Here is a 55568-nt window from a genome sequence, read left to right on the forward strand (position 1 = left end):
ATAGTATCAGGAGCTGGCCTGGTATACCAGCTAATCATAACCTTCATAATAGTATCAGGAGCTGGCCTGGTATACCAGCTATCATAACCTTCAATAGTATCAGGAGCTGGCCTGGTATACCAGCTATCATAACCTTCAATAGTATCAGGAGCTGGCCTGGTATACCAGCTATCATAACCTTCTATAGTATCAGGAGCTGGCCTGGTATACCAGCTATCATAACCTTCAATAGTATCACAGCTATCATAACCTGCTATAGTATCAGGAGCTGGCCTGGTATACCAGCTATCATAACCTTCAATAGTATCTGGAGCTGGCCCGGTATACCAGCTATCATAACCTTCAATAGTATCAGGAGCTGGCCTGGTATACCAGCTATCATAACCTTCAATAGTATCAGGAGCTGGCCTGGTATACCAGCTATCATAACCTTCAATAGTATCAGGAGCTGGCCTGGTATACCAGCTATCATAACCTGCTATAGTATCAGGAGCTGGCCTGGTATACCAGCTATCATAACCTTCAATAGTATCAGGAGCTGGCCTGGTGTACCAGCTATCATAACCTTCAATTGTATCCGCTAGGGTTTACAGTGACCTAATATGCAATGTGCACTGATAGCGCCTGAGAAGACATTTCCATTAAACTGGAGAGGAGGGGGGGGGGACACGAAGGAGATAGACGGAAAAGGAGAAAGGGAAAATGAATGGGATCAGGGTTGCTGTCCATTACAGTCAGACACTGTAAGGGGTCAATGTGCTGACCAGGTGATAACAGACAGAGCATAATAGATAATGGACCCATAATGGGAGACAGAGAGGAGACATCACATAAAGCAGACCCCAGGTAGACAGACAGAGAGTAGACCCTGCTGTGTCTCCTGAAGGGAGAGGCAGCACTCAGATCAGTGGAAGAAGTGGTACCTGAGTACTAGAAGGCATATTAGCTATTGTAACACATGCCAAAGGGCACGTAAGCTATTAGAAGTAGACATGGTCAGTGATGAGAAAGGGATGTGTTCGTACGGCTGGTGCTGAAGGAGGGTTCGACGGGGATTGACTAATGTATAACACACACAGTGTCAGACACACACACACACACACACACACACACACACACACACACACACACACACACACACACACACACACACACACACACACACACACACACACACACACACACACACACACACACACACACAGTGACAAATCTAATTTTATTGGTCACATACACATGGTTAGCAGATGTTATTGGGATTGTAGCAAAATTCTTGTGCGTCTTGCTCAGACAGTGCAGCAATATAGAACATGTAATCTAACAATTCCCCAACAACTACCTAATACACACAAATCTAAGTAAAGTAACGGAATACATATATGGATGAGCAATGACAGAGCGGCATAGGAAAGATGCAATAGATGGTATAAAATACAGTATATACATATGAGTTGAGTAATGCAAGATATGTAAACATTATTAAAGTGGCATTATTAAAGTGACTAGTGTGCACTACCTCAATTTATTAAAATTACCTGCACTGCATCCATTTATTTAAGTGGCCAATGATTTCAAGTTTGTATGTAGGCAGCAGCATATCTGTGTTAGTGTTAGCTGTTATGAGATAGAAGCTGTTTCTCAGTCTCTCATTCCCAGCTTTGATGCACCTGTACTGACCTCGCCTTCTGGATGATAGCGGGGTGAACAGGCAGTGGCTCGGGTGGTTGTTGTCCTTGATTATATTTTTGGCCTTCCTGTGACATCTGGTGGTGTAGGTGTCCTGGAGGGCAAGTAGTTTGCCCCCGGTGAATCGTTAGGCAGACCGCACCACCCTCTGGAGAGCCTTGCGTTTGTGGGTGGTGCAGTTGCCGTACCAAGCGGTGATGCAGCCCGACAGGGTGTTCTCAATTGTGCATCTGTAAATGCTTGTGAGGGTTTCAGGTGACAAGCCACATTTCTTCAGCCTCCTGAGGTTGGAGAGGCTCTGTTGCACCTTCTTCACCACATAGTCTGTGTGGGTGGACCATTTCAGGAACTTAAAACGTTCCACCATCTCCACTGCTATCCCGTCACATTATCTCTGTAGAATGGACAGTGTGTGTGAAAAAGGAGTGAACGACACGTGAGTGGGATTGCTGCTGTTATGTTTGAACGCAGAGCGGATCTGAATCTCAGCTGGCCATGACTCACCTCCATTCACTTCATTGTGGGAAAACACATTTCCTTCAGTAACAGGATACAGGAAGTAGTCCTCTCTAGTCCTCTCTATTCTCTCACTACACCTCACATTAAAGCTCTCATTACAAGTGCCTCTGAAATGGCCCCCTATTCCATATATAACGCACTACATTTGACCAAAACCCTATGGGACCTGGTGAAAGGTAGTGCACTATAGGGAATAGGGTGCCATTTGGGACACACACCACACCTCCAGCTCTACCCACCATTACCTGGAGTTAGTAGTGTCAAGGTTTAAAGGTTCACTTCCTGTGTGAAGGCGTCATAGAGTAGCGCTGACTGATTAGTGTCAGGAGGGCAATCAGATGTGGCAGAACAAGACTCTCTTTGGTAAAGATAAGTTACTCTTCTGGTAAAGAGGGGGGGGGGAAGTGGCGTTGGCGAAAGCTTCAATGGGATGTGTGTGTGACTGAGTAATCATTAAAAAAAATAATCCTACATAGGAACATTGACAAGAACAATCACACCGCTTCACTTATTGAGGCAGTTTTAGAAGAGTTTGCCATGCTGATCTGTCCCCTCTTCCTCTGTGAGACTGTTGGTCACTTCCCCCAATCATTCTGATTGTCGTTTGCCACGGCCTTTCCTCCTCACCAGTGGCACACAGCTTTAGACCACTTTTGAGGTGTGAAAACACATTTTGGAGGTTTAGCTTCCCACTTTCAAATTTGGTGTTAGCTTGTTAACCCCATCATAAAACGGAAAAAAAATAAAAAAAATAAAAAATAGAAATATTTTTTTTTAATGGTGTTTATTGGTACACATACCATTTAGCTAACCGTGGACCATGACATCTTCCATTGAAAATAGAAGACTCAAAAACCTATTGGAGAAAAGTATATTTTCAAAAGTGAATAAAGGCGTCCAACGCATCCTTTGATATAGTTTTCAAAGTCAACCTAACACACAGGGCTCAATGGTAGACATGACCAGGCAGAGATGGAGGTGTCACAGGGACAGATAACTCACTGGAGAGAGAGGGAGACAATGAGATGGCCCCGTTGTCACACATGCACAGGTATATATACACACACACACACTCAATCACACATCTGCCTACAGTGCACTCACATCTGCCAGATGGGAGTTTACAACTTGCTGCACTCACAACTCACACGATGTCAATGACAGAATAAACACACACACACACACACACATATATGGAATGTCAACAAAAAAAGTGTGCATGAGCACATAAATTCACCCATGAGCCCCCCCCCCCCCCATCCTGTCCCCACCCCTCGACCACACACACAAACATCCCCCCCAAGACCCACAGACAACCCCCTTACACACACACACACATAGTATCATACTGCTGGAGTCAGCACATCTTCTCCCCAGTAAATGAGGTGCTGTTTATCCATGCTCAGACATTACCAGACTACACAGCAGGCTGGCCCAGAATCACAAATATGAGACTCCCCCCCCAAAAAAAAAAAACATTTGCAATATTTTCCAATTTCCAGGCAGTCAGGGCGGGCGACGGTTCATCTTTTAGGGAGCTCTACCCTTCAGTATTAATAATCTCCCAGTCACACCTCACCTCGTTGGGGGATGAATCATGTTGTATCGGGGCCTGGCGAGGTGAGGGGGAGTGCAGTGATGCACGACATAATGGCTGGCCTTTGTATAGGGGAAGAGGGGGGAGAGAAAGAGGGTGGAGCGTGGGGTAAAGGCCACGGCCCAGAGATCTCTATGTCCATGGCATATACTAGATATGCACACACACACACACACACACACACACACACACACGACTGGATGACTGAGCAGAAGGTGGTACGTGTCCATGCAACACTGTTGAACATTGCCGATGGTATTGCATCACCACCTGGGTCCTTTCATTTTAATCCAATCAAAACCTTGTATACAAAACACCTGAGACACTTAAGGTCCCAGACACCAAAACGGGAGAGCAAAGTGATTTTGAAAATATGCAACAAGGAACCAGCTTGGTCTGTTGATCTCAATTTCACTTCACTTTCATAATTTGTTTTGGTCACAGACCGTCTCCTTGCTGAGGGAGTTGTATAATGAGGTTTTGAATGGAGTTTCCCCGTACATGTTTTCCCAGTAAACATATTGAACAAGTTATGCCCTCATTTCTCCTGCTGTCCCTGTAATAAACACTTGAGCTCAATAACAACTAGCTAGATGGATCACGACCGAGGTAAAGGATCATTCATACAGCTAGATGTGAATCGTAATATAACAAGTGCTCAGGGAAAATGGGTGTACACCTAAGTGTCAACAAAATAGCTAGAAGTGGTGTGTTTCTGCGGGTGTTGTGAATATGGTGGTGTGCCGTTTATGGCTTCGCTTGTGTGTGTGTGTACCTGCATAATATTTGTGTGCGTGTGTGTATATGATAATCCTTGTGTGTGTGTATATGATAATCCTCGTGTGTGTGCGCACCCTGGGGCTGGTGTGACGCTAACTGTGACATGATTGATGATGTGGCGGTGTGACAAGAACAACTGGGCTCTCTGCAACCGGCCCTGAGCTACAGTACTGCCACACACACACACACCTTCAGCTGTTCCCGTGGGCCCATGCTCTCTCGTGGAGTGTGTGAATCTGTGTGTGAGAGCGCGGGTAGGTGTGTGTGTCAATGTCCTTTTATCGTTGCAAGGGTAGCGAGGAGATGCTCGACGCATAAAACTGAACAGGGACAAGTGGAGTTATTAAGGTGTTCAGCTCTAGTGTTTGACGCGTCCGAGTTCAGCTTTAGCGTTGTTCACTCAGCATGACGCTTTTGAGGAGCGGTGCTCAATTCTGATTGGGTAGCGGAGAGGCGTTAAGATTCACTGCAGACCTGTACTGACGGACCAATCGTGAGAAAAGGGGGTGAGAGGAGAAGAGAGGAGTGAAAGAGACATGGGGGGGATAGAGAGGAAAACAAGGTGAGCGGAGCGCGAGACAGAGAGCGGGAGAGAGGGAAAACTGAGCAAGAGGGATAGTGAGAAGGAGTGAAAGCGTAGGGAGGAGGCAAAAGACAGCAGGGACAGAAAGATGAGTGAAAGAGAGCCAGGCGGGAGGGCAGGAACAAAAGGGCAGAGAGAGGTAAAGAAAAGCTGTGTGCAAGAGAGAGAAGGAGAGCTCTGCTCAGTGGGGCCGTTTGAAACAGCCTGTCTGACATGAAAGCGCTGGGCTCTGTGACCCTGGAGGGCATCATATTACATTACAGCAGCAGGAGAGAGGGAGAGAAGGAGAACGTAATAAAATGATAGAGAGAAGGCCAAATAAACAACGCAGAGTGAGAGAGGAGAAGAGAGGGCAAAAGAAAGAAAGAAAGAGAGAGAGGGGGAAGAGAGAGGAGAGAGAAGAGAGAGAGAGAGAGAGGGGGGGGGAGAGAGAGAGAGAGAGAGGGGGGAAGAGAGAGAGAGAGAGAGAGAGGGGGGGAAGAGAGAGAGAGAGAGAGAGAGGGGGAAGAGAGAGAGAGAGAGAGAGAGAGAGAGAGGGAAGAGAGAGAGAGAGAGAGAGAGAAGAGAGAGAGAGAGAGAGAGAGAGGAGAGAGAGAGAGAGAGAGAGAGAGAGGGGGAGAGAGAGAGAGAGAGAGAGGGAAGAGAGAGAGAGAGAGAAGGGGGGAGAGAGAGAGAGAGAGAGAGAGAGAGAGAGAGAGAGAGAGAGAGAGAGAGAGAGGGAGAGAGAGAGAGAGAGAGGAGAGAGAGAGAGAGAGAGAGAGAGGGAGAGAGAGAGAGAGAGGGAGGGGGAAGAAGAGAGAGAGAGAGAGAGGGGAGAGAGAGAGAGAGAGAGGGGGAAGAGAGAGAGAGGGAAGAGAGAGAGAGGGGGAAGAGAGAGATAGAGGTAGAGAGATTAGAAGCCAGTTAAACAAGGCCCAACAGCCAGAATGGTCAATAAAGAAACATGATACAATGAATCCCACTGCACTAAACACAGACTTCATAGACTTCAATGGCTCGCCACAACACACATTCATATTGACATACACACATAAACACACTGTAATACGTTACAAGCGAGTCTGTGGGCACACATTACGAGGAATGCAGTGGTACCCCATAGATAGCCTGAGACTGATAGATCTATGATTTAACTCACAGAAATACCCCCATTATTTGTAGTAAATGGGTTTGGGAGGAGATATTGTGGTGTGTTTCTATGGAGGCTCATGGCCATTGGGCCAGACTGAGGGATGGGCTCACAGTGGGCGGTGGAGGGATGGAGGGAGGGTTACAGTGTTACCGGCACAGTGAATCACAGTGTTGGTGTAGCAGGTGTAGTAGAAAACACACATACACTAATGCAAAGGCACACACACACACACACACACACACACACACACGATCATAGTAGACTGTGACTCACCATTTGGCACAGGTACCGGTGAGGAGGTCATCTACCTACTGATGTCTCTTCCCAGCATCAGTTCAGTGGCTGGTGTATAACACCTCTGACACCATATAAGGGGAGTGAGACCAGGAGAGTGAGCAGATCATCATGTTGATTTTATGACAGTGTTCGCACTCCTGATTTCCTGTGGGATTGCATGGCAGTTGATGCATCTAGCCGGTGGATGTATAAGCATGTGATTAAATTTACCAACGCGTGTGTGCAGTGTGTACCTTTGGGTATCTGTTTCTGTGTGTGTTTGTGATAATAGCTGCGAGTGATGTCCTGATTGGTTGGTTGTGGTGAGGCACTATAAAGTGCCCGATGTCTGATCAACAGCATCCACACACACACACGTACAGAACACACGTACAGAACACACGTACAGAACACACTGCCAGTAAATACTGAGGATAATGAAGACAGGCAGACACACACACTGTAAATACTGAGGATAATGAAGACACAGACTGTAGAGAACTGCCAGTAAATACTGAGGACAATGAAGACAGGCAGACACACATGTAGAGAACACACTCTGCCAGTAAATACTGAGGATAATGAAGACATGCAGAAACACATGTAGAGAACACACTCTGCCAGTAAATACTGAGGATAATGAAGAGGGGCAGACACACATGTAGAGAACACACTCTGCCAGTAAATACTGAGGACAATGAAGACAGGCAGACACACATGTACAGAACACACTCTGCCAGTAAATACTGAGGATAATGAAGAGGGGCAGACACACATGTAGAGAACACACTCTGCCAGTAAATACTGAGGATAATGAAGACAGGCAGACACACATGTAGAGAACACACTCTGCCAGTAAATACTGAGGATAATGAAGACAGGCAGACACACATGTAGAGAACACACTCTGCCAGTAAATACTGAGGATAATGAAGACAGGCAGACACACATGTAGAGAACACACTCTGCCAGTAAATACTGAGGATAATGAAGACAGGCAGACACACATGTAGAGAACACACTCTGCCAGTAAATACTGAGGATAATGAAGACAGGCAGACACACATGTAGAGAACACACTGCCAGTAAATACTGAGGATAATGGAGACAGGCAGACACACATGTAGAGAACACACTCTGCCAGTAAATACTGAGGATAATGAAGACATGCAGACACTACTGGCAGCTCAGAACACTAAATAGCTACACATCCTTAACGGCTGGTTAGTAGATACAACTCAGCATTTAAATGAATCAGAATAATCTCTCTAATCCCCAAATCAGCAAACAAAACTGACTTCATTTCTGAAAGTGTAAACTGCAACGACGGAAAGAAGGCCCGAGAGATGAAAATGGAACATGTGCTGATATTTGGAGCCACACTGATATTTGGAGGCATCCGTAGGGGTTGGCAATAGACAGAAAGATGAGCTACAGTTTGTTTTGGAAAGTGGTGGTTCAAATTTCAAATGGTGAGGCACACAACCTCACAATCAAGTCCTGCCTTAACTCAGCTCACTGGTCACCATGCAACACCCACTCCAGCAGATATATTTCACTGGTCCTCCCCAAAGCCAGCAACTCATTTGGCTGCCTTTCCTTCCAGTTCTCTGCTGCCGATGGAACGAATTGCAAAAATTACTGAAGCTGGAGTCTATTATCTCCCTCTAACTTTAAGCATAAGCTGTCAGAGCAGTTTACCTATCACTGTACCTGTACACAGCCCATCTGTAAATAGCCCACCCAACTACCTCATCCCCATATTGTTATTATTATTATTCGTTTGCTCTTTTGCACCCCAGTATCTCTACTCGCACATCATCATCTGCACATCTATCACTCCAGTGTTAATGCTAAATTGTAATTATTCCACCACTATGGCCTATTTATTGCTTTGCCTCCCTAATCTTACTACATTTGCACACACTGTACATTGATTTTTCTATTGTGTTATTGACTGCCCGTTTGTTAATCCCATGTGTAACTCTGTGTTGTTGTTTTTGTCGCACTGCTTTGCTTTATCATGGCCAGGGCGCAGTTGTAAATGAGAACTTGTTCTCAAATGGCCCACCAGGTTAAATAAAGGTGAAATAAAAAATAAAAAAAAGGTAGAGTACATTATGATAAGCTGTAGGCCACACTATCTACCAAGAGAGTTCTCTTCTATATTATTCATAGCCCTAAAAATAAATAAAACACTACGGTATCATAATCGCTAACACTGAGGCACACTGTATGGTAGTATAATCACTAACACTGAAGCACACTGTATGGTAGTATAATCGCTAACATTGAGAAATACTGTAGGGTAGTGTCATGATGTAGGGTAGTGTCATGATGACAATACAGCCACATTACCATACCATAACTTTATACAGGTGCCTCCATTATGAGGTTTGCGTCTAATTATTGTATAAATGAATGAGTAAAGATGAAACTATTTGTGAAATGTAATGCTATGTTAATGTGAGAGAATTGTATTCCCTTTAAAGTTGAACTAAGTCATTGGCCTAGTCTTCAGCTAGAAATTATGTCAACCTGAGATGCAAAGACCGACAACTGCTGAAACATCTATTCTATAAGAACATTTCTGAATGGTACTCTGAAGTATGCAATCTAACCACGAAAGACTTCAGGGAAGCAGAGACGCTCGGATAAACTTTCCAACAGAAGGACTGGCGATTCCAACAGAGATCACGACAACACACTGGGAGTAAATATATATTGATTGCAATTATTGCCAAAAGAGTGAGTGTTCATGTCCAAAGGATTAGCATTTCAATTAATATAATTATCAACAGTGTAGTGACTCTTTTTGTCTTTCCCACCCTTCACAGTCCACACCCACTTCCCTTTGTCCACCAAGCCGTCATATCGGTTTAGCCCACTAGGGAACCTCCTCTATCATTTCCTTGTAACCATATCTACTGTTTGTTCATTTACGCATTTCTGTGATTATTTAGTTAGTTAGTAAATAAATGATAAAGACAATTGATGTATGGATGATTCATAGTAAAGGCTGGATTCATGCAGATAACCAACAATTTACAACGTTTGGAATGAGACTAACGTGAGGTAAAGAATAATTCATTAATTAGAAGACTAAATGATCAGATATTAATATATCTGAAGAGTTATAATAGGAAAATTATAACTTTGTAATCTGAAGATGTTCCTTGGTGCCCCAACTTCCTAGTTAATTAGATTTACATGATTAGTTTAATCACGTAATAATAATTACAGAGAATTGATTTGATAAAATAACAGTCTTCAATTTAATGATGCCAAAGACACAACAGTAGCATAATCGCTAAGGGTAGAACAAGCTGAGCCAATAGAGTAACTAAACCTCACTGTAGCTTTACTGAAGAGAAGTGACTGAAATCAAAAGGAATGCCTGGACCTCAATCAGTTCCTCTCTGCCTAATGTAAAATCTAAAAATGCATCCCATGATGCATCTCCTCTCCCATCTCAAAGCTGATTTGTCCATATTGCAACAAATCAGCCTGCATCGATTTGCCCATAGAAGCCCAATTGATTTTCCATTTTAGAGCAAGGTGTGCTCACAGTGGAAGGAGAGGCAGAGGCAGGTGTTGGCACTTCACACCTGAACAGAGGCAGAAAAAAATAGAGCAAGGTTTGCCATCCAGAGAGACATCGGAGATTGTAACATTCTCTGTTTCATGGAAACATGGCTCTCTTGGGATATGTTGTTGGAATCGGTTCAGCCACCGCGCCGACATAGATAAACACCTCTCTGGGAAGAGGAAGGGTGGGGGTGTATGCTTCATGATTAACGACTCATGGTGTAATCATAACAACATACAGGAACTCAAGTCCATCTGCTCACCCGACCTAGAATTCCTTCCAATCAAATGCCGGCCATTTTACCAACCCAGAGAATTCTCGTCAGTTATAGTCACAACTGTGTACATTCCCCCTCAAGCAGACACCAAGACGGCCCTCAAGGAACTTCACTGGACTATGTAAACTGTAAACTATATATCCTGAGGCTGCATTTATTGTAACTGTGGATTTTAACAAAGCAAATTTGAGAACAAGGCTACCTAAATTCTATCAGCATATTGATTGCACGACACGCAGGGGAAATACTCTCGACCACTGCAACTCCAACCGCCGCGATGCATACAAAGCCCTCCCCGCCCTCCCTTCGGCAAATCCGACCACGACGCCATCTTGCTCGTACCATCTTATAGGCAGAAACTCAAACAGGATGTACCAGTGACGAGAACCATTCAACGCTGGTCTAACCAATCGGAAGCCACGAAAAACCCCGTCATCCCTGAAGAAATTTGGCATGTCACCCAAATCACTGACAAACTTTTACAGATGCACAATAGAGCATCCTGTTGGGCTGTATCACAGCCTGGTACGGCAACTGCACCGCCCTCAACCGCAAGGCTCTCCAGAGGGTGGTGCGGTCTGCACAACGCATCACCGGGGGCAAACTACCCGCACTCCATGACACCTACAGCACCCGATGTCAGAGGAAGGCCAAAAAGATGAAAGACATCAACCACCCGAGCCACTGCTTGTTCACCCTGCTTTCATCCAGAAGGCGAGGTCAGTACAGGTGCATCAAAGCTGAGACAGAGAGATTGAAAAACAGCTTCTATTGCCAGGCCATCAGAATGCTCAACAGCAATCACTAACTTAGAGAGGCTGCTGCCTACATTGAGACCCAATCACTGGCCCCTTTAATAAATGGATCACTAGTCACTTTAAACAATGCCACTCTAAATAATGCCCCTTTAATAATGTTTACATATCTTACATTACTCATATCACATGTATTTACTGTATTTTATACCATCTATTGCACCTTGCCTCAGCCGCTTGGCCATCGCTCATCCATATATTTATATGTAGATATTCTCATTCACCCCTTTAGATTTGTGTGTATTAGGTAGTTGTTGGGGAATTGTTAGATTACTTGTTAGATATTACTGCACTGTTGGAACTAGAAGCACAAGCATTTCGCTACACTCACATTAACACCTGCTAACCATGTGTACATGACCAACAACATTTGAAAGTAAAGTCGAGAGAGTATGTATGAGTCATTTAAAATCCTTTGAAACTAAAAAATAAGTTAGCATTTACATACAATATACTTTTAATAAAGGCTTTAGATGTATGGCAGCATAATACAGCATATTATTATAGAATAATATGTGATCATTGCTACAATATCTTTATCATCACTATTATCCTGAGACCTAAAGAAAGCACTAGTATTTGGTAACAGAAGCCCACAGAATAAGGTCACATGAAGACAAAGTCGCTTTTCTTAAAAAACAAACAGGCACCTTGGCCATCCATCTCAGATGTTCACCTGTGTCAGCCCCTCTCTGCCAAGGCATCTATCAATAACAGCTCTCTGGACTGATCACAACTGTTGACTGTCGTTTTATTTTAGATGAACAGTAGGGCATGAAAGTTCAGCGGCAAACAGCTGCGTATAAAACTCTTGTTAGAACTTCTGGAATCTTTATTTTCTCCTTTTGGGTGAAAACCTACAGGAACTTTTGCCAATTCTAAACTATGACTGACCTCTGGCTTCTGACCCAAGGAGCCTCTTCCTCTCGCCTCTGGAATGGACAGAACCAGAAGGAAAGGTCAACAACTGAAAGGTGTATTATTGGAGAAAGAGAACAGGGCATCCCTTATCGATTCGTTAATCAACACATCTCTCTCTCTCTCTCTACATCTCCAACACTGTGTTTCCAATCTGCTACATGTAGAGTACAGCCTCATTGTTCTCAGGCATGGGCATATATCACTTCTTCTGATTGATCCATTTCAGGGTCAGATTTGAAGGTATTTTGTGATTGTATTAAAACAGAGAGAGGATAACAGTGGGGAAAGACAGAGGGAGGACGTGTCAAAGGACAGTAGGCTGAATTTGAACGCATGCCGACACCGTAGACTTGTGTGCAGGAGACTGCGGCATTACCTCTACACCAGCCAGGCCACAACGGGTCAGAATTTTGACACATTTCAGAGCAAGAATCAATGCAAAATAAAAAACATTCACTAACTCTCAACATGAAGAAAAGCATAAAATAAAGCATGCCCAATCTGGGAAAAATCATCTGAGTTTTAAACAAGTTCTTTTTGACCCAAATTCAAGCAGATGCCTATTGGGTTGCATTGACTTGTGTCGGTGCACCAGCTAGCCGGAAACAGGCAAAACATCTGTTGGGAGTCCATTTAGTATGAAGAGTGAACACACAGCCTGTGGGGTTTCACAATTATTTTACTCTTGCTGAGTAAACTGTTTCATGCTCAATGCCAGTGGCTTTCTGTGTTTTGATGTGTGTGTGTGTGTGTGTGTGTGTGTGTGTGTGTGTGTGTGTGTGTGTGTGTGTGTGTGTGTGTGTGTGTGTGTGTGTGTGTGTGTGTGTGTGTGTGTGTGTGTGTGTGTGTGTGTGTGTGTGTGTGTGGGTGTGTTGACCTTGAACCGATACAAAAGCAGCTATTGTCAACAATTCAGAGGAGCACAACAACAGTCTGTCTTTTATTTTATTTCTCTCTCACTGCTATACTTCCTTTGCACACATCGATTCCCTCAGAACCCCTTCCCGTTTGTTCAAAAACACTTTCTCTACGCTTGTCTCTCCTTACTGTTCCACACCTTACATTTACATTTTAGTCATTTAGCAGACACTCTTATCCAGAGCGACTTACACGAGCAATTAGGGTTAAGTGCCTTGCTCAAGGGCACAGACAGATTTTTCACCTAGTCGGCTCGGGGATTCAAACCAGCAACCTTTCGGTTACTGGCCCAACGCTCTTAACCGCTCGGCTACCTGCCACTCCTCTTCACTACATTCCTCCGCTCTCTCTCTATCCATCTCTCATTCCTGGGGGCTCAGCGATTGTTCTTGTTATCGTGGGACGGGTTGTGAGAAAGGAGGCAGGTGGCAGCGATTCATCAACGACTGAGGTTCGCGCAGTGCCCGGTGTTCTGGGGGAAAGGAGGAGGAGGAGGAAGGGAAAAGGGATGACGGGGTTTTTCGTTCCTGAGGCCAAGCTTGAGGAAACGATTGCGGATCCACTATGCCGCATCAGACAGACTGGTAGATACTAGATTGGGGGTCTCCTCCCAATGATTTGGCTGGCATCGGCTTCTCTCCCCTTACACCCCCCCACCCATCCCGATTCCCCGATTCCCCGCCTCTCCAGGTTGCGGTACAAAATGCTCATCTCCCTCCCTCTCTTTTTATTCACTGTGTTTCGCCTCTGTCTATTCGGGTGGAAATTGATGACAGAGTAGTAGTAGAAAAGGCAAGAGATGGATAGTTGGAAAGATGGACAACTCCCCCTCCCTCCCCATCTCTCTCTTTTTGTGTCTTTGATTGTGCAGTAAGAGAAGAGAGGCATGGAGGCAGGCGCCGGGTATCCTGCCAACCCTCTGTGTCTGCCAGAAAGGACCCAGATGCCTGCTGCTGCCTCTGGCACACTGTGCCTCTAGTCTATACTCAATGGGCCTCAGATAGAGGGAGGGGTGGGAACGAGAGGAGGGGGCAGAGGGGTGATGGAAATAACCAGAGGGGGGACGGAGGGAGAGAGAAAGAGAAATGGGGCAGACGGAGAGAAAAAGAGAATGAGAAGAGAGAAAGTGAGAGAAAAGAGGAGAGTTAGAGCCGAGAGAAAGAAAGAGGAGAAATGAGAGAAATGTAAGTGAGGACGGCAGATAAGACAGAGGCACAGAGAAACAGGAGAAACAGGAGAAACAAAAGAAGGATGAGAGAGAGGAAATGAGAGAGGATGAGAGTATCCTTCAGGTTATTCCTATTCTGAGATCAAACTCCCTCATGTCTTCGGCTTCAACATCAAAAAGAACACTCGCCTTTTGCCCTTATCAGACAAGCACAATAATATCCGTGTAACTGTCAAGATTTGAACCCTGTTCTCCGATGGGAGAAGCTAACGTCTTGACCTTTGGACCAAGAGGACATTTCCTTTTGGCTTGAGGGCTGACACTGATCTGGAAGTCGAAGGCCTACCACGTGACACTGAGAAACCATGACCGACTCCAGTCCGCTACACTTGCACACACACGCATAAACACGCATAAACACGCACACACTTTTGTCTAATTAAAAGGTGTGTTGTCACTGAACCATATTTTATTTGTGCATCTGAATCCCTGGGGAAATTCAAAGTCAGCATATATACCATCATGCCAGTGTTTTATCATTAAAAGGTCCTATGCAGCAGTTTTTATCTCAACATCAAACAATTTCTGGGTAACAATTAAATACCTTATTGTTTTCAATTATAATGGTTAAAAATCAACAAAAATAGCTTCCTAGCAAAGAGCAATTTCTCAAGCAAAAATGTTGCTAGGACTGTCTGGGAGTGGTCTGGGTGGGGAGGGGGAAACTGAAAACCAGCTGTTATTGGCAGAGAGATTTGGAACTCCCTTTCTTATTGGTTTATTAACTAATTTACCACCTGGTGAAGTCACCATGGCAGACATTTCAGGCGGTCTTTTCAAACAGCTCTTACACTAAAATGGCATTATCATAATTTTCACAATTTCACAGTATTATTCCAACATGACAGTGTGGAAAAATATATGAAACACAGAAAAAAAGCTCATTTTTAGACTGCACTGGCCTTTAAATAATCCAAAACAATCTCTACTTTCACCAAGAAGTTTTCTTATTAATTAGTTGTCCTCCTCCCTGCCGAGTCTATTCATCTCCACAACATTTCCCTGACATTTTGGAGATCAGTGGGAAAGGGCAGCAGTGTGTATATCAGCATGAACCTAATTGAAAACTTCAACTCATTTAATTTAGTTTAACCTGAGGTCCCCAGTTATTGGTTAGGACTGAGGAGAGGGTGGGGTAATGGAGGAGGATAGAGGGAAATGATTGGTTAAGAAATCGCAGCATTGGGCAGCATCCATCAGTTCTGGGAGGGAAGAGATGTACAGGTCTGTGAGGGACTATCGGTAATGTTACCGTGGTGATCAAGGAGGATAAATACAATAGAAAACGTTGTTTTTTCGCATCGGATGGGTCACATGATCAGAAAAAAAAAATCAGGGTTCTTGTTTGTAAAAGTTTAAGTAGATGAAAAAGCTAAACTCAGGTGCACAATGCACACACCTACCTCAAACCACTACAATAACTCTCTCCCATCTGCATTGAATTCCTGTACTCCATTTCTCCCTCGCTCCTCATCCCCATCTCCGCTCCTGTCGTCCCTCTCCTCCCCTCAGATCCCTTCATCTTCTCTCCTGCTGATCCATCTTTCATCCCCTTCTCTCTCTCTGTCAGAATCCTATTGCTTTCCTGCCACGCTTTCTCTCCCTCCAGCATGAGTCAGTGAGAGAGGTGCTCATTCCCTTTGCCCTGCAGGGGGCTATGAGGGGGCTGTGAGAGACATCAGGAGGCTCACAGTCCAGAGGCTTACAGAGGAATGGGTAGTCCAGCTCTACCCAGTGGTCCAGGGGATGATAGGCTCTGGGTATCTACCAGAGGAGCACATTTTCTGTAATGGGATTCCATTGAGATAGAGAGTGTGGACTTCAAGGGAGACCGGTTATGGGAAGGGAGCATGACGATTCTCTGCCTAACCCCTACAAGAAACCTGTGGAGTACCGGAGTGCAATCATAGAAGTATCCATTATCAATTTTCTTGAATTACTTTGATCTAAACCTGGAGACCCTATTGAGATAGAGTTTAGTCAGAGAAGCATTGTGCTCTATAAGAAGGCTACAGTGCAGGGTTAATCGTACCAAGTATTTAAAAGCCTGCGCTTATACTGGCCCTTGAAGAGTAAGATTACCCACCATCCCTGTTTGTAGAGAAATGGTATGGGATAAACTTCACAAGACAGAGGCCTCCACTGATGAATAAAGCAACAGGAAGCACGAAACCCTAACCATATTGCCACTGCTAGAAACCACTACTGATCCATGACGCACCAAATCCTCCCTATTTTCTCGTTACCCACCATGTCGGAGACAGTAGCATACTGTACAGTAAGAGGGGTTGAGCACAATCCAGCCCTCATCAGAACAGTGCCAGAACCAGAGGTTCTGTGCTCGACTTCTGGGCTGGGGAAAGTCCCATTACAGTAGTACAGAGGACGGAAAATATCTGCCCTGCATAGCTGATCCACAGAGGTTTTTAAGTGGAAGGGCGTGAGGGGAGATAAGGGAGTTAAAGCCTGGAGATTCAGAGAGGGGCAGCCTTGCTCACTCAGCAAAAACCTTCCTGTCTCTTTTCCCTTTGTTGAGAGAATGATCAAAAGAGGACGAGGGGTGAGAGAGAGCATCGCTCCCGCCATGGGGGAGTTCAAAGGGGGATAACTTTGGAATGTCAGAATACGGGCTGCATTTAAAATGTGTGTGTGTGTGTGTCCAGTGGATGCATGCATCTCTGTGTGTGTGTGTGTACGTGACTAAGCAAGAGTGTGCACGTCTCTATGTGTATCTGTATGTGTGCGCGTGCCACGTATCCATGCCTACTGTACTGTAACTGGGCATGCGTACATCCTTTGTATCCTCATACGACTCTTGAAGCGCTAGAGCTTTGATGATGGGAGACTGGCTGTTGTCTGGGAGGATGATCTCTGGATCTAAGGCTGCCTTAGCCTTCCATCCTTCTTTCTTCCCCCTCTCCCTCGCTCCATCCGAGGAGCTCTCACCTCACACCAGTGGCTCCTCCTCAGAGGAGGATCATCCTACTCAGTGAATTTCATAAAAATAGTGAAACATTTAAAAGAAAGTTACACTTTTTTTATACTTGAATATACTAAATATATTCACATCACCAAATAACTGACTAAAACTTACTGTTATGCAATGAGGGTCTACAGTAGCCTTCAACAGCACTCTAGGTTAGAACCATAGTCGGAGGACAGCAAGTTTCCATCCTCCTCTGGGAACATTGATTTCAATACAAAACCTTGGAGGCTCATGGTTCTCAACCCATTCCATAGACTTACACAGTAATTATGTCAACTTCCGGAGGACGTCCTCCAACCTATCAGAGCTCTTGCAGTACTAACTAATATCTTCTCCATCCAATCAAAGGATCAGAGAATTAATCTAGTACTGAAAGCATAAGCTACAGCAAGCTAGCACTGTAGTGCATGAAATGTGGTGAGTTGACTTAAAGAGAGAGAAAGACAATAGTTAAAGTTTTGAACAAATTAGCTTGGTCAAAAATTAAGGAGAAGCAGCAGAGAGAGAGCTAGCTATATTTTTTTGTTAGTTTACCTTCCACTTTGTTAGCTAATGCAGCTAATTTAGCCTACTCAACAACCTGACTCAGAGAAATGCTATTTATGTTAGCTAGCTGGCTAAGGCTATCCAACAATGCAACTCTTCCAAGTCAAGGTAAGCTTTTGGTTTTGATTATTTATTGCCACCGGGGTTCACCGGTGTAACTGCTAAACTGCTTGCTGTACATACACTGTAATGCATGATTGTACACATGGATTGGATTGTGAGTTTATAAACACTTTAGGTCTAGTTTGTTAACTATAACGTTAATAAAGTGACAATGATGTAGGCTGTCTATCGGTTAGAGGTATGAAGGTTTGGCTTGGAGAGGTTTTTGCACCTGGTCACAGACAGCTGTTGTGTTGTGCACTGAAGTCCACAAGCAAAGGGAAAAGGTGAGATGAGGAGAGCATGTAGACGTTAGAAGGAATTATACAATGAGCAAAGTGATGATGCTGTATGTGGCTGCAATGAAAGTGAACTGTGTGTGCAGGTGATCAGGATGTATTTATTCCACAGATTCTGTTGCAAAATGTTTCTTCAACTAACGCAAATGGAATGAAACAGGGAGGGACCTACCTACATTTGTCCAAAAGATACTCTTGTTTAAGTTGCAAACTGTTTGGACTAATGATTACACCCCAGATCAGGTAGATGCAGTCAAGAGTGTGCACGGTGGTATTAAATGAGTCACTGTCTGCCACATTGATTACTCCAATTTGTCTCACGAACCTGTGCACCTACATCCTCTCCCTAATCTTGAACGGCACAAACCGCCACTGCCTCACACCCCCTTTTCTTCCTTCCCTCCCTCCCTCCCTCACTCCCTCCCGAGCTCAACCCAAGGTGGTCCCACTGGCTCACCTCCCACCCCTCCACCTGGAGAGGCTGTCCTGGGAAACCACTAGTGCCTGGTTTACCCTCTGTAAGGACATTAAGGGCTCAGCACTGGGCTGGCAGCCTGGCACAGATCCAAAGAGTGCAGAGAGAGCGACAGAAGGGGACAGAGAAAGAGAGAGAGACAGAGAGAGACAGAGAGAGACAGAGGAGAGAGAGACAGAGAGAGAGACAGAGAGAGAGAGACAGAGTCAGAGAGACAGAGAGACAGAGAGAGAGACAGAGAGAGAGACAGAGAGAGAGACAGAGAGAGAGACAGAGAAAGGGAGACACATCAATACCAGCAATATATCTGTTTGAAATGGGATTGTGTTTTATCTCCCTCCACAGCATTGGGGACTGCAAAAGTGTTAGTATTTGTAAGCCATGGCAAATGCCTGCAATGAGTGCTTTACCTGTGTGTGTGTGTGTGTGTGTCTGCTGAAACACCTACCCATCTCCTCTATGCTCAGGTGTCTGCAGCAGTTGGGAAGTGGACACGCAGGTACTCTCTGGAGCGCATGTCCGTCTGCAATCCCAAAAAGATAGCAGAGGGGTTAACTTCTGCTGCCGTCAACAACACCGATTAGGCCTCGGTCTTAAAACCCGTCATAAAACCGCACACCTGTGTATTCTGCAATATCTCCTTGAATGTTTGAGTAATGACACTACACCTCTCAACTTAGAATCCCCCCGTCCTCCTCTGCATAGGATTAGAAAAAAAGCAGCCAAAAAACAAATCAACAAGAACACCCTCACAAAGATTTGCTGCATGCTTCATCTCGACATGACAATGCCAACAATTCATCCATCAAATTGCTTTAAAAACTCATCTACAAATGTTTATTTGATTTCCGACCTGCCTTTGTTCTTGCTACGTGACTCAGTAAGTGGAATGTGTGTGTGTGTGAGATTTGTTTGTGCGTGTGTGGTTGTGCTTGGCTGTAAGTGTATGCGTGTGTGTTTCTATGCGTATGTGTGTGTGTGTGGTTGTGCATTAGCTGTAAGTCATGGATGGTATAAGGTAAGTATGAGGATTTAGAATGAACGGGGGTTTAGAACGTGTTTGGTAATGAATGTGTGGCCTTGGTAAAAGCCCAAGTGTCAGTTACCTTAATGAGAACCGTCAGTGTGAATTCCACTGGGGATTTTTCTTCTCTCTCTGTCAATCAGCAATGACCCGAGTCATTCCATTTGCAGCTGAAGCCCCTGAATTACCCAGCACCCGCATGAAAACATGTGTACACACACACACTGGCACATAGACAGACACTGTGCACAGACACACACAGAAAAACTTCACAACCGTGGTGAACAGGCACTCAAACAGATCTTAAAACACCCCCCCAAAAACATCATATAAGACCCGTGTCAAACTTCGATTCATCTGGAGTCTGCTCCCGTAGCTGTTGGCGTGGCGTGGCGCACGCAGAAATAACAGCTGGGTCCCAACTTCCTCATTATCATAACTTCCCATAGCACTCAGCGAAGCACAGAGACAACACTCGGCTGATTTGCCACCGCTTTGGATGGGAGTTGGAGAGAATGGAAGGAGCAAAAGACAAGGAGAGAGAGAGAATGGAGGGAGCAAAAGACAAGGAGAGAGAGAGAAATGAAAGCGAGACAGAGAAAGAGAGATGTGGGTGATGCATGGGCGTGTGGTTGACAGAGGGAGAAGGTAGATAAGGTAGTGGCAACAGAAATGAAGGGATCTGAGCTTTGTCCACCAGTCTCCCGTTGTCACCCGTAGGGCTCTTCCACTGGGCACAGGACAGCTCAGCTGTGGCACTGGCACCATTTCACACAAACATGTACATATGCATGCCCGCACGCACACTCACACACATGCAGACATGTTTACGCACACACACGCGGCATGCATGCATGCACGCACACACTCTCTCGCTAACTCTAACTCTGTGCCCTGGCCTCCTTCCACTGGCCTGAGGCACGGCTATTGCTTTCCCCCTGCAGCCCTACAGCAGTTTGTCTGGCTACACTATCCCTCTCTTCCTCTCCATCCCTCTCTTCCTCTTCCTCCCTCCACCCCTCTCCCTACTCCAGTGGGACTGGGTTTCTGGTTCAAGCTGAAAATGTCAAACAGAAATATATTAACATTTAGAAAACCTGAGGGCTTCAACAAGCAGCACCGTTTAATGCTGCAGTAGTATCACCTCCGCCGAGGGATAGAAAGCACACCTGCAGAGTGAAATCGTTCAAAGTAACTTATTTCTTTCTGCCTTATTATTATATGAACTATTTCGGCAATATTTCACACATGACAAAATATTAATTGGTGATACTTGCTCAGGGGTAAAACGCAAGTTGTGTAGCGTGTAGGCTAGTTCAAATCCCTGGTAAGACCGTAGCTGGACACGGTATATTTGAGCATGGTGCGCTTGAGTAAAGAGTCAAATGTTTTATTTATTTATTTATTTCACCTTTATTTAACCAGGTAGGCTAGTTGAGAACAAGTTCTCATTTGCAACTGCGACCTGGCCAAGATAAAGCATAGCAGTGTGAACAGACAACACAGAGTTACACATGGAGTAAACAATTAACAAGTCAATAACACAGTAGAAAAAAAGAGAGTCTATATACATTGTGTGCAAAAGGCATGAGGAGGTAGGCGAATAATTACAATTTGCAGATTAACACTGGAGTGATAAATGATCAGATGGTCATGTGCAGGTAGAGATACTGGTGTGCAAAAGAGCAGAAAAGTAAATAAATAAAAACAGTATGGGAATGAGGTAGGTAAAATTGGGTGGGCTATTTACCGATAGACTATGTACAGCTGCAGCGATCGGTTAGCTGCTCAGATAGCAGATGTTTGAAGTTGGTGAGGGAGATAAAAGTCTCCAACTTCAGCGATTTTTGCAATTCGTTCCAGTCACAGGCAGCAGAGAACTGGAACGAAAGGCGGCCAAATGAGGTGTTGGCTTTAGGGATGATCATTGAGATACACCTGCTGGAGCACGTGTTACGGGTGGGTGTTGCCATCGTGACCAGTGAACTGAGATAAGGCGGAGCTTTACCTAGCACAGACTTGTAGATGACCTGGAGCCAGTGGGCCTGGCGACTAATATGTAGCGAGGGCCAGCCGACTAGAGCATACAGGTCGCAGTGGTGGGTGGTATAAGGTGCGTTAGTAACAAAAATGTTGAATCACATCTCCGAGCCTTTGTCAAGAAATCTTACCGTACACCCTGATCACCCGCTACAGTAGAACACGTGGCATGCACTAAGCACACTAACCACCTTAAGTGAGATGCATTTGTTGCATTCAATCCCCATCCACGATAACACAGCAGGAAGAGGACAGCAGTTAGTTTGATGACTCTGCTGGTGTAATTCCTCATAGTTAGTGTCTAGCCTCTCTCCTGCATTGTGTGTTTTCTGCGTCTGCACTGTCATTTGTTTCCATAGAGGAGATGAGATCAAATGTACTGGATACAGGACCTGGGTTCAAATACTATTTGAAATCATTTCAAAGTTGAGCTTGATTGAGCTTGCCTGGATCAATGGACCAATAGAATAGCCCAAGAAAATTATTCTCGCCCATCTGACACTCCAGGCAGGAGTGTTTGAACCCAGGTCGGCAGTAGACTGAATGTGTTTTGGTTTGTACCCAGGTCTGCAGTAGACTGAATGTGTTCGGGTTTGTACCCAGGTCTGCAGTAGACTGAATATGTTGGGGATTGAACCCAGGTCTGCAGTAGACTGAATATGTTGGGGTTTGAACCCAGGTCGGCAGTAGACTGAATATGTTGGGGTTTGAACCCAGGTCGGCAGTAGACTGAATATGTTGGGGTTTGAACCCAGGTTGGCAGTAGACTGAATGTGTTTTGGTTTGTACCCAGGTCTACAGTAGACTGAATATGTTGGGGTTTGAACCCAGGTCTGCAGTAGACTGAATATGTTGGGGTTTGAACCCAGGTCGGCAGTAGACTGAATATGTTGGGGTTTGAACCCAGGTCTACAGTAGACTTTGTTTTGATCACAGGTCTTGAACCCAGGTCTGCAGTAGACTGAATGTGTTTTGGTTTGTACCCAGGTCTGCAGTAGACTGAATATGTTGGGGTTTGAACCCAGGTCTGCAGTAGACTGAATATGTTGGGGTTTGAACCCAGGTCTGCAGTAGACTGAATGTGTTTTGGTTTGAACCCAGGTCTGCAGTAGACTGAATGTGTTTTGGTTTGAACCCAGGTCTGCAGTAGACTGAATGTGTTTGGATTTGGTTTGTACCCAGGTCTGCAGTAGACTGAATGTGTTTTGGTTTGAACCCAGGTCTGCAGTAGACTGAATGTGTTTGATCACAGGTCTGCAGTAGATTGAATGTGTTTGGACCCAGGTCTGCAGTAGACTGAATGTGTTTGATCACAGGTCTGCAGTAGACTGAATGTGTTTGGGTTTGAACCCAGGTCTGCAGTAGACTGAATGTGTTTGGATTTGTACCCAGGTCTGCAGTAGACTGAATGTGTTTTGGTTTGATCACAGGTCTGCAGTAGACTGAATGTGTTTGATCACAGGTCTGCAGTAGACTGAATGTGTTTGGATCCCAGGTCTGCAGTAGACTGAATGTGTTTGGACCCAGGTCTGCAGTAGACTGAATGTGTTTGATCACAGGTCTGCAGTAGACTGAATGTGTTTGGGTTTGAACCCAAGTCTGCAGTAGACTGAATGTGTTTGATCACAGGTCTGCAGTAGATTGAATGTATTTGGACCCAGGTCTGCAGTAGACTGAATGTGTTTGATCACAGGTCTGCAGTAGACTGAATGTGTTTGGGTTTGAACCCAGGTCTGCAGTAGACAATGTGTTTGGGTTTGTTTTGGTGGGTGGGTGTTGTTAATGTGTCAGTGTCAACAGACAGAAACCCAAAGCTCTGTGGGGGTTGAATTATTCAAAGGAGAGGGGAGAGAGAGGGCGAGGGAAGGACAGCAATAGATTTGAGGGGGGAGAGAAAGAGAGAGAGAGAAAGGGAGAGAGACAGACATATGCTGAGAAATGTGACAGACATGCGCACCCACACAGACACACACACAAACATTGACAAAAAGAGTGAGAGAGACACAATAGGCAAGAGTTTCTGTACGTAGACTGTGTGTGTAGCTGCTGCAGTAGGAAGAGAGAGACGCCCACAAAAACACAAAACACAGATTAAAGCCTTCCCTTTAAACAAACACAGACGCCAGAGTCCCAGCGGGGACACTGGCACAGAAAACAACCATCAGCATCCCTTTACCTCTGTCTACAAAGACCCACCCCGGCCCAGCGCTAACGCTGCCTCCAACAATCGCTCACTTCGAAATTCCATTTGTTACGGCAACAACCTGGGGAGCAGCATTTCCTGTTGATTCGGATGCAGAGCAGAGTAATGGATGAGTATCTCACCTCAGGGCTCTCAGGGCCGCGGGAAACACAATGTTACAGGGCAGGTGTGATGAGCAGAGCAGATATAGGCATAGAGTTATGGTAGAACTAGAACGGCCAACCAGAGTGGAGCTCCGACTGTAGTTGTGAACTCCTACCAGAATCATGACATTTACACTCCCGAGGAAAATGTTCATATTTGCTGTTGAATAGAACGACTACCTCACTAGAGCAGCGAGTCATTGTTTGTTTTAGGCGTTTTTCACCAGTCTATCCTATTAACGTTGTTACCCGGTCGGCAGGACTATTAACGTTGTTACCCGGTCGGCAGGACTATTAACGTTGTTACCCGGTCGGCAGGACTATTAACGTTGTTACCCGGTCGGCAGGACTATTAACGTTGTTACCCGGTCGGCAGGACTATTAACGTTGTTACCCGTTCGTTACCCGGTCCCGGTCGGGCAGGACTATTAACAGGACTATTAACGCGTTGTTACCCAGTCGGCAGGACTATTAACGTTGATACCCAGTCTGCAGGACTATTAACGTTGTTACCCAGTCTGCAGGACTATTAACGTTGTTACCCAGTCTGCAGGACTATTAACTACCCGGTCGGCAGGACTATTAACGTTGATACCCAGTCTGCAGGACTATTAACGCTGTTACCCAGTCTGCAGGACTATTAAAGTTGTTACCCAGTCTGCAGGACTATTAACGCTGTTACCCAGTCTACAGGACTATTAACGTTGTTACCCAGTCTGCAGGACTATTAACGTTGTTACCCAGTCTGCAGGACTATTAACGTTGTTACCCAGTACCTATTAACAGTCTGCAGGACTATTAACGTTGTTACCCAGTCTGCAGGACTATTAACGCTTACCCAGTCTACAGGACTATTAACGTTGTTACCCAGTCGGCAGGACTATTAACGTCTTTAACGTTACCCAGGACTCGGCAGGACTATTAACGTTGTCTACTATTAACCAGTCTGCAGGACTATTAACGTTGTTACCCAGTCTGCAGGACTATTAACGTTGTTACCCAGTCTGCAGGACTATTAACGGACCCAGTCTGCAGGACTATTAACGTTGTTACCCAGTCTGCAGGACTATTAACGTTGTTACCCAGTCTGCAGGACTATTAACGTTGTTACCCAGTCTGCAGGACTATTAACGTTGTTACCCAGTCTGCAGGACTATTAACGTTGTTACCCAGTCTGCAGGACTATTAACGTTGTTACCCAGTCTGCAGGACTATTAACGTTGTTACCCAGTCTGCAGGACTATTAACGTTGTTACCCAGTCTGCAGGACTATTAACGTTGTTACCCAGTCTAGGACTATTAACCAGTCCCAGTCTACAGGACTATTAACGTTGTTACCCAGTCTGCAGGACTATTAACGTTGTTACCCAGTCTGCAGGACTATTAACGTTGTTACCCAGTCTGCAGGACTATTAACGTTGTTACCCAGTCTGCAGGACTCTGTTACCCAGTCTGCAGGACTATTAACGTTGTTACCCGGTCAGGACTCTAACGCAGGAGGACTATTAACGTTGTTACCCAGTCTGCAGGACTATTAACCCGTTGTTACCCAGTCTGCAGGACTATTAACGTTGTTACCCAGTCTGCAGGACTATTAACGTTGTTACCCAGTCTGCAGGACTATTAACGTTACCCAGTCTGCAGGACTATTAACGTTGTTACCCAGTCTACAGGACTATTAACGCGTTGTTACCCAGTCTGGCCTATTAACGTTGTTACCCGGTCTACAGGACTATTAACGTTGTTACCCAGTCTGACTATTAACGTTGTTACCCGGTCGGCAGGACTATTAACCGTTGTTACCCAGTCTGCAGGACTATTAACGTTGTTACCAGGACTATTAACGTTGTTACCCGGTCGGCAGGACTATTAACGTTGTTACAGTCTGCAGGACTATTAACGTTGTTACCTAGTCTGCAGGACTATTAACGTTGTTACCCAGTCTGCAGGACTATTAACGTTGTTACCCAGTCTGCAGGACTATTAACGTTGTTACCCAGTCTGCAGGACTATTAACGTTGTTACCCGGTCGGCAGGACTATTAACGTTGTTACCCGGTCGGCAGGACTATTAACATTGTTACCCAGTCTGCAGGACTATTAACGTTGTTACCTAGTCTGCAGGACTACTAACGTTGTTACCTAGTCTGCAGGACTACTAACGTTGTTACCTAGTCTGCAGGACTACTAACGTTGTTACCTAGTCTGCAGGACTACTAACGTTGTTACCCAGTCTGCAGGACTATTAACGTTGTTACCGTCTGCAGGACTATTAACGTTGTTACCCAGTCTGCAGGACTATTAACGTTACCCAGTCTGCAGGACTATTAACCCAGTCTGCAGGACTATTAACGTTGTTACCCAGTCTGCAGGACTATTAACGTTGTTACCCAGTCTGCAGGACTATTAACGTTGTTACCCAGTCTGCAGGACTATTAACGTTGTTACCCAGTCTGCAGGACTATTAACGTTGTTACCCAGTCTTAACGTTGTTACCCGGTCTAGGACTATTAACAGGACTATTAACGTTGTTACCCGGTCGGCAGGACTATTAACGTTGTTACCCGGTCGGCAGGACTATTAACGTTGTTACCCAGTCTGCAGGACTATTAACGTTGTTACCCAGTCGGCAGGACTATTAACGTTGTTACCCGGTCGGCAGGACTATTAACGTTGTTACCCAGTCTGTCTATTAACGTTGTTACCCGGCAGGACTATTAACGTTGTTACCCAGTCTGTTACAGGACTATTAACGTTGTTACCCAGTCTGCAGGACTATTAACGTTGTTACCCAGTCTACAGGACTATTAACGTTGTTAGGACTATTAACGCTTGTTACCCAGTCTTACCCAGTCTGCAGGACTATTAACGCTGTTACCCTACAGGACTATTAACTGTATTAACGCCACCCAGTCGGCAGGACTATTAAAGTTGTCTGCAGGACTATTAACGTTGTTACCCAGTCTGCAGGACTATTAACGTTGTTACCCAGTCTATTAACGCAGGACTATTAACGTTGTTACCCCAGTCTGCAGGACTATTAACGTTGTTACCCAGTCTGCAGGACTATTAACGTTGTTACCCAGTCTGCAGGACTATTAACGTTGTTACCCAGGACTCTAACGTTGTTACCCAGGAGGACTATTAACGTTGTTACCCAGTCTGCAGGACTATTAACGTTGTTACCCAGTCTGCAGGACTATTAACGTTGTTACCCTAGTTGTTACCCGGTCATGGCAGGACTATTAACGTTGTTACCCAGTCTGCAGGGACTATTAACGTTGTTACCCAGTCTACATTAACGGACTATTAACGTTGTTATTAACGCAGTCTGGCAGGACTATTAAGGACTATTAACGTTGTTACCCAGTCTGCAGGACTATTAACGTTGTTACCCAGTCTGCAGGACTATTAACGTTGTTACCCAGTCTGCAGGACTATTAACGTTGTTACCCAGTCTGCAGGACTATTAACGTTTACCCAGTCTGCAGGACTACCCAGTCGGCAGGACTATTAACGTTGTTACCCAGTCTGCAGGACTATTAACGTTGTTACCCAGTCTGCAGGACTATTAACGTTGTTACCCAGTCTGCAGGACTATTAACGTTGTTACCCAGTCTGCAGGACTATTAACGTTGTTACCCGTCGGCAGGACTAACGTTACCCGGTCGGCAGGACTATTAACGTTGTTACCCAGTCTGCAGGACTATTAACGTTGTTACCCAGTCTGCAGGACTATTAACGTTGTTACCCAGTCTGCAGGACTATTAACGTTGTTACCCAGTCTGCAGGACTATTAACGTTGTTACCCAGTTGTTACCCGGTCGGCAGGACTCGTTGTTACCCAGTCTGCAGGACTATTAACGTTGTTACCCAGTCTGCAGGACTATTAACGTTGTTACCCAGTCTGCAGGACTATTAACGTTGTTACCCAGTCTGCAGGACTATTAACGGACCCAGTATATTAACGTTGATACCCATCGTTATTAACGTTGTTACAGTCTGCAGGACTATTAACGTTGTTACCCAGTCTGCAGGACTATTAACGTTGTTACCCGGTCGGCAGGACTATTAACGCTGTTACCCAGTCTGGCAGGACTATTAACGTTGTTACCCAGTCTGTTACCCAGTCGGCAGGACTATTAACGTTGTTACCCAGTCTGCAGGACTATTAACGTTGTTACCCGGTCGGCAGGACTATTAACGTTGCAGGACTTACCCGTCTGCAGGACTATTAACGTTGTTACCCGGTCTCGGCACTATTAACGTTGTTACCCAGTCGGCAGGACTATTAACGTTGTTACCCAGTCTGCAGGACTATTAACGTTGTTACCCAGTCTGCAGGACTATTAACGTTGTTACCCAGTCTGCAGGACTATTAACGTTACCCAGTCTGCAGGACTATTAACGTTAACGTGTTACCCAGTCTGCAGGACTATTAACGTTGTTACCCAGTCTGCAGGACTATTAGGACGTTGTTACCCAGTCTGCAGGACTATTAACGTTGTTACCCAGTCTGCAGGACTATTAACGTTACCCAGTCTACAGGACTATTAACGTCCCAGTCTGCAGGACTATTAGGACTATTAACGTTACCCAGTCTGCAGGACTATTAACGGACTACCCAGTCTAGGACTATTAACGTTGTTACCCAGTCTGCCCAGTCTGCAGGACTATTAACGACTATTACCGTTGCAGTCTGCAGGACTATTAACGTTGATACCCAGTCTGCAGGACTATTAACGTTGATACCCAGTCTGCAGGACTATTAACGTTGATACCCAGTCTGCAGGACTATTAACGCTGTTACCCAGTCTGCAGGACTATTAACGTTGTTACCCAGTCTGCAGGACTATTAACGCTGTTACCCAGTCTACAGGACTATTAACCCCCAGTCTGCAGGACTATTAACGTTGTTACCCAGTCTGCAGGACTATTAACGTTGTTACCCAGTCTACAGGACTATTATTAACGTTGTTACCCAGTCTGCAGGACTATTAACGTTGTTACCCTGCAGGACTTAACAGGACCCAGTCTGCATATTAACGTTGTTACCCAGTCTGCAGGACTATTAACGTTTACCCAGTTACAGGACTATTAACAGTCTGCAGGACTATTAACGTTGTTACCCAGTCTGCAGGACTATTAACGTTGTTACCCAGTATTAACGTTGTTACCCAGTCTGCAGGACTATTAACGTTGTTACCCAGTCTGCAGGACTATTAACGTTGTTACCCAGTCTACAGGACTATTAACGTTGTTACCCAGTCTACAGGACTATTAACGTTGTTACCCAGTCTGCAGGACTATTAACGTTGTTACCCAGTCTGCAGGACTATTAACGTTTACCCAGTCTGCAGGACTATTAACGTTGTTACCCGTACCCCCAGTCTGCAGGACTATTAACGTTGTTACCCAGTCTGCAGGACTATTAACGTTGTTACCCAGTCTGCAGGACTATTAACGTTGTTACCCAGTCTGCAGGACTATTAACGTTGTTACCCAGTCTGCAGGACTATTAACGTTGTTACCCACTATTAACGCTGTTACCTAGTCTGCAGGACTATTAACGTTGTTACCCAGTCTGCAGGACTACTAACGTTGTTACCTAGTCTGCAGGACTACTAACGTTGTTACCCAGTCTGCAGGACTATTAACGTTGTTACCCAGTCTGCAGGACTACTAACGTTGTTACCCGGTCTGCAGGACTTTGTGTGCTTTGTCTCGTCAACAATTCACCCCTTTGGGTACAGTAAAGCTTAACTAAATTGAATTGATTACTACTACTAGCGCTAACTGATTGTCAATGGTCAGTGCCACAAGACTGGCGCTGTTCCTGAGCTGCAGTAATCAACTTCCCTGGTGAGCCCTCTGAGTCCTTCCTCCCTAAAGGAAACAGAGCAGAGTAGTGTTACGTCTTTAGCATTAGTTCCTTGTTGTCCATTAACAACTTCATGTCTTCCTGTCAGTTAGTATGGATTTCTGCTGTCCGGAGATAATTACCAGACAAGCGGATGTGGCCGTATATATACATGTGCACACACACACACACACACTTCACTGGGAGTGTGTGAATGGTGCGGCGTTATTCACTGTACGGTCTGCATAGCCTCCGTCAACATTCGGTGAAAGGACTCTTACTGTCCATTAGCTTTGTTTGTGGCCTCATTAGGAAAGGCTAGGAAGAAGGGAGTGTGTGTGTGTGTTATTGACACAGACTTGTCAATCTTCCTCTCAGGGCGCGAGTGGGTGAGATGGAGAGCTTCATCATGTCCGTGTAAAAGCGCGCGTTCCTCCGCACTCAACGCACTGTGCATACAGACTCTGCTGCAGTGCTTTGACTCTTCACTCAGCCCTCTGCACCATCAACTCCTCACTGCAGACTCCAACCATGATGTCACCTTTCTCTTTCATCTCTCTCTCGCTCTTTTAACTGTAGAGATCAGACAGACTGAGGGTTTTTCTTTCTCTCAGCTTTAACAGGTACAGTGAGGAGGGGAGGGGGAAAGGAGAGGAAAGAGAGGAAGGGAGGAGAGGAGAAGAAGGGAAAGATGAAAGAAGGGTTGTGGAAAGGACAGGAAAAGATAGGAGAGGAGAAGAAGAATGGAAAAAGAGGCAAAGGGTTTAAGTTAACATTCTGAACAGGTGCCACGTCAACCTAGTTAAAATTATTTTGCTACAGTATGATCCCCAACCCATCTCACATGAACGGTCTACATGCCCAGATCCTTAACCCAACCTGTCAACCCAAATCCCTGCTTCCGGTGCCCCAAAACACCTCATTAACGTACACGCTCCAATTTGTCCCTCTTCCTGAATGCATAAACGATGCCTGTGCCCTTATTTGGCAAACCTCCGCCACCTGCTCCTGTGTTTGGGTCCCAACAGTAAACTGCAATTAAATGCTGAGGAGCACGAGCATATTGTTGTTTCCACAGCACAAGAAAACTTGGCAACCTGTCGCTGCTGGCTCTGAGCTATCATCAGTGTGTGTGTGTGTATGTATGTGTACACACCTGTTTAAGTGCTGGCTGGCAGCAGTACAGCTTATCAAGGGTCAATGTTGATGACCGTCTGGAGAGAGAGAGAGGTGTAGAGAGAGAGAGAGGTGTAGAGAGAGAGAGAGGTGTAGAGAGAGAGAGAGAGAGGTGTAGAGAGAGACTTCAGCGAGAGAGGATTTCTGAGCGGAGGAGGTGTAGAGAGAGAGAGAGCGAGAGAGGTGTAGAGAGGAGAGGCGAGAGAGAGAGCGAGAGAGAGAGTGTAGAGAGAGAGAGACTATTCACTCGAGAGAGAGAGCGAGAGAGGTGAGAGCGAGAGAGTAGAGATCAGAGTGTAGAGACAGTGAGAGAGGTGGAGGAGCGAGAGAGAGGGCGAGGAGAGGTGTAGAGCGAGAGAGAGAGCGAGAGAGGTGTAGAGCGAGAGAGAGAGCGAGAGAGGTGTAAAGCAGACCTCATGCCCCAAAAACACCTAGAGCGAGAGAGAGAGCGAGAGAGGTGTAGAGCGAGAGAGAGAGCGAACTAAGAGGTGTAGAGCGAGAGAGAGAGCGAGAGAGGTGTAGAGCGAGAGAGAGAGCGAGCAGAGAGGTGTAGAGCGAGAGAGAGCGAGAGAGAGCGAGAGAGCGAGAGAGTGTAGAGCGAGAGAGAGAGCGAGAGAGGTGTAGAGCGAGAGAGCGAGAGAGGTGTAGAGCGAGAGAGGCGTAGAGAGCGAGAGAGAGAGCGAGAGAGGTGTAGAGCGAGAGAGAGCGAGAGAGGTGTAGAGCGAGAGAGAGAGCGAGAGAGGTGTAGAGCGAGAGAGAGCGAGAGAGGTGTAGAGCGAGAGAGAGCGAGAGAGGTGTAGAGCGAGAGAGAGCGAGAGAGAGAGCGAGAGAGGTGAGCGAGCGAGAGGTGTAGAGCGAGAGAGAGCGAGAGTGTAGAGCGAGAGAGAGCGAGAGAGGTGTAGAGCGAGAGAGAGCGAGAGAGGTGTAGCGAGAGAGCGAGAGAGGAGAGAGCGAGAGAGAGCGAGAGAGGTGTAGAGCGAGAGAGAGCGAGAGAGGTGTAGAGCGAGAGAGAGCGAGAGAGGTGTAGAGCGAGCGAGAGAGCGAGAGAGGTGTAGAGCGAGCGAGAGCGAGAGAGGTGTAGAGAGCGAGAGAGGTGTAGAGCGAGAGCGAGAGAGGTGTAGAGCGAGAGAGAGCGAGAGAGGTGTAGAGCGAGAGAGAGCGAGAGAGTAGAGCGAGAGAGAGCGAGAGAGGTGTAGAGCGAGAGAGAGCGAGAGAGGTGTAGAGCGAGCGAGAGCGAGAGAGGTGTAGAGCGAGCGAGAGCGAGAGAGGTGTAGAGCGAGCGAGAGCGAGAGAGGTGTAGAGCGAGCGAGAGCGAGAGAGGTGTAGAGCGAGCGAGAGCGAGAGAGGTGTAGAGCGAGAGAGAGCGAGAGAGGTGTAGAGCGAGAGAGGTGTAGAGCGAGAGAGGTGTAGAGCGAGAGAGGTGTAGAGCGAGAGAGAGCGAGAGAGGTGTAGAGCGAGAGAGAGCGAGAGAGGTGTAGAGCGAGAGAGAGAGCGAGAGAGGTGTAGAGCGAGAGAGAGCGAGAGAGGTGTAGAGCGAGAGAGAGCGAGAGAGGTGTAGAGCGAGAGAGAGCGAGAGAGGTGTAGAGAGAGCGAGAGAGGTGTAGAGAGAGAGCGAGAGAGGTGTAGAGAGAGAGCGAGAGAGGTGTAGAGAGAGCGAGAGAGGTGTAGAGAGAGAGCGAGAGAGGTGTAGAGAGAGAGCGAGAGAGGTGTAGAGAGAGAGCGAGAGAGGTGTAGAGAGAGAGCGAGAGAGGTGTAGAGAGAGAGCGAGAGAGGTGTAGAGAGAGAGCGAGAGAGGTGTAGAGAGAGAGCGAGAGAGGTGTAGAGAGAGAGAGCGAGAGAGGTGTAGAGAGAGAGCGAGAGAGGTGTAAAGAGGGAGCGAGAGGTGTAGAGGGAGCGAGAGGTGTAGAGAGGTGTAGAGAGAGAGAGAGGTGTAGAGAGAGAGAGAGAGGTGTAGAGAGAGAGAGAGAGGTGTAGAGAGAGAGAGAGAGGTGTAGAGAGAGAGAGAGGTGTAGAGAGAGAGAGAGGTGTAGAGAGAGAGAGAGGTGTAGAGAGAGAGAGAGTGTAGAGAGAGAGAGAGGTGTAGAGAGAGAGAGTGTAGAGAGAGAGGTGTAGAGAGAGAGGTGTAGAGAGAGAGGTGTAGAGAGAGAGGTGTAGAGAGAGAGGTGTAGAGAGAGAGGTGTAGAGAGAGAGAGATAGACAAAGACATAAGTGAGATGAACCAAATAAAGAGAGTTGAAGAGAGGGAGAGATACGAAGAGAGAAAGAACAGAGTGGTTATCTCTCTGCCAGTCCCCTTGCGCTCAGCGATGTCCAGGTTCAATCTTATTGGACAAACCCCTAGCACCCACTAAACACATTAGCACACTCACTGATGAAATGAACACACACACAGGAGGAGATGAGTTAGCCAAGGATACACTACTGCTGCAGCTCTCCTGGCAATATACTGCGAATAGAGGTGTGTGAAATGCTGTGTGTGTGTGTTGACTGCAGTGGAGAAAAATGACAGTGAGAGACAGAGAAGGGGTAGAAAGAGCAAGAAAGAGTGAGTTTATGTGCATGTGTGTGTGTGTGTGTGTGTGTGTGTGTGTGTGTGTGTGTGTGTGTGTGTGTGAGAGAGAGAGCACTGGGTGCAGTGCAGGGCTGATTTTGACAGCAGCACAGTGTGTAAGGCAGATGAGTTATGGCACCACACTATTCTCTAAGGGAACAGCACAGTCTAGTGGCAGGAATGCAGAATAACACTAACAGACTGCAGGTGGAGATGAGCATAAAGTTAGAAAGAGAGCCAGCCCGCCCTGTTTTTGCCATTATAAACTTCAATGGCACTGCCCATGCTACAACAGGCTTTGTGGCAAGTGCAGCCGCTATCCCGCTCTATGAGAGAAGCATAGACAGGTGAACTTCACATGGTGTCCCCTGTCCAGCAAGCCGTATTGATTTGCTCTGTTCCTCCCAGCCATTTGAAAGTTAACAGGGTTCATCACAGTTGGCTTTCATTGATTGGACTGACTTCTAATGTGGTGACGGAGTGGCTCTTTTCGTATGCGTGTGTTTGTATACCTGTCTGATAGGCTCTGGGACACGGTAGCGGTAGCAGGAGTGTGTGAGGCGCAGGGCCGTGTCCAGGTTGATCTTTTGACCCACTGAAACATACACTGGTTTGGTACTGCCGTCAGGACTACGCAGGGCCTAGAAAGAAAGAGGATGAAAAGGGATGAAGCGAGAGAGAGGAGAAACAGAGAGACAGACAGAGGAGAGAATGTATGTTTAGAACTACTGATTACGTGTTTGTGTGCAAACGGTGAACGTGTGTGTGAGTCTAACCTGAGTCGGTCGTCAGAGGGAATCTGTCTCCTCCCTTCTGCAATGAAGCAATCTGAGGAAGAGGACTGGAGTCAGACCATCCTTCATCCACACTACCACTGTCCGTCCGACCGTCTGTGCATGTCTGACTTTCTGTCTGTGTGGGTATTTTTCTTGCAATATCAAAGTCTTTCTCTCTGCCATCTCCTCGGTCTCTCTTTTCTTCGAGGGGAGGATGAGGCCCTGACATGTTCTTCACAGCCATGTTCCTGTCTTTCTCACAAGGCAACATGCTAGTAGCGGTCCTGTTCCCTTCCTGGTAATATACTATGAATAAACTGAGCAAAAAAAGAAACGTCCCTTTTTCAGGACCCCGTCTTTCAAAGATAATTCGTAAAAATCTAAATAACTTCACAGATCTTCATTGCAAAGAGTTTAAACACTATTTCCCATGCTTGTTCAATTAACCATAAACAATTAATGAACATGCACCTGTGGAACAGTTGTTAAGACACGAACAGCTTACAGACGGTAGGCAATTAACGTCACAGTTATGGAAACTTAGGACACTAAAGAGGCCTTTCTACTGACTCTGAAAAACACCAAAAGGAAGATGCCCAGGGTCCCTGCTCATCTGCGTAAACGTGCCTTAGCCATGCTACAAGGAGGCATGAAGACTGCAGATGTGGCCAGGGAAATAAATTGCAATGTTGGTACTGTGAGACGCCTAAGACAGCGTTACAGGGAGATCGGATGGACAGCTGATTGTCCTCGCAGTGGCAGACCACGTGTAACAAAACAATATCAAATCGTACACAATGTGTAATGGCGGATGGTTGTAAATCTGAGTCCATAGAGGTGTGCTCAGGTGTTCTGCAAGGTTCTATTTTGGGCCCACTGTTGTTCATTTTGTATATCAACAACATTGGGGATCTTATTGAAACAATGGATGTTAATTTTTATGCAGATGATCCTGTTCTTTATTCAAGTGGTAGTAGTTTATCTTTAGCGTTCGAAAATGTCCAAAGAGCATTTAACATTATACAACAGAATCTGTATGATTTAAAACGGGTTCTAAATTCAGGTAAAACTAAATGCATGGTATTTTCAAATGCCAGGCATGTTACCAATCATGTCATTGCTACATTGGCTGGACACACAATAGAGCAAGTTAAAGTGTACAAATATGTGGGTGTGTGGGTTGATTATAAGCTGAGCTTCACTGTGCATGTAGAGAACTTGATAAGGAAGCTCAAGCTGAGAAAAGGTTTTTATTACCGGCATAAGGCTTGTTTTCTTTTGAGGCCAGGAAGGAGCTGGTACGATGTACATTACTGACGGTTTTAGATTTTAGTGATTTGTACAGTGGGGCAAAAAAGTATTTGTCAGCCACCAATTGTGCAAGTTCTCCCACTTAAAAAGATGAGGCCTGTAATTTTCATCATAGGTACATTTGAACGATGACAGACAAAATGAGAAAAAAAATCCAGAAAATCATATTGTAGGATTTTTAATGAATTTATTTGCAAATTATGGTGGAAAATAAGTATTTGGTCACCTACAAACAAGCAAGATTTCTGGCTCTCACAGACCTGTAACTTCTTCTTTAAGAGGCTCCTCTGTCCTCCACTCGTTACCTGTATTAATGGCACCTGTTTGAACTTGTTATCAGTATAAAAGACACCTGTCCACAACCTCAAACAGTCACACTCCAAACTCCACTATGGCCAAGACCAAAGAGCTGTCAAATGACACCAGAAACTAAATTGTAGACCTGCCCCAGGCTGGGAAGACTGAATCTGCAATAGGTAAGCAGCTTGGTTTGAAGAAATCAACTGTGGGAGCAGTTATTAGGAAATGGAAGACATACAAGACCACTGATAATCTCCCTGATAATCTCCCTCGATCTGGGGCTCCACACAAGATCTCACCCCGTGGGGTCAAAATGATCACATGGTGAGCAAAAATCCCAGAACCACACGGGGGGACCTAGTGAATGACCTGCAGAAAGCTGGGACCAATGTAACAAAGCCTACCATCAGTAATACACTACTCAGCCAGGGACTCAAATCCTGCAGTGCCAGAAGTGTCCCCCTGCTTATGCCAGTACATGTCCAGGCCCGTCTGAAGTTTGCTAGAGAGCATTTGGATGATCCAGAAGAACATTGGGAGAATGTCATATGGTCAGATGAAACCAAAATAGAACTTTTTGGTAAAAACTAAACTCGTCGTGTTTGGAGGACAAAGAATGCTGAGTTGCATACAAAGAACACCATACCTACTGTGAAGCATGGGGGTGGAAACATCATGCTTTGGGGCTGTTTTTCTGCAAAGGGACCAGGACGACTGATCTGTGTAAAGGAAAGAATGAATGGGGCCATGTATCGTGAGATTTTGAGTGAAAACCTCCTTCCATCAGCAAGGGCATTGAAGATGAAACGTGACTGGGTCTTTCAGCATGACAATGATCCCAAACATTTCAAGGTCCTGGAGTTACCTAGCCAGTCTCCAGATCTCAACCCCATAGAAAATCTTTGGAGGGAGTTGAAAGTTTGTGTTGCCCAGCAACAGCCCCAAAACATCACTGCTCTAGAGGAGATCTGCATGGAGGAATGGGCCAAAATACCAGCAACAGTGTGTGAAAACCTTGTGAAGACTTACAGAAAAACGTTTGACCTCTGTCATTGCCAACAAAGGCTATATAACAAAGTATTGAAATAAACTTATGTTATTGACCAAATACTTATTTTCCACCATAATTTGCAAATAAATTCATTACAAATCCTACAATGTGATTTTCTGGATTTTTTTTCTCATTTTGTCTGTCATAGTTGAAGTGTACCTATGATGAAAATTACAGGCCTCTCTCATTATTTACGTGGGAGAACTTGCAATTGGTGGCTGACTAAATACGTTTTTGCCCCACTGTATGCAGGCCTCAGCCACTACACCCTGAGAGCACTTGATTCAGTGTATCATGCAGCCCTAAGGTTCATTACAAATCAGAAACATCTAACACATCATTGTGATCTCTTCAGCGCTGTTGGCTGGTCGTCATTGACCTTGCGTAAGCTTAAACACTGGTATAGACTGATTTATAAAGGCCCTATTGGGTAAAATGCCATTTTCTCTCTGTTAATTTTTAGTCAAGTCGGTAAATAAATATAAATTACAGTCCCATTCTCATTTGCTTCTAACAGTAACAAAAATCAGAACAGGTCATGGTAGAAATAGTTTTAGTTACTCAGCTCCGTGGCCCTGGAATTCTCTCCTGAATATTAAAAAATGTGATGATCTGGTTTCGTTGATGGATTTGAAACACTTGATCGATGAATACATCACAGAAGAGTGTAATTGTCCTTAGGCCAGACTTTTGTGTTTTTAACGTAAAATGTTTTTGTTGTACTGTATGTGTGTTTATAGTTTTGTTTAATGTTGTGTTAGTGTATGTAAGTTGTTTTGTCTGAAACGTTGTTCACCCTGCTGCTATTGGACCAGGTCTCTCTTGGAAAAGAGATGTTATCTCAATGAGAAAAAACCTGTATATATAAAAGGTTAAAAAACAACAACAAAAAACAACACCTGCACAGGATCGGTACATCTGAACAGCACACCTGTGGGACAGGTACAGGATGGCAACAACAACTGCCTGAGTTACACCAGGAACGCACAACCATCCCATCAGTGCTCAAACTGTCCGCAATAGGCCGAGAGGGGCTGGACTGAGGGCTTTGTAGGCCTGTTGTAAGGCAGGTCCTCACCAGACATCACCGGCAACAATGTCGCCTATGGGCACAAACCCACCATCGCTGGACCAGACAAGACTGGCAAAAAGTGCTCTTCATTGTTGAGTCGCGGTTTTGTCTCACCAAGGGTGATGGTCGGATTTGCGTTTATCGTCGAAGGAATGAGCGTTACACCGAGGCCTGTACTCTGGAGCGGGATCGATTTGGAGGGGGAGGGTCCGTCATGGTCTGGGGCGGTGTGTCACAGCATCATCGGACTGAGCATGTTGTCATTGCAGGCAATCTCAACACTGTGTGGTACAGGGAAGACATCCTCCTCCCTCATGTGGTACCCTTCCTGCAGGCTCATCCTGACATGACCCTGCAGCATGACAATGCCACCAGCTGTTTTGTGCGTGATTTCCTGCAAGACAGGAATGTAAGTGTTCTGCCATGGCCAGCGAAGAGCCCGGATCTCAATCCCATTGACCACGTCTTGGAACTGTTGCATCGGAAGGTGAGGGCTAAGGCCATTCCCCCCCCCAGAAAAACCCCGGGAACTTGCAGGTGCCTTGGTGGAAGAGTGTGGAGATGCACTGCAGTACTTAATGCAGCTGGTGCCCCCCTTTGTTCAGGGACACATTATTCCATTTCTCTTAGTCACATGTCTGTGGAACTTGTTCAGTTTATGTCTCAGTTGTTGAATCTTATGTTCATACAAATATTTAAACATGTTATGTTTGGTGAAAATAAACGCAGTTGACAGTGAGAGGTCCTATTTTTTGCTGAGTTTAGTATGTGGACACCCCTTAAAATGAGTGAATTCGGCTATTTCAGCCACACAGTGTATAAAATCGAGCACACAGCCATGCAATCTCCACAGAGTAGAATGGCATTACTGAAGAGCTCATTGACTTTCATTACGGCACCGTCATAGGATGCCACAAGCTCACAGAACGGGGCCGCCTCTGGAAGCAACAAGCACAAGAACTGTTCGTCGGGAAATGGGTTTCCATGGACACACACAAGCCTAAGATCACCTTGTGCAATGCCAAGCGTTGGCTGGAGTGGTGAAAGCTCGCCGCCATTGGACTCTGGAGTGATGAATCACGCTTCACTATCTGGCAGTAAAGTTTGGTGGAGGATGAATAATGGTCTGGGGCTGTTTTCCATGGTTCAAGAGTCTTAGTTCCAGTGAAGGGAAATCTTAACGCTACAGCATACAATGACATTCTAGACGATTCTGTGCCTCCAACTTTGTGGCAACAGATTGCGGAAGGCCCTTTCCTGTTTCAGCATGACAATACCCCCGTGCACAAAGCAAGGTCCAATCGTTTGTTGAGATTGATGTGGAAGAACTTGACCGGCCTGCACAGAGCCCTGACCTCAACCCCATCAAACACCTTTGGGATGAATTGGAACGCAGACTGCGAGCCAGGTCTAATCGCCCAACATTAGTGCCTGACCTCACTAATGCTCTTGTGGCTGAATGGTAGTAAGTCCCTGCAGCAATGTTCCAACATCTAGTGAAAATCCTTACCAGAAGAGTGGAGTCTGTTAGAGCAGCAAAGGGGGGACTAACTCCATACGAATGCCCTTGATTTTGGAATAAGATGTTCGACAAGCAGGTGTCCACATACTTTTGGTCATGAAGTGTATATCTCGTTTGAAGTGCATAGGCTGGTGTGAGTCATCGGTCCGTGAAAAAACGCACAATCCCGTCTTCACTCGACCTTAAACTTGAAAGGTAAAAATCTGATATTACACATATTGGATGATATCGTGTTAATATGAGAGAGGCTCTCAGATCCTGCAATCAGCTTGAGATACATTCAGATCAAAACGAACCATCCTCATCCCTGTTGCCAAGACTGATGCTGTAACAGGTGTCTCATTGGAGATGAGGGCTTGGCTTTAAACTAATGAAAGCATTGATGTCCTATCCATTTCACTATAACTAATTATAATACAGGACATGAAGATACGTCAGGTGAGGGGCCAGGTAAGGCCCAGGGCCCATCTGGAGGCATTTTATGAGACCAGTGTGTCTGTCGGAGTCAGCCGCCCTGGGCAGTAGGACATGAGACAGACCAACCATCAATAACACAGTGGTTTGACTAAGTGCCAGAGAGGAAGAGGGAGGGGGAGAAAGAGTGCATGAAGGGTTCTGGGAGAGGTAAAAAATTACGATGGGATATTGAGAGACGGCAGTTGCAGAAAGAGTAGAGAGAGAAGGAGTGAAAGGAGTGAGAGAGAGAGAGCTGGGAAATAGAGTGGAGACAAAGAAAGAGAAGCGAACAAGAGAGACAGAGGAATTCCAGCCACCTATCAGCAGGCAGGGGCAGCAGATGTCGTGTGAATGGAATGAAGCCTCTATCCATCGAGCTCATCTCATTCAACAGGCCTCAGTGAGTCACTCCCTGGCAATGCACACAATAGAACCATTGATGGCCTGTACACCTGGGGCTGAATGTGTTGCAGTGACGCACACACACACACACACACACACACACACACGAGAGAAGACCAGTGGCATGTCCATACAAACCTTTAGCCCATAATAAGACGCAGTGGGTAACAGGGACACAGAAATGTGATGTCACCGTGACAAGAGGCTCCATGATTAAAGGAACTTCTATACAAGCCTTCATGTTTAAATCCCATTAACTATTCACGTAAATTGTAATGCAATGTTTCAATGGACAATTTACTTGGATTTGAAGTGATTGTCCAACAGTAAACCTATTGGGTGTCATCGCAATGTTACGAAAAACACTTGGACATTTCATAACCCAGGAACACATTGGGTGTCTGTGAGTGTCTGACGTCTCCTTCACTCTAGGGGAATCTGTGTTCCTACATCTAATCTAATTTCAGGTGAGAGCAGTTGGAGGAACAAATATGGCTCATGTTGCATTGATGTGATTAACGAGCAAAAACAACTGCACACATGGTAGATTAATGCTACGCTGCATCTAAGCAATATTTAAGTCAGGGAGGTCACCTCTATCATTCTACAATCTGCAGTGAGTCATCGTTTGAAAACGGACCCTGACGCCAGTCTCAAAGTCAAGATAAGAGGTGTTCTAATGTTCCATTTAAAATAACTGGAGCGTCGCTCGCTAAAAGCTACCTGATACCTTAATGAAAGACTAGCTAAGAGCCAGCGCTTTAGCTAACAGTAACTAACTGACAGATACTGTTCAGAAACCTCAGCCAACGCAATCCACACCGCGGCTACAGTAGTTCGGTTAGCGAGGCTTACGCGATCGCTATCGTCTGTGAGACGCTAACTGTCGCCTGAGAGAGATCGAATTAACTTGGGAGTCGCTACCCGTTTCTCCGGTCATAAACAGTGGAAACCTAATCTGAGTCTTAACATAACAGCCGTTAGAGCTAAAGCAGAGCTGAGGGACATCAAGTGTTTTTCACAAAGTGTTATGTAAGATTAGTGCGGTACACTAACATAGATCTGCGTCGCGGGGACCGTTTGAGATGCGGTTATTGCCTGGTAATTGAGTTAGGGTGCGGAGGCCTTTTGGCAGTTGATTGCTGGTGGCGTGTGTTCAGGGTACTGCGCTAAACTCAAATGGCCTTTGCGATGGAAATCTGTTAGCATTGTGGTCACATTAGTCATGTTAGTGCCATGTCTGTCTGTCCGACTGTTTGTCTGTCTCCATCTCTCGCATTCAAAATCCTTCACCAGAAGAGAGTGAAACCCTTACCTCTGACATTACTACCACCCCTCCATCAGTCATTACAGGCACCAAACCATCACACTATAGTACTGTTCTGTTGCAAGCCTGAAGCATGCAATGCATTTTCTTAAAATTAAATTATTTGTAACTTTGGATTGGAATTTCCCACAATGAAACAAAGGGCACATTTACATAACACAAATTGCTGCATAATTGCTTTAAAAATATATATATATTTACCGGAGACTTCTCCCACCAGTATTCTCTTCAGTAAGAGCTGGTTTATGGTTTTCACCAACCAGTTTTTGTTTTTGCTCAACTTGTATAATACTGTTCAAGCCACAGAAACACTGGGGAGAGAAACTAACATCCCACAATAAAATATTACAATAGATCCAGGCAAGAAAACACAGTACCTTAAAAACATTTATCACAATAGAATGATGAATAATGCATTGTGCTCTCTGTGCTCCAATTTCAACACAGCTACAGTATGACTAAGTGTGAAAAATAGAGCTCAAAGGTAGACAAGAGCCCACATGAATGATTCATGAAGATGAAATTAACATTATAAAACTGTATGCCAATAATTATTTTGTTTTTGCATTCAAATGTTGTTTGATACAGCAACAGGAAAAGGGACCATGCCACGAGTATGGTATGGTCCCCAGAATGGGATGGTCCCCAGAATGGTATGGTCCCCAGAATGGGATGGTCCCCAGAATGGTATGGTCCCCAGAATGGTATGGTCCCCAGAATGGGATGGTCCCCAGAATGGGATGGTCCCCAGAATGGGATGGTCCCCAGAAGAGGAGAAGAAAAGCTTGACAGAAGCTTGACATTGGCGGTCAGACATTTGCTCAAATGCAGACCTACTGTAGGTAGGCTACAGTTCAGTAGTCCAATGTCAGTTGAGATCTCATTTGAGTGCTATCCATCAGAATGTCTTAACCAGTTGTTATTGTAAAAACGAAAACCAAATTAAATATAACTAGCGAACACTCCGCCCTTAAATCAATGGAAACTAGTCATTTGAGTCAATGCAATTCCACCCCTCTGCAAAAATGTGTATATCTGTTCATCATTTTGGTCTCTACCGGTTTGAAATGTGAGTGGTAGAGCTCTTCTCGTTCATCTCCACATTCTGCACCTGCAGCTGGTTCTTGGCCACACCTGTACAGGGAAGCCCTGACAGGACTCCCAGGTGACACGCCAGGCCAAACTCTGGAAAAAAGACAACCCCGTATATATAGTAGGGGACATGACCGTCACAACCAGCTGAAGTCTGAATTGTTGTGCAAGTATGTAGTTTGAGACCGAGACTGTCTGTTCCACTACTCACCTTTGTAGTGGAACACACCATTTCCATCCACCAAGACCACTTATTGGGGACAGATACAGATAAAGAGGCAACGGGTGAGAGATGGGCAAGTACAGAAAGAGGCAACGGGTGAGAGATGGGCAAGTACAGAAAGAGGCAACGGGTGAGAGATGGGCAAGTACAGAAAGAGGCAACGGGTGAGAGATGGGCAAGTACAGAAAGAGGCAACGGGTGAGAGATGGGCAAGTACAGAAAGAGGCAACGGGTGAGAGATGGGCAAGTACAGAAAGAGGCAACGGGTGAGAGATGGGCAAGTACAGAAAGAGACAACGGGTGAGAGATGGGCAAGTACAGAAAGAGGCAACGGGTGAGAGATGGGCAAGTACAGAAAGAGGCTACGGGTGAGAGATGGGCAAGTACAGAAAGAGGCAACGGGTGAGAGATGGGCAAGTACAGAAAGAGGCTACGGGTGAGAGATGGGCAAGTACAGAAAGAGGCAACGGGTGAGAGATGGGCAAGTACAGAAAGAGGCAACGGGTGAGAGATGGGCAAGTACAGAAAGAGGTGTCAGTGTCCGTGGGTAAATATCAGTGTCCGTGGGTAAATGTCAGTGATAAATTCATGAGGGCAGTGTGCATGTGTTAGGCAGAAGACGGCGAGTGTGTGTGAGTGTTTTGCGCCGGAGAGGTGTTTTGCGTGTGTGTGCATGTGTGGATAGGGACCCAACTTGAGGTGGGAGTGAGTGATTTGTGTGGGCTGTGACTAACACAGGAGAGTGGGAAGGTATGGATGGCACAGAGCTGACTTATGGACACACATCGTGGGAGAGGAAGACGGAGGGTTATTGGACAGCTGAAAAGAAAAGCATTAACACCCAGAGCTGCATCGCTCTGAGGTGAACAGTTAAACAGTTGGACACAGCAAACCGAAAACATCAATGAAACGGAACATTTAGTATCAATAGAAGTTGAGACAGTATGAGACATGTCAGAGTGAGATTTAGTAGATTGAACTAAATGTAAACATTAGTGTTCTCTGAGTATAACAGTAAATACGTCAGTTAAACCGAAACATCTCCAATATGCCAAAGTGGCCAGACCCTGACCTGAGGTAGCCGGCTGAGGTAGCCGGCTGAGGTAGCAGGGGGGGCTGGGTTGTCTCCAGGTGCTGCATGGCCTCCAGCAGATAGGGAGTCTCCCTGAAGGCCAGGAACCCTGAGATGTAGGGGGCAGTCAGGGTCACTATCTGACTGTCCTCATACAGCAGCTGGTAGTGGACACAGGGAACAGACAGCAGAGAACACCGGTATAAACGTATGCCTGTGTTCTATCTAATGCAGTGCTTTCAGAAAGTATTCATCCTCCTAAACGTATTCCACATGTGGTGTTACAGCCGGAATTCAAAATAATAATAATTCTCACCCATCTACACACAACACCCCATAATGACAAATTGAAAACATGTTATTAAATCAAATCAAAATGAGTAATGAAGGGTATGTAAACATTATATTAAGTGGCATTGTTTAAAGTGGCTAGTGATACATTTTTTACATCAATTTCCATTATTAAAGTGGCTGGAGTTGAGTCAGTATGTTGGCAGCAGCCACTCAATGTTAGTGGTGGCTTTTTAACAGTCTGATGGCCTTGAGATATACTGAAAAACAGCTTCTCTCTGTCCCAGCTTTGATGCACCTGTACTGACCTCGCTTCTGGATGATAGCGGGGTGAACAGGCAGTGGCTCGGGTGGTTGTTGTCCTTGATGATCTTTATGGCCTTTATGGGATGATTACACTAAACAACAAAATAAAGGGAATATTGAATGATCCCCAATGATCCATTGCATCTCCCGAAAACCTTTACAACATACATCTGTAAAATGATAGTCTAGAAACTAAAGCTTTGGTTGTCTTTAGAGGTCGACCGATTAAGATTTTTCAACACCGATACCGATTATTGAAGGACCGCCACTAAATGGGCTCGAACCAGGAACACATCGACAACAGCCACCCTCAAATCAGCGTTACCCATCGCTCCACAAAATGCGCGGTCCTTGCAGAGCAAGGGGAACAACTACTTCAAGTCTCAGAGCGAGTGACGTTTGAAACGCTATTAGCGCACACCCCGCCTACTAGCTAGCCATTTCACATCGGTTACACCAGCCTAATCTTGGGAGTTGATAGGCTTGAAGTCAAACAGCTCAATTATTGAAGCATTGCGAAGAGCTGCCGGCAAAACGCATGAAAGTGCTGTTTGAATGAATGCTCACGAGCCTGCTGCTGCCTACCATCGCTCAGTCAGACTGCTCAATCAAATATCAAATCATAGACTTAATTATAACATACAGAAATACGAGCCTTTGGTCATTAATATGGTAGAATCCAGAACCTATCATTTTGAAAACAAAACCTTTATTATTTCTGTGAAATACGGAACCGTATATGCAACGGCCCAAACTGTTGTATATACCCTGACTCTGCGTGCAATGAACGCAAGAGAAGTGACACAATTGCTAACCTGGATTTCTTTTAGATAAATATGCAGGCTTAAAAATATATACTTGTTGCAGGAATTAAATTCCTCTATATTTTAACACCCAATTAAAATTAAACACTGTCAATTCATAAGGATTTGTACGAACCTTATTTTATAAAAATGGACAGAGCCCAGTCTTAAAGTCAAACAGCAGCTTTTATTCACGAGAGTACTGCTCCTTAAACATTTTACCACAAGTTATAAACTTAAAATTACGTCATTAGTTTCAGTACCAACCCGTGCCATCTCCGCTCCAGTACAAAGGCTGTATGGTTCTCACATCGTCTCTCCCTATTAAGATGATATATGACTTGAGCTTCGGACAGCTGGTGTAGATAAGCCTTCTAGCCAGTCTGGCTATGAGTTCATTCATTTCTACCATGGTACAGACAGTCATTGTTCTAATTCTTGATTATATTTGCACACGTTATATTCAGTACTAAGATTATAAAGAAAATTCATACATATACAGTAACATAATAGTATTCTGATTAGTACATATACAGTAACATACTAGTATTCTGATTAGTCAGTCCTGATTGAAATGTATACATAATTAGTCATCATTGATAAAAATCCCCTTAACAATACTTCTGTGTATTGATTTTAAGAAAGGCATTGATATTTATGGTTAGGTACAGTCGTGCAACGATTGTGCTTTTTTTGCAAATGCGCTTTTGTTAAATCATCTCCCATTTGGCAAAGTTTGCCCTCTTTGTTAGGAAGAAATAGTCTTCACACAGTTTGCAACGAGCCAGGCGGCCCAAACTGCTGCATATACCCTGACTCTGTTGCAAGAGAAGTGACACAATTTACCTAGTTAAAAGAAATTCATGTTAGCAGGCAATATTAACTAAATATGCAGGTTTAAAAATATATACTTGTGTATTGATTTTACGAAAGGCATTGATGTTCATGGTTCGGAAAACGTTGAAGCAACCACAGTCCTTTTTCCACGAATGCGCACCGCATCGATTATATGCAACGCAGGACACGCTAGATTAAACTAGTAATATCATCAACCATGTGTAGTTAACTAGTGATAATGATTGATTGTTATTTATAAGATAAAAGTTTAATGCTAGCTTGGCTTCTTACTGCCTTCGCGTAAGGCAGGCAGGCTCCTCGTGGAGTGCAATGAGAGGCAGGTGGTTAGAGCGTTGGACTAGTTAACTGTAAGGTTGCAAGATTGAATCCCCGAGCTGACAAGGTAAAAATCTGTCGTTTTTGCCCCTGAACAAGGCAGTTAACCCACCGTTCCTAGGCCGTCATTGAAAATAAGAATGTGTTCTTAAGTTGCCTAGTTAAAAAAAGGTGTATAATTTTTTAAATTTTAATTATTTATATTTTTAAAATCGGCCAGATTGGTGTCCAAAAATACCGATTATATGTTATATTTCAGATTCTTCAAAGTAGCCACCCTTCGCATTGATGAAAGTTTTGCACACGCTTGGCATTCTCTCAACCAGCTTCATGAGTTACACATGGAATGCATTTCAATTAACAGGTGTGCCGTGTTAAAAGTTAATTTGTGGAATTTCTTTTTTAAAATTTTTATACAGAAGACAGCCATATTTGGTAAAAGACAAAGTCCATTTTATGGCAAGAACAGCTCAAATAAGCAAAGAGAAACTACTTCACATCATTACTTTAAGACCTGAAGGTCAGTCAATGCAGTCGCAAAAACCATCAAGCGCTATGATGAAACTGGCTCTCATGAGGACAGGAAAGGAAGACCAAGAGTTACTTCTGCTGCAGAGGACAAGTTCATTAGAGTTACCAGCCTCAGAAATTGCATACCAAATAAATGCTTCAGAGTTCAAGTAACAGACACATCTCAACATAAACTGTTCAGAGGAGACTGAGTGAATCAGGCCTTCATGGTCGAATTGAAACCACTACTAAAGGACACAAATTCTAAGAAGAGAGTAGCTTGGGCAAGAAACACGATCAATGGACATTAGACCGGTGGAAATCTGTCCTTTGGTCTGATGAGTCCAAATCAGAGATTTTTCGGTTCCAACCGCCGTGTCTTTGTGAGACGCAGAGTAGGTGAACGGATGATCTCCGCATGAGTGGTTCCCACCGTGAAGCATGGAGGAGGTGGTGTGGTGGTGTGGGGATTCTTTGCTGGTGACACTGTCTGATTTATTTAGAATTCAAGGCACACTTAACCAGGTTGGCTACCACAGCATTCTGCAGCGATACATCATCCAATCTGCTTAGCACTTAGTGGGACTATCATTTGTTTTTCAACAGGACAATGACCCAAAACACACCTCCAGGCTGTGTAAGGGCTACTTGACCAAGGAAAGTGATTGAGTGTTGCATCAGATGAATGGGCCTCCACAATTACCCAACCTCAACCCAATTAAGATGGTTTGGGATGAGTTGGACCGCAGAGTGAAGGAAAAGCAGCCAACAAGTGCTCAGCATATGTGGGAACTCCTTCAAGACTGTTGGAAAAGCATTTCTCAAGAAGCTGGTTGAGAGAATGCCAAGAGTGTGCAAAGCTGTCAAGGCAAAGGGTAGCTACTTTGAAAAATCTAAAATCTATTCAGATTTGTTTATCACTGTCATGGTTATTACATGATTCCAAATGTATTATTTCATAGTGTTGATGTATTCACTATTATTCCACAATGTAGAAAATTGAAAAAAATAACAAAAACCCTTGAATGAGTAGGTGTGTCCAAACTTTCGACTGGTACTATATAAACAAAGAAAGAGAAACGCTTGTGCACAGCAGTGTGTCTAGGTCCAGGTGCTGTTTTTTTCCAGAAACAAGCATTAAAAAACAGGAGTATATACAGTACCACACCCTGAAAAAAGATAGGTGACCGACCTTGACTTAAGTGCTTACAATCAGTTCAAATATGAAAAGTAAATAAACACTAAACTGTTGGTCTTGAGAGGTAGAAAACTGAGTCTGTGTTTCGAAGTCAATACTGTACTACATACTCACTTAAAAGGGGATGTGATTGATCAAATGTTATTTCCCTCTCTTGTGTGTGTGGTCTTTCTAGATGTCTCAGGAGGGCCTTGAGTTTAACCCAGAATACCAAAATTAAAAATAAAATCTAGTGTTCAAGTCTACCAAAAGGTTTATAGATGGTCCTGAGTCCTGGAATTTAGTTACCCTGCTTTAGTAAGAACATTATGATACAATATAAATTAATCGGAATATACAGTATATATTTTGAATATTAATGTCATCTTGGGGGTGATTTTTTTTCAAAACGAGGCATTTTAATTGACGTGGTAATGCAATAAATAATGCAAATATTTATTGATTGATGGGGGCGTTTTGGTGTATTTGATATGTCCCCAGGGAAGACATGTGGAGAGAGTTAGTCTGTGTAGCTTTTGGAAATTCCATCATCAGAGTCATTCTTGAATTTCGGGCGGGTGGGGGGGGGGTACCTTAATAAGCATCTCAACAATAGATGGGCTTGATAAAATTCCATTATATAATTTGTGCAAACAATCCTTCAAAAAGACAGAGGATACATTTCTTCTGAAATTCATCAGAGAACAAAATACTGATGTTGATATACTTTCAAAGATTGAAGAATGTATGTGTGGTTTGGTAAGAGCAATGTTTGAGGATAAAGAACTCCTAAAAAGCATTGTGGAAGTGAGGTATGACATGGTGCTCACAGATCTGGGTGGGGAAGTCTTGCTGACGCATTATATTAGATTGCCTTTAGTTTACAGCGCTCGTTGGACCACAGCTGGTATGGCACATTTTGCTCTTTCTCCCTCACCAGTTATTTGTTCCAATTTTTAGATCAGGTTTATCGGTAGATATGAATTTCTTACAAGGCTCAGAAATATGTTTTATGGCATTATGGTTTACCAGGAAATGATAGAGTTCAATATATACTATGATGAGCTTTGTGATAAATACTTTGGCTGAGATATTCATTATTACAGATTGCTTCGTTCAGCTGACCTATGGTTGATTCGCTCCGATTTTGTTTTCGGGTCTCCACATTCAATTGTGCCAAACATCGTACACATTGATGGCTTCTACTGCAAGCCTGTTCAACTGCTCTCAAAAGAACTAGAAGCGTTTGTTCAGAGCTCTGGAGAACATGGGGTCATTATAATGTAGTTAGGATCCTTACTCTTACAAGGGATGTATCCACTGAAAATGCTTCTGCCTTTTCCCAACGCCTCAGAAAGTCATGTGGAGACATGTTAGCGACAAACCCTCCATTTTGGGTAACAATACCCTCCTGGTAAAATGGCTGGCTCAGTCTGACCTCCTTGGTCATGACAAGATCAGAGCATTTGTGTGGAGTTACAAATGTGGTCAAGGAGGCCATTTACCATGGTGTTGGGTTTGCCACTGTTCCAAGACCAATTTGACAATCTTCTCCAGCTGGAAGAGAGGAGGAGCCAAGGTTTTAGACATTGGCAGTTTCAATAGAGGGATCTTCCTTCAGGGCTTGCAGGAAGTTCTCCACAATGGGGCCTACAAGTTCAACATGCAGAAGCACTCTCGACTGCAAGGAGACCATTCCATGAAGCCACTGGACAGGGCCGTCTACTGAACCGAGTTCGTCATGAGACACAAAGAAGCTGCTGACTGAGTCCCACAGGATGCCACGATACAGCTACCACTCAGTGAATGTCATCAACTAATGCAGCTATAGTAAAATACTGTTGCTGCAGGTTGTGTTGGAAAATAAAAATGTATCATCATATTGTACTCATAAGTAAAAGTTATTATTTCTGAGCTTCAAGTATTTGTGACTAACTTGTTGGGAAATGGGTATAACATAGGTGTATATTTTGTTTAAGAAATTGTGTTGATTTATTTCACATTGTTCTAGCGAGTCAATTTGATTTGATTGAGGAGGAGTCGGAGTACTCCGTCCTTGTCAGAATATTCATTTGGTATTTTACTATCTTCTACGTTAATTGTCATGTGAATGTCACATAAATTACTATGATTCAGAAAATTACTCAGATATTCATCCTTGGATATTCAAAACTATTTTAACTTCAAGCAGCCAATTTGTAAAAATTCATTGTGGCTCTTGGCTATTCTGAAATTGTTTGGGCGGATGATGCAAAAACCACTATGTTGTGAATTAATCCAATAAAAACCAATTGGAGAGACTCTGGGTAAATTATTGTGTCTGCACTGACTGGGGGACATTTAATTAGTCTTAGTATAATAAGATTACAACAAAATTGGTCCATATATCAACAAAACAAGCTGGCAAATATCATTAATTATGATGGGTTGCGTTACAGAATGTGTTGACAGCCCTTGATGGAGAATTAGGGTCGGGTCCAATAGAGGGAGCGGAACGATGAAGAATGAAAAATAGAGGCAATGAAAAGTTGAGGCAAGACTCATGGTCACAAACTGCTAGGATGACTGAACAGACATGGCCTGTGTGTCCATACCTTCAAGTCACTTCCTTTCCTCGTCTCCTTTCTTTGATCCACACTAATGCAGAAGAGCTATTCAGGTGAAATACAAAAAGAACACCATCTTTCTTTCATCTAGTATGCTCAAACAGTGCCTATGAGTCAAGAGGAGAAAAGGAAACCACTTTATAGTACTAAGACGCAGCCCATGGTTAGCATTAGTGTAGAAATGGTCCGTTTGGGCTTTATAGCATTAAAATGTAGCCTATGTTTAGCATTAGTGTAGAAATGGTCTGTTTGGGCTATATAGCATTAAGATGTAGCCTATGGTTAACAGTGTAGAAATGGTCTGTTTGGGCTATATAGCATTAAGAGATAGCCTATGGTTAACAGTGTAGAAATGGTCTGTTTGGGCTTTATAGCATTAAGATGCAGCCAATGGTTAGAATTTACATAGAAATGGTCAGCTGAAAAGAGTCAGTGCCTTATACCTCTAGGTCTGGGTAGCTGAGCACCACTAGCTGGGCACAGGCATTGACGTCATCTCCTTCGATGAACGACAGGTCCACTCCTCCAACCCGGTGAAGTCTGGACTTCTCTGCCAATCCTCGGTGTCCTCCTCTACCACCTGCTGCCTCCGGCTGGCCTGTTCACTAGGAGAGAGAGAGGAGAGGGAGCAAAAACAACAAAGGGTTAGGGCCAAGGGGGAGAGGTTGGGAGAACATTTGGACCGGCCAACAGATGAAGACTTCTACTAGTAATGAGGCATTCTACAGCACCGGTCCCCCTGCACCATCTGCTTGGCTTCTACATCTCTAGTGTCAGACAAATCTACCAAGGGGGCGGCGCTGGGAAAAGGGACATGATACCATTATCAGTGACGGTCACAATAGATTCACAAGTCAACGGCTGATAGCTGATACTGGCAGCATTCCAGGGTTACTGTTGGCAGGAAACTTCTCTTGCGGAAAGGTCTCACCTCACCTGCCCAGTTGCTGTGTCCCTCAGCTGGTGTCATAGGGTAACTTACTACTGTTCTCCCAAGACAACCCTACCTGAACCTCACAAGGACTATCCAGTATCGAACAAGAATAACTAGGCCTACATTCAGACCTTTTACATGGTTATGTGGTTGATATGTGATATTCAACCATAGGGTTTAAAATACCAACTTGTGCAGGGCTGGTTCCAAGCCAGAAACTCAGTCTGGGTCTCAACTTACTGCTGAGAGCTAGAATAGTAGAATACACAAGGTGCAATTTCTAAATTTGGTTGTGCATCAGCAGTTTTTCTCTTGTTCTGTCCGTCACCCAGGGGCGCTGACCTCCAGAAGGCCCCCTTTGATTTTGTTAGTTACTCTCACTCAGTTACCATTAACATGGCACAAGTCATGTAGGAAATGAGCTTTAAAAATGCAAAAAAGTCCCCCTTGTAAACTGAGTAAATGTGGATATTGAATTGACCACTTCAACATGGTTTTGTGGCACAGTCGATGCCACTGTCTCACTACAATCAGACGGGGAAATCAGATTTACATTTTTATGATACCTATAATTGTAAGTCAGGTGGTTCGAGCCCTGAATGCTGATTAGCTGAAATCACTGTTTACTGTTCTAATATCGTTGGTAACCAGTTTATAATAGCAATAAAGCACCTTGGGGTTTGTGGTATTTGGCCAACATATGCATCGTTTTCCTACCAACAGGTTTCTGTGCCAATGCACCACACACAACCAATAAGCAATGCATAACTGCATACCGATTATCGACTTTATCTTGGTTTACGTTTTCAACACTCGTCAAATAGAGTACGTCAACCTCGACAAACATAAAATAGATCCCTCCCTACTCAGTATCAACGGCTTGGCTTGACAATCTATGAATGTCATTACATTTGTGGGTGTTTTGTATCAAATGTCTCTTGCCATTGATTGAATGGCCAGTGTGCAGTTTGGATGCTGGAATTATATTTGAGTGGAGTGGATGAACGTGCGCAGGTAGGTTACATGAGACTTTTGACGTAGACTAATCAGATTAAAACATCGTGACTAGTTATGTTTCTGACACACAAAGAAAGGTAATAACTTTTAAAATGTAAGTGACAAATATGTCGGCTATATTGAAGCCTTGGGTTCAAGATCGAGGAATATCCGCTCGGGTCGGAGAGGAGGCAGAACGCGCGTTAAATTTCGCTGAATAACAAGGCCTGCTGGGAGTATAGGGCTATGTGACTTCACCATATAGGAAGACTTCGGGGAATGATGATCTGCAACAGACAGTGCATCAGTATCAGAAGTAAAAATACAGCCGGACTGTCCTGTACTCTGCCTTTCTAGATTGTATCATCTGAGAGTAGACCCACAATTGATCCAAATGGAATTAAACATTCAAATAACAGGGCTTTTGCCCCATTATTTCAATTGCATGTTCACTCCAATTTACAGTCTATAGTAGAACTGTACTGACTTAAACAATAATGTCCCTAGGACTTTACAAATTGAATTAACTGTATAACGGATAAAACATTTTGAAATGTAAAGCGAGCGAGCAAAAAAAAAAACAATGTTAGAATGTTATTAACCTTGCACCCCAATAATACTAAACAACCTATGTACAACACCAAGCAACCTCACCAAGAGACTTTAGTCTTTTGGTATTGTAGCGAACAGTGGAGCAGGGAATACAACTCAGATCGCTGGCGTGAAAGACAAGCATCGTGCCAAAAGGGTTAACCCAGTTGCTGGGAATTGTAACTTGGCTCATATAGTGAGGTTTGCTACACTGCCCCCTACATACTTGAAGGCACGTCGCTGTGCTTCGACAACTCAGCCACCTAGCACATCCGAACCGTGCGTTCCCTTCATCCCACTTCTAACAATGTTTCTTAAACGGAAGCAAACGGGGATAAACATATTTGAATTTGTCCAACAAACTATTGCAACTGTTGGACTAATGATTACATCCAATATAAGCTTGATACAGGCAATAGTGCGCAAGGGGCAGTATTGAATGTCACTGTCACCTCAAATGTATCTCTCGGCCTGTGTGCACCTACGTTAACTTTCATTCATAGGCTAGGTTGTAGCAACATCATGATGGGTATAGGGACAATTTGAGCATAAAGTAGTTGCCTAAACATATCGCTTGTTACATTGAACTGGGTGAATGGAATTTAAATTACATTCATCCAATATGCTTTAATAGAAAAATAAGGTCATGCTTAGGAAAAGAAAATCATCCTCTCTCATCTTGAACGGCACTGGCCGTCAATGCTCCATGTGCCAGACAACTGCTCTGCCTCTTGTAATGTCTGGCTTGATTTATACTAACTAGCTAGAAAGCACTGTAGCTACCAAGAGGCTGGCAAATTATGTGAGCTTGCTAGATAGCTAGCTGTCACACCTGTCTGTGATGTTCTACAATCTGACACAGGTGAGGTGGAGCAGCGCGTGCTCCTTTTCACTGCGAGTAGCTGAGGAATAGAGTTTACATATAGCCATTCTATTTCTTCTTGAGGAAGAATAGACATGTAGTTATTCGAAAATGAACAAGCAGAAGTGTCAAATTATTGCAGCGAAGATCTTCTTTGTGTGTACCACTGACGTTCAAAAAGAACGTTTGTACCACAGACAGAAGGAGAAACTCGAGGCACTTCACATGGACTATAAAGCTGAAACATTCGTTTTCTCATCACCAAATATGGTAGTGAGAGGAAGTACAGTCGCGGGTAGTGGAAGAGGATGGAACTAGGTGAAATTCTCTTCTTTCGAAACATCTGCTCTCAATACATTTCTGTTCGCAAAACTATAATATGTTACGAACACAGTGCACTAAGTTTTATAGACTTGGTGCTTTGCCTAAGTTTACAAAGGAGTGCAACGCCGAATTGAGTTTGTGCACACACGCACTTCAGAGGCGTTCCCTAACGAAAATATGCAAATACATGCTACAACGCCTCAATAGGATCTCGCTAGCTCGTGCTTGGCCCACCTTCCGTGTTCTGCCCACTACAGTGGGGGCAATAGCAGCAAACGAGACAGTGTCTTGGGTTAGTTAGAAATATCGTTGGTCGTACCTTGTGTTGTTTCGTGACATCTCTCCATGTGGGCAGACCAGAGGCGGAACCAAACAGCGCTTGCCGCGTTCAGAACAACTGGGAACTCGGAAATGTCCGACTTCAGTGCTTTCGAGACAGCTGGAAACTGGTGAAAAAACGAACTCCAACGGGGAAATTTGTTTTGAATCCAAGTTGCAATTCCAAGTCGGAAACTCGGGCATCTTTCTCGAGCTCCGGCTTTCCGACCTGACGATCACCGACGTTATGATTTTACTTAGTTTTCCCCCCCGAGTTTCCAGTTGTCTTTAAACACCAAGTATCACTAAAAAGTTCACATTTAGCAGTTCCATTGCAGTGTCACTTGT

At 44.7% G+C, this 55568-nt stretch overlaps 1 pseudogene; it reads right to left on the reverse strand.

Annotated features, from left to right (window-relative positions):
- Positions 1-19192: 19192 nt before the first annotated feature.
- Positions 19193-55241, reverse strand: LOC135528703 (endonuclease V-like; annotated as a pseudogene).
- Between the last annotated feature and the right edge of the window lie 327 nt (positions 55242-55568).

Source organism: Oncorhynchus masou, chromosome 5 (genome assembly GCF_036934945.1).
Source record: "Oncorhynchus masou masou isolate Uvic2021 chromosome 5, UVic_Omas_1.1, whole genome shotgun sequence".
Classification (NCBI taxonomy): domain Eukaryota; kingdom Metazoa; phylum Chordata; class Actinopteri; order Salmoniformes; family Salmonidae; genus Oncorhynchus; species Oncorhynchus masou.